At 34.2% G+C, this 69,590-nt stretch overlaps 9 protein-coding genes and 1 non-coding gene across 15 annotated transcripts; 6 read left to right on the forward strand and 4 right to left on the reverse strand.

The window, feature by feature from the left end:
• Positions 1-13,202: 13,202 nt before the first annotated feature.
• Positions 13,203-13,781, reverse strand: LOC108869659. The gene has a single exon (XM_018654373.1). The coding sequence runs from the start codon at positions 13,779-13,781 to the stop codon at positions 13,203-13,205; it is 579 nt and encodes a 192-aa protein (XP_018509889.1).
• Positions 13,782-13,807: 26 nt separating this feature from the next.
• Positions 13,808-18,834, forward strand: LOC103839911 (disease resistance-like protein DSC1). Its single transcript, XM_018654952.2, has 5 exons — positions 13,808-14,542; positions 15,041-16,175; positions 16,288-16,599; positions 16,913-17,968; positions 18,039-18,834. Exons 1-5 carry the CDS (start codon positions 14,046-14,048, stop codon positions 18,705-18,707), a joined length of 3,669 nt encoding a protein of 1,222 aa, XP_018510468.1. The 5' UTR covers positions 13,808-14,045; the 3' UTR covers positions 18,708-18,834.
• A 448-nt stretch (positions 18,835-19,282) lies between these two features.
• LOC103839912 (TVP38/TMEM64 family membrane protein slr0305) lies at positions 19,283-22,615 on the forward strand. Its single transcript, XM_009116399.3, has 4 exons — positions 19,283-20,194; positions 20,433-20,669; positions 21,239-21,456; positions 21,541-22,615. The coding sequence occupies exons 1-4, from the start codon at positions 19,919-19,921 to the stop codon at positions 21,725-21,727; spliced, it is 918 nt and encodes a 305-aa protein (XP_009114647.1). The 5' UTR covers positions 19,283-19,918; the 3' UTR covers positions 21,728-22,615.
• Positions 22,616-27,089: 4,474 nt separating this feature from the next.
• LOC103839913 (protein TPX2) lies at positions 27,090-35,512 on the forward strand. Of its 3 annotated transcripts, none has more exons than XM_033278934.1 (17): positions 27,090-32,428; positions 32,584-32,733; positions 32,823-32,906; positions 33,063-33,195; positions 33,275-33,383; positions 33,502-33,552; positions 33,639-33,736; positions 33,837-33,912; positions 33,994-34,056; positions 34,110-34,202; positions 34,274-34,332; positions 34,433-34,505; positions 34,609-34,674; positions 34,786-34,860; positions 34,931-34,996; positions 35,100-35,144; positions 35,234-35,512. In XM_033278934.1, exons 1-17 carry the CDS (start codon positions 32,209-32,211, stop codon positions 35,276-35,278), a joined length of 1,506 nt encoding a protein of 501 aa, XP_033134825.1. In that variant the 5' UTR covers positions 27,090-32,208; the 3' UTR covers positions 35,279-35,512. The 3 variants fall into 3 exon arrangements, with proteins under 3 accessions (XP_033134825.1, XP_033134824.1, XP_009114648.1); XM_033278933.1 differs by having other exon boundaries at positions 27,093-32,428; positions 34,931-35,002; XM_009116400.3 differs by having other exon boundaries at positions 27,098-32,428; positions 34,128-34,202; positions 34,931-35,002.
• A 134-nt stretch (positions 35,513-35,646) lies between these two features.
• Positions 35,647-35,720, reverse strand: TRNAV-AAC. Its single transcript has one exon. It is a non-coding gene; the product is annotated as a tRNA-Val (tRNA).
• A 15-nt stretch (positions 35,721-35,735) lies between these two features.
• Positions 35,736-37,528, forward strand: LOC103839915 (nudix hydrolase 14, chloroplastic). Its single transcript, XM_009116402.3, has 7 exons — positions 35,736-36,092; positions 36,151-36,256; positions 36,332-36,409; positions 36,486-36,581; positions 36,672-36,764; positions 36,936-37,034; positions 37,125-37,528. The coding sequence occupies exons 1-7, from the start codon at positions 35,884-35,886 to the stop codon at positions 37,353-37,355; spliced, it is 912 nt and encodes a 303-aa protein (XP_009114650.1). The 5' UTR covers positions 35,736-35,883; the 3' UTR covers positions 37,356-37,528.
• Positions 37,529-38,095: 567 nt separating this feature from the next.
• Positions 38,096-40,853, forward strand: LOC103839916. The gene has a single exon (XM_009116403.3). It carries the CDS (start codon positions 38,576-38,578, stop codon positions 39,515-39,517), a length of 942 nt encoding a protein of 313 aa, XP_009114651.1. The 5' UTR covers positions 38,096-38,575; the 3' UTR covers positions 39,518-40,853.
• Positions 40,854-41,424: 571 nt separating this feature from the next.
• LOC103839917 (protein FIZZY-RELATED 1) lies at positions 41,425-44,535 on the forward strand. The gene is made up of 8 exons (XM_009116404.3): positions 41,425-42,162; positions 42,746-42,868; positions 42,958-43,062; positions 43,169-43,411; positions 43,475-43,771; positions 43,864-43,926; positions 44,027-44,095; positions 44,178-44,535. The coding sequence occupies exons 1-8, from the start codon at positions 41,689-41,691 to the stop codon at positions 44,229-44,231; spliced, it is 1,428 nt and encodes a 475-aa protein (XP_009114652.1). The 5' UTR covers positions 41,425-41,688; the 3' UTR covers positions 44,232-44,535.
• Positions 44,536-47,462: 2,927 nt separating this feature from the next.
• On the reverse strand, positions 47,463-51,932 carry LOC103839918 (cysteine-rich receptor-like protein kinase 45). Its single transcript, XM_033278951.1, has 7 exons — positions 50,825-51,932; positions 50,711-50,734; positions 49,008-49,185; positions 48,660-48,897; positions 48,477-48,576; positions 48,052-48,090; positions 47,463-47,977 (listed from the first exon to the last, which is right to left on the reverse strand). The coding sequence occupies exons 3-7, from the start codon at positions 49,039-49,041 to the stop codon at positions 47,648-47,650; spliced, it is 741 nt and encodes a 246-aa protein (XP_033134842.1). The 5' UTR covers positions 49,042-49,185; positions 50,711-50,734; positions 50,825-51,932; the 3' UTR covers positions 47,463-47,647.
• Positions 51,933-52,186: 254 nt separating this feature from the next.
• LOC103839919 (agamous-like MADS-box protein AGL14) lies at positions 52,187-58,362 on the reverse strand. 4 transcript variants are annotated; one of them, XM_033278952.1, is made up of 9 exons: positions 56,648-58,355; positions 56,563-56,615; positions 56,124-56,327; positions 53,560-53,638; positions 53,273-53,334; positions 53,063-53,162; positions 52,777-52,818; positions 52,628-52,669; positions 52,187-52,494 (listed from the first exon to the last, which is right to left on the reverse strand). In XM_033278952.1, the coding sequence occupies exons 3-9, from the start codon at positions 56,306-56,308 to the stop codon at positions 52,342-52,344; spliced, it is 663 nt and encodes a 220-aa protein (XP_033134843.1). In that variant the 5' UTR covers positions 56,309-56,327; positions 56,563-56,615; positions 56,648-58,355; the 3' UTR covers positions 52,187-52,341. The 4 variants fall into 4 exon arrangements, with proteins under 4 accessions (XP_033134843.1, XP_009114656.1, XP_033134844.1 ...); XM_009116408.3 differs by having other exon boundaries at positions 56,508-58,362; XM_033278953.1 differs by having other exon boundaries at positions 56,504-58,362.
• Positions 58,363-69,590: the final 11,228 nt, after the last annotated feature.

Genomic DNA, 69,590 nt, shown 5'->3' on the forward strand with positions numbered 1-69,590 from the left:
TCTGCGAGTTCCACCAATCCCGAGGACACTCCACGACCAATTGCAAAGTCTTGGGAGCAAGACTGGCCGCGAAGCTACTCGCTGGAGAGCTTTCGGAAGTAACTAGCGTCAAGGATCTCATCCTCGATTCTGATCGGCCTCCAAAGACAGATAGAAATCCGCCCGCTGAAAAATCCCCTCAACGAAACCATCCTGGGGATAAACGCGGTAGGAGGCCGGATGACAAAGGGAACGATAACAATCGTCGCAGAGTCAATATGATCATCGGAGGATCACAATACTGCGGCGATACCGTGTCGGCCATCAAGGCTTACCAACGGAAGGCAGAATCAAGTGCACATTGGCCTACATGGTCTCCTCCTCGAGACGGCCAAAGTTGCTCGATCACCTTCACAGAGGAAGAAGCCGGCAGTATCGACCAACCTCACTGCGACCCGCTTGTCATAGATCTCGTCATACGAGATCTAGAAGTCGGAAGGGTACTCGTCGACACGGGAAGCACGGTCAACGTAATCTTCCGCGACACTCTCAAGCGGATGAGTATCGAACTCGGAGAAGTAATTCCAACGCCAAAACCACTCACGGGTTTTTCAGGCGAAGTGTCGATGACTCTCGGATCAATCCAATTGCCAGTCATGGCCAAGGAGATCACGAAAATCGTCGAATTTGCGGTAGTCGATCATCCCGCTATCTACAACGTGATCATGGGAACCCCCATGGCTCAACGCCATGCAGGCAGTTTCGTCAACCTACCACCTGAGTCTCAAGTTCCCAACGCCGAGCGGAGTCGCGGCCATCTGGGGATGCCAAAAACAGTCGCGACTGTGCTTCCTCGCGGAGCATAAGTTAAGGCAAATCACGGCTTCCGTAAACGGCAAACGCGCGAAGATAGATCGATCTTCAGCCAAAAGCGCCCCGGGAGAAGACGAAGTAAAATCGTCTATCGACGCAAACGCAGCGGACGTCGAAGCTCGACATAAATCCGAAGCCCACGCGACAACTCAACCGGAACATCCGGAAAATAGCGTCGACCCAGCCACGATCGACACGGTCAAGGCGGACATCGCGACATCTACCGCCGAGTAAGAACACTCGCGGCATGAAACAGAACTACGAGATGGCTTGATCCTCGAAAGGGGTACGTAGGCAGCTCGTCAAAAGACGAGTTCAGCTATCCCCCTCTCTAAAAGGTGGGGGGGGGAGTGGGTGCGTATACTCGTTATTGTAATCGAGTTTTTAGAAACTTCAAAAACTTTTACTACAATATACGTTGTCCATTTTATCGAAAACGTTTACGCTTCAGTAAAACACAAGAGAAACTTTCAGGACACGCCTGAAAACGTTAAGACTCTTATCTGCGGCCCCTTCCGGCCCAAAAATCGTAAAGATTATCGCCTTTCAAACACGCAAAAATACACGTATAATCCTCGAAATAACTGCGAGACGTCGCAAAAGTTAAAATACGAGGACAATGCTAACAAATTGTCCGAACGCGACCACCAAAAACCTTACACCCCGTTCGTCGATTGGCCCCGACGAACACGCCAGCCGTCTTAAACAAACGCAATCCGATCACTCTTTTGATCTTTAAAAACGTCCAGCACAAGGACAAAAGCGCGCTACAACAAAAATTCGAAATTTTGGTTTAGCACTTCCAGTTGATTCTGAGAAGATGCTCGATTCGTACCATACAAGTCATATAAGCCGAGAACATATCGCGGACTTTAAATCGGTGCGAGTCAGGAAGAAATCGCAATAGGAAAAACAATAGCCGGCTAGTCACCGCACAAACCTTAACCGAAAGTAAACCTAGGTCTTGCCCTAAACCCACCGCTCTGGTCTCAAACATCTCAAGGCATGATATCTAAAAGATACGAGATCCTAAACCATGTGTCTCCGTTCATATCTCAATGTTCTCAAAAATCGTAAAGATAAGTAAATTTTTACGAAAATCACGAACGAACCAACAGATTGAACGTCTAATCAGAACTAAATACGAGACGACAACTCGTATTTACTTCAACCCTACTCAGGAAAACTCGAAACAAAACATTTATCATATAAATAAACCGCGCAAAGCGGCAAGGGATTCAAAGCCACCAACGGCCAGTCCCGGTAAATACAAATACGGCCATCTAGGCCTAAACAAAATCCAAATTCAAAGGGCCACACTTGGCCGAAAACAGATAAAAGGATAACTAATCCGCCCCTCATAATCCAAAGTCAAAGTCTCCGGACAACGAAGCGCCGAACGCATCCGCGGGACGATCCACTTCCTCGCCACCATCGGGAAACCCGGTCGGAACCTCCTCGGTATCAGGGGAAACCGGGATGGAATCCCAGAACCCTTGAATCTTCTCGTCAATCGGAGGGATAAGCGCCTCAGCATGGGCACGTTCACTCATCCCACTCTTCATCAAGCTCATTTCCTCTTCAAACACATAGTCATCGGCTCGCGTCCTCCAAAGACTTCCGACCGAACCGCGGCACTCGCGAAAGTCACCCACCGAGGTAAAGGCATTCTTGAGGTTCCCATACTCAACCTGAAATTGAGATGCACGAGTCTTCATCACCTCGACGATTTCTCTTTTGCCTTTCCTCTCCGCTTTACGAACAGCCCGCGCATGATCACGAGTAAGTTGCGCCTCTCGCTCCAGCATCTCGCCTTGCACGCGAGCGAGATCCCGCTCCGCTTTCTCCGCTTTGAAGCGGTAGACCATGGCTTCTCTATGGCCCGCCTCAATGGCCGAGCCCAGCAAGCTCAGGCCCTGCAAAATCGATTGGCATGTTATAAACATATACACAGGACAATCACCAAAAAATTCTCAAAAAACTAACCCCATTGATGATGCGAGATCCTTCCGCAATGACTCTCGGCCTCGCCGATTCTTTTGTAGGAGGAGGAGCATCGAAACCCGATGGCAGCCCAGCAAAGAAATCATCGAAATCCGGAATAGGGGCCTCGCTCGAACCGCTCCCGTCGCCGTAAGCAAGGTTCGGATCCCATCCTGGAAGCATAGAGCCATCCATCGAAAACTCTATGTCGCCAAGATCGACATCTTTTCCCTTCCAAGAGCTCGACTCCGTCACAGCTGTTGGAGCTTCGACGGGATTCTGGTCGTCGGGTTCGGATTCGCTTCCCGTGTCCGCATCCAAAGTAGGACCGGGTTGCACGAATCTCAGTGCCTTCCGAACCCTCTTCGGCGTAAAAGAAGTCCAGAAGAAGGGACCATTCCTGAGAAGATCCCTCACCGAATTGATGTCCTCGGGGAACGGAGCGAAAGGGTTGATGAAGGGACGATCATTCGGCAACCTCCGGAACAGTGGAATGCAACTCTCTTCGACGGATACAGCGTCCATACGAACAAAGAAACAAAAACTTCTTCCACGAGTTGAAGTTCGAAATAAACTTCTTAACCACTGACATAAATTTCCGAGGGACCGACCTATGCTTATCCGTACCCCTGACAAGTTGAAGCCTCAAAAGCGCTTCATAATGATCAACGGAAAGGGAAAGGCCATGCTCGTAGCTTAGGATCAGGATCCCAATAAGATGCTGAATGGCGAGGGGTGTCAACTGACTTATCGCAACTTCGAAACGATCCAACACTCGGACGAGAATTTCGGGTATGGGGAACCATAGGCGACAACGCACTACGAACGCCTCATAGCAAGTAAAGTAACCCTCCGGGGGGCTGTTAGCACATTCCCCGCGGCAGGGAACCCGGAAGTCCACAGCATCCGGGATGTGGTAGAACGATCGCATCGTCGCGAGAAACTCGTCAGTAGTCCTGCTTGCATCCTCTTCCTCGACTCCACGATGGACCAGGACCGGGAATGGCTTCTCCTTGGGAGGGGTCAACGAGCCATAATGAGCAACCCACCATGCCTCGTTCTCGGCAGGATGCACCGAGTGAGGCACGAACTCCATCTTTGGAACGATGAGCTCTTCATAAGGACTCGCGGACGAAGACCCTTTTCTCGCAATCTTTTTCTTGCTCGACATCTTTACAATTCTCTTGAGAGAATAGAGAAAAAGGGTGGAGAGAAAGATAGAAAGTTTTTTAAGAAAGATCTTAGAGAAAAACAAGAAAGTGAAAAAATTATGGAACAAGTTACCTCCCTTCTTATAATGCATGAGGATTTACTATTCAAGCTCGGACTTTCGGATATTAATTCCATCCATCACGCCTAACTTGCCAAACATGCCTAACCGCACGCTAGGATCCTACGATGCATGATCCTAATGGGCTGGGGGGCTAACTGTTGGGGTCAAAAACGGTTACGACGGAATTACCACACGAAAATCCTCGGAGATCGTATTTCCGAAAGAGATAGTAAAAGAAGAGATGTAATTTTCGTAAAAAAAACCAATACGAAGTTTTTACGAAGAAGTATCCTTTGGGATTCAAACCGAACAAACCAAGCTCGGTCACCACGCATACACGCCGTCCGGTCGCTATGCAGCAACCAAACCCGAGCGAAGCTCGGTCGCTACGTAGCGACCGAGCGATCGTCCCGCTCGGTCACTACGTAGCGACCGAGCTCGAGCCAAAGCTCGGTCGCTACGTAGCGACCGAGCGATCGTCCCGTTCGGTCGCTATGTAGCGACCGAGCTCAGCCAAGCTCGGTCGCTACGTAGCGACCGAGCGATCGTCCCGCTCGGTCGCTACGTAGCGACCGAGCAATCGTCCCGCTCGGTTGCTACATAGCGACCGAGCTCGAGCCAAAGCTCGGTCGCTACGTAGCGACCGAGCGATCGTCCCGCTCGGTCGCTATTCCCGCTCGGTCGCTACGTAGCGATACGTAGCGACCGAGCTCGAGCCAAAGCTCGGTCGCTACGTAGCGACCGAGCGATCGTCCCGCTCGGTCGCTACGTAGCGACCGAGCACTCGTCTCGCTCGGTCGTTACATAGCGACCGGGCTCGAGCCAAAGTTCGGTCGCTGTGTAGCGATTGAACCTTTCCGAACATCGATACGACACCAGTCCTTGCATTCTCGTCAAACCTTCGAATGCTATCTTCCGAAGACCGTAGCAAGCTCAGTCCATGTTTCCCGCTATTCTAATTCATCGATAAAACTTCGCGTATTAGAAACCGCGGAAAACTCGTAGTAAACGTGTCGAGTCGGAAGACGGCCCCAAGGGACCTAAAACACGACTCGAGGCCCATCCTACGATTTTCCCTAACCAAAAGCCTGTGAACCACAGCATGGTTCACGCTTGGCCCACAAGGAAGGATAAATGTCAAGTTTCCGCGGATAAATACGGAAGTTTTGAAGATAATTGTGAAGATCGGGAAAAATGGAATATCTCCATTTTTATGCTATGACGGCTTAAGGGCAGAAGAGTAAAAGCGTAAACCGACCTTGGAGCTAGTATATAAGGAGTCCTAGGCGAGGAGCAAGGAAGAGGACTTTTTCAGAGCAAACTTAGCACTTAGAGCAATTTAGGCAATTTTCCGTTTTTGTTATTTCGAGCTACGACTCAATTAGGTTTAGCCGTCTTAGGGTTGCTAGAACTAGGAATCTCGCCGACAGCTCTCGAGCCCAGGCTTATACCTTGTTGTAACGCTCATACGCAGATTCGGAATAAAGATCTACTTTGCTCTCTCTTTTCGATTTCTTACTTTTATCGTTGTTATTCTCGTGTTCTGATTGCTTGACGTGTGGTAATTAACAGATATCCGGGTCCTCTGGGAAATTAGGGTTTTCCTAGTTTCCTTATTTAAACGGAAATCGACAGTGTGAATTTCGGTTCCCATAATATTGGATTTGTAAGTCATAATCCGTGATAAACTCCATCCACCTCCTTTGTCTCAAATTCAAATCTGACTGAGTAAAGAGAAACTTGAGACTCTTGTGATCAGTAAAGATTTGAATCGTCTCGCCATAAAGATAGGATCTCCATATTTTTAAAGCAAATACCACTGCGGCCATCTCTAGATCGTGGGTGGGGTAATTCTCCTCGTGCTTCCTTAACTGTCTTGAACCATAGGCGATGACCTTTTCATCATGCATCAGTACACAACCCAGTCCTACTCGAGAAGCATCAGTGTATACTGTGTAAGGTCTTCCTGGAGTAGGTAATGCAAGAATAGGTGATGTCGTCAAAGCTTCCTTTAATTGTGTAAAAGCCTTTTCCTCTTTCTTATCCCATTCAAATGATATCTCTTTCCCAGTCAGCCTCGTCAAGGGTTTGGCCATGATGGAAAAGTTCCTCACAAACTTTCGATAATACCCAGCCAATCCTAGAAAGCTTCGAACCTCGGTAGCGCTGGTAGGGCGTGGCCAGTCCTTAACTACTTTAACCTTTTCAGGATCTACTGCAACTCCCTTCTTTGACACTCGATGACCAAGGAATCCAATCTTCCTTTTCCAGAAACTACATTTACTAAACTTGGCGAACAACTTATGGCTTCTTAATCGCTCCAACACCTTTTGGAGGTGCTCTGCATGTTCCTTTTTACTCTTGGAATAAATAAGTATATCATCAATAAAGATGATTACAAATTTATCCAAGTAATCACGAAATATATCATTCATCAAGCGCATGATAGCAGCCGGCGCATTAGTAAGACCAAAAGGCATTACCACAAATTCATAGTGGTCATACCGGGTCCTAAAAGCCGTCTTCATGATATCGAACTCTGATATTGGGATTTGATGGTATCCCGATGCCAAATCTATCTTTGAGAACCAGCTTGCCCCCTGAAGCTGATCCAACAATTCATCGATCCTTGGCAAGGGATACTTGTCCTTTACTGTAACATTGTTAATCCCTCTATAATCGATGCATAACCGCATGGTACCGTCTTTCTTCTTTACAAATAAGACTGGTGCTCCCCATGGTGAAGAACTCGGTTTGATAAATCCTTTTTCTATCAAATCTTCCAACTGCTTCTTTAATTCAGCAAGCTCAGCTGGAGCCATTTGATAAGGTGCCTTAGCTATTGGAACTGCTCCCGGCTCTAATATAATGGTGAAAGGATCACTTCGTGGTGGGGGCAATCCTTCCAATGGCTGGAATACATCCTGGCATTCATTTACTATTGTTATCTCTTCCAACTTTGTCACTTCTTTCAATTCTCCTCCAAGGGTAGTTAGAGTTACATGATATACCTCGCCCTTGATCAAATCTTTCTCAACTCTTAAGGCAGATACAAGTGACACTCCAGCACTTGGACATATTCCATAGTATGTCGTTGATGGTTGTCCTCTTTCTTCAAGTGTAATTCTTCCTCGACCACAATCCAACTGCGCGTAGTATCTCGACAGCCAGTCCATTCCCAAAATCACTTTGTGTTGTCCTAAAGGAACAACTAGCAGGTCTGCCAGATAAACCGTTGATCCCACATAGATTGGAATCCCAAGTACACAACTATCGGCACGAATGTTATGGTTCCCAGGGGTTCTAACTGAAACACATACCTTTACTCTAGTAAAGGTTCCTTTAAAACTCGACACTACCTCGGGTATCACAAAGCTATGTGTGGCACCCGAGTCGAAGAAAACATGCACATAAACTCCACCAACACACAATGTTCCTAAACAATATTTATTTCACATTTTTTATATTTCATGCATCAAATTCACATAAACAAGCAATGAGTTAAAACCCTACTTACCTGTGATCGGTCCCTGATGGGGCTGTTGTGGTTCGGGTTTTCCTAACTCTAAAGCATTCACTTGCTTTCCAACTGCCTGGCGCTTCGAGGCTGGTTCAATCGCTAGTCTAGTAGGTGGTGCTGGAAGCGTAACTTGTCTCTTATGGGGACAACTGTTGGTATAATGCGCTTTCTCACCACACGAGAAGCAAGTAATATAATCAGGGGCTTTTCTTCCCTGACTATAAGGACAACTGCTAGAAAAATGTCCTGTACCACCACAAGTGTAACACACATCTGGGCCATTTGTAAACCATCTGTCATTCCTTCTTCCTCTGCCTCTCCCTCGATTAAATTGTCCTTTATTATTCATTCTTCGTACTCCTAGCCCTTCAGTTCTGCGAGTTGGCTCTGCATGCTTCATCATGGCTTGCTCCTTTTCCATACCTTCTTCAACATTTACCGCTATCTCCGCCAATTCATAAAGGATATGAAACTTCACTACTTGCAGTCGGCTAGCCAAATCCGCTCGCAATCCTCTTATAAACCTTCGAATTAGTGCACCTTCATTCCTTGCTCCATAAGGAGAATATTTCCTTAGCTTTGTAAACTCTGCCTCATACTCCCTGACTTTCCGGTTGCCTTGAGTTAACTCCAAGAATTGAATCTCCAGCCGGTCTTTTGCTTCAGGTGGGAAGTATTTCCGTTCAAATTTTGTTTTAAAATCTTCCCAGTCGATCTCTCTTCTCATATAGTATTCTTCCACGTTATTCCGCCAATCAGAAGCATCTTTGGTCAAGTAGTATATTGCCACATCCTTCTTGAAATTATCAGGGCAGTGGATGGCCTGAAAGTTTTTCTCCAAATTCCTCAGCCATGTTGAAACTTCGAAGGGATATGTTCCTCCAGGATATCTAACGGTTCCAAATTTCTTCATTAACGTGACCATCTTCAGGTAATCAGGAGGGGAGGATGGTCTTCGCTCTGATGATTCACCGGTTCTATGATCAAGTCTATCTAGCAAGCCTTGTACTATTACTATAAGAGGATCAGAACTCCCAGCTGTCCTCTGTTCTTGCCTACAACGTGGCTCGGGCATCCTTTCCCGGTGCATGAACTCAGATTCATTCCGCCTTGGATTATGTGCGGTTGCATAATTCCGCCTTGATCCATACATATCAGGTGCTTGATTCCTCTCCCTCAGATCCTCATATCGTTCTTCTTGCTCATAGCCCATATGTGAATCCGTCGGATTTCTTCCAGTCGACTCTTGTTCGTGTTCATAGCAATGGTTATTTCCTTGTGCTATCGCAGAATCATTTGTTACCTCAAGGTTTGAATAGACTCTGCGGTTTTCAGAATTACGTTGCCATATCTTGGTGGTGTCATCATTGGCTCCTCACTCCTTGTACGTCTTGGAAACATACTGCAGTACAACCTAGGGTAAGTACTAATCTCAACTTATCTAACAAAGGAGCATGTTGGTTTCCTATTCTATACCTTTTGCGACACCTTTGACTCGATAAAATATTGAAAACAGGTTCCCAAGTGAGCAAAGTGAACCATGCTCTGATACCACCTTCGTTGTAACACCCCCGATCCGGACTAAATAAAAGGTAATTAGTTTGCTATGCACCAATCAAACAAGAACATGCACGACGAACTAAAGAACTCTAACCAGATCGAAGATACTACTACCATGTGCCCGAACATTTGATATGAGGTTCCCAGATCAGATCCGAAATCCTAAGATCATATGTCCAAGAACGGGTTTCCTAGCGATTCCAAGTTAAGGCCTTGCAACCCGAGTTTGAAACCGTTAGTTAGTTCGTCCCGGACTAGGACTAGTATCATATGGAATCCAAGCATTTCACAAACCCATTTTTTTTTATTCATATATACTTTAAATTCAACCACATCAAAAATTTATACATGCTCGGCCGATGTTCAAAACCATATCTTACATATTACAAAACGTACATGTTTGCAAAAGGTAGCAAATCTACACCAACAGCTTTGTGCTCCTCCGATCCCAAATGGAACCTACTACTACGGGTTACCTGCAAAACAAAGAGTCTAATGAGCAACTATTTTGCTCAGTGAGTCGGGTTTCCTAACAATTATTTATCCCCCCATTATGCATCAAACATTAAGCAACAAGGATCAATTATATTAAAAAAATATGCAATGCAAAAATAAAGCAATCATGTAAACAAGCATCCACTCTTCACGAGAGGTTAGATCATTATCGATCATCGAGGACTGCCTCTCGCCATTGGTTCCTATCTCGATACGAAGTCCATAACACATCCCTTCTTGCGCCCATTGACTCTAAACACAAAGTCTAAAAAGCCGATGGCCCGGATAACACACTTGCCGCATCATCATGCAGCTACACGATCGAGGGTAGCTAACCTTATCACACGTGTCTTCGCGTCCTGCCCGGAACTAATTTTGGTAAGGCCCCGGACAAGGCACGGGCCTCGAGTGGACACCAATGACTCTCACGACAATCCACCCGAGTGTTGGACTCTCACGGATCAAGTCCGTGGATTTACGGGTTTCCCCCTTAAGATATGATCATACATGTTATATTATCTGAGCCGAGGCCCAAACAATATAATGCAATGACATAAGTATATGCAACACAACATCAATATATCACAATCATGTTATACCCCTCGAGCCGCAGCCCGACGATATAACTCAATATCTTTCACAAACATCAATCATTATCATATCATTATATATCTAAACGCGCAACCTAGCAATGCATCAACCAATACTCTTGCTTTGCAGGCGCTAGTCGCACACACAACAATCATAATCCATAACCGAGACTCACCTCAACACTTAGATGAAAGTTTTGGACTGGAAACGCTTCTATCTCGCGGCCAGCACAACTTAGAGCTTCTACCAATTTAATCCTAGAATAAAAGGATTCCAAATGTTCCATTAGTCGGAACCAGGATATAAACCTGAATCTAAATAAGGAATTTAAAACTAAATTTAGAAGAAAAGCTAAAGACTAGAAGGTTTACCTTAAGGTTTGGGTGCTCTCGGGTTCTCTCGGGTTTCCTATTGTCAAGTTTTTAGTGTGGAAACTAAACTAAGGGGTGTGGGGTATTTATAGGTGATGGGAATGACTAAGGCGAGCTTAAGGTCGTGGGTAGGGAAGCAGGAGCTGTCTTGGCTGCCCCATGCAACCAATTGGAGACAGGTTAGTGTGTAGCCACAATTCTGTCCAATAAAAATCAGATTTGTGGCCAGCCACCAAATCAGCCAATAGGAAAGAAACATGAGCTGCTTGGACCACGTCCAATCAATAAGAGACATATTACCAGCTTCTGGAAGGAGTAAATTTGGCTGCTGCATCCTCCAGCAGGTCACGGACACACCCGAAACACCGTAAACGGACCCAAACGAGCCATAGTTAATTATGAACGCCTAGTTATCTCATCTGGATTGATGAAGATGTTTCTCATTGGCCAAAACCTTGCTTTCCCCACACCTAAATTGTTCTAAAATAATTCTAAGGTCATTCCTATCTTAAGGCCCTATAATAAATTTTCGATTAATTTTCTCGTCCGACTAGGATGTTCTAGGCCGAACCGCAAGCATTTTCAATCCACTAAACTTCCTGAAGAATTTATTTCTTCAGATGGAAAACTATTCTAAGACTTTCTAAATTTTTTTTATGTACCTTGGGATCCACAAACATCCACGGGAAAAGATCAATCCGACTTCCACTTACTTGAGTAATTTTCTCGGCTGTTACAAGATTTTTTCCTTGTCTTCGTTTTACTCTTTAAAGAGGGTTATTACATCGCACCTATAAGAAGAGAAGATATCGAGATAGAGGTACACTAGTGAAATCCTAGAGAGAGCTAACCCAAACATCAACCTCGACCTTAAAGCTCTAAGTAGTTTATTTTGTAGTCGATCTCAGTTGTATCTCAATTTCATTCCCTTTATTGTATTCAACCATACTTAATCAATAAAAATAAATTTTCGTCAACCGGAATCTCTGATTATATCGTTGTGTTTAGAGGATATCGTTTCCCACATCCTTTTTCTTTCCTAGTTTTTACATTCAAACACTACCAAATAATTAATGTGGGTTTTAATTGAGTATTTAGTTTACTTGTTACATATCCTGTATTACAGTATTTGACTTCTACTTGATTTGTAAAATTGAGTATTTAGTTTAATTAAGTCGAGCATCAACTACTATATTTAAATTGTTTACAAAAATAAAATAAGTATCAAATATTAAAAGAAAATAATTATTTGACATTGTTAACTTATTTCCTTAATTTATACTCATTTTTACTAACGAAAAAAATAAATTTCTCTAAATTACTGAAATATCTTGTTTATATTTCTATTTGTATAGAGTGAATTAAACATAAAACAATATTTATATAAACATTTTGGAGTTTTTATTTTTAGGAAAAGCAATAAAATATTATCATGAACAGTAAAATTATTTAATTTGGAATTCCAACAAATTATCAACTTACAAATAATTATTAAATCAGGTGCAAGAAGTTTATAGATAAAAATTAATAAGACAAGTCAAGTAACTTGTAAGCTCTAAATTTTTAGCAAGTAAATGGAACTGTAAGTATTTATTTTTAGTAAATCAAATATCAGTTTAAAATTTTACTATTCATACAAGTTAAATCTAAAAATTTACTACTTAAGTAAAGTCGATTACTAAACATAGTAGAAATTCTATAAATTAATATCGATAAATTAATTAAAAATAAATTAATTAATTCAATTAGTTTCGATCAATTTAAAATACAACATAAGTCGATAAAAATAAGATAATTTTTTTTTGAATTTTTTTGGTAAATATATAATAATCCTATTAAAGTTATAAATTGATAATTATGTATATATTTATATATACAAACAATACATTGTATTTTCCTATATTTACAATAGAATATTTATATATAATTTTTTGGAGACACAAAATAAGTTTGCTGATTTTTTAACTAGAATTGCTTGATATTTCTATAAAGATATTTGTTTTGGTGAAATTACCAAAAATATCACATTCATAGTACCACTTTTCATGTTTACACTCATCACTTTTAATGAAAAGTAAAAGACATTTATAATCATAGGGATAACTAAGACTTAGGGTTTAGAGTTGAAGGACGGGATAAAATTTTTGGAATGCGAAATTTAGGATTCTAATAAATATATAAATAAATATATTAAAATTTAAAAAATAGTTTCAAAAATAATTTTTGATTTTTAAAAAGAAATTTTGGAAAAAAGTAAAAAAAAATCAAAAAAATTATAATTTAAAAAGTATAATTCAAAAATATAAAAAATATTTATTTTATTTATTTAAATAATTATTTATTATATATTAGAGAACAAGTGTATAAAAAAATTTTATCAGTTAATAAAAAAAGTATTTTTGAAAATATTTTTTTGGTTACATTTTTTTTAACAACTTCATTGAGAATGATACGAAAAGTAGAAACGAAAATAGGAAAGGCAGGTGCCATACAAGACAAACAACAAAAAAAACGCTCAACCTTAAAAATATCTACGAGCAATTTGAAGTGGCTTCTCTTAAGATTCTCTGATGCAGCCAAGCAGGTCCCCTAGCGCCAAATATGAGTTGAAACGACCGTCACGAAGAACACTCCGAGCAATCTCTCTTGCTATCTGATTAGAGTCAAAAGACTCTGTTTCAAAAGCCACAGAACAAAACAGAGAACATAGAACCTCTATCTCTTGAAGAAAAATGTGGAAACGAGGCCATTCATTTGATCTCCTAACTGCTTCAATAATTTCTCTAAAATCTGATCCAATCACCACATCCGTGTATCCCAAATCCTTCCTGCTACGAAGCGCCCAAGCCAGACAACGAAGTTCAGCCGTAAACCTATTCGGATAAAAGGTAATGGCATCTCTAGCATGATGAAGGACTTTGCTTTGAGGATCTCTGATAATCAATGCTATTCCACTGTGTATCCTGGCGTTTCTCCAGTTCGAGTGAATGTTACACTTAACATATCCTGGTAGTGGCGGTTCCCATCTCTTTTTTTCTCCATTCAAACCATGCTCCATAACAGTCCCTTGACGGTCAGAGTTAATCTCATTCCAAAGACGAGCTTCCTCACAAGCCTGTTGAATTTGATAGCTCATTAATAGTTTGAATAATAAAATAATCTTTTTGTTTTACCAAAAAAAAAATCATACAGTATTATTTTTCTTATTTATTAGGAGTTCGTTGAGATCCACATACAACATTCAATAATTGGGTTTACTGTGGGGTCAGAGACTTTTCTCTAACTCAGGAAGCAGCTCGAGATCATATTTTTACCACAACATTTGAAGATTCATTTTTCTTCTCATCAACCATTAATTAATCACACAAACCAAAACTCCTTTTTGTTCTTCGTTGACTTCATGTTACAGATGGAGATGGAGAAACCAGACAAATTGCATCGAATCGTCTCTCCAATGGAGTCTCTTCCTTCTTCCTCTGCAGAGCTCGACGTGTTTCTCAGCTTCAGAGGCTTTGACACACGCAACAACTTCACCGGCCATCTCCAAAAAGCCCTCCGCCTTAGAGGAATAGACTCCTTCATCGACGACAAACTCCGCCGAGGAGACGACCTCACTGCTCTTTTCGACAGAATCGAGCATTCAAAGATTGCCATCATAGTCTTCTCCAAGAACTACTCGAACTCCGCGTGGTGCCTCCGAGAGCTTGTTAAGATCCTAGAGTGCAGGGACAGAAACCAGCAGCTGGTGATACCAATCTTGTACAAAGTGGACAAGTCCGAATTAAAGAATGTTCCAAAGAAGAGTTTTACTGAAGTTAAGGAGGAAGAGACTTCAACGTGGGAAGCTGCACTGACCACAGCATTCAACATCTCCGGCTATGTAGTCAATGAGTTCAGGTATGCTCTCTATAAAGGATCTGCACTGATTAGGGTCGGAACTGGGCTGTGCCTAGTGAAACATTGGTTTTGATCTCCAATTTTTTTGAAAAGGATAGACATAGATCTGTATGATTTTATTTTATATTATCAAAGTCACTAGTAAATAACTAAATACTCCACTGGTTCTATTTTAATTGTTTTGTGCACGTAGATTAATAAAATATTTAATTTTGTATATTTTATAAATAAAAACATCATCACATATATACTCAACATATTCCAACCAATTGAAAAATAAATTAGACAATATAATGAATCATATAGTATATAAAGTTAATATATTTTACATTGAAAATTCTAAAACAATATTTATTTTGAAACTAAAATTTTACTCTACCTTAACAGCTGAAATGAAATTGAGGGAATATATACTACCCTCAAAATCCTATACCGGCCTGACATTGATCTCTATTTTTTATATACTTCGGTTACTTTGTTCATCTTCTTGTTTGATAGTACGTCTGAAGCCAAACTTGTGGACGAGATTGCTGTTGACACATTCAAGAAACTGAATGATTTGGCCCCCATTGGCAACGAAGGTCTGGTGGGAGTAGACTCGCGTCTAGGGACTCTAGAAAAGCTTTTATGTTGCGATGAGTTGGACTCTGTTCATGTCATTGGCGTTATTGGAATGGGCGGAATTGGTAAAACTACTCTTGCTGATTGCTTGTATGGACGAATGCGAGGCCAATTCGACGGTAGCTGCTTTCTTACAAACATCCGTGAAAACTCGAGTAGAAGCGGGTTAGAGTCTTTGCTGCAGAAACTCTTCTCTACATTACTTAATGATAGAGAGCTAGAGATTGGAGCTCCTGGAAATGCACATGAAAGATTTGAGCGTCGCCTTAAGAGCAAGAGGCTGCTTATTGTGCTTGATGATGTGAACGATGAGAAGCAGATAAGGTATCTTATGGGGCACTCCAAATGGTATCAGGGAGGAAGTAGAATCATCATAACTACTAGAGATAGTAAGCTAGTCGAGGCGGTCAAGGGTCGAAAATATGTGCTCCCTAAGTTGAATGATAGAGAAGCCTTGAAGCTCTTTTGCTTGAATGCATTTAACGACTCTTGCCCTTTAAAAGAGTTTCAAGGTTTGACAAATATGGTTCTGGATTATGCTAAGGGACACCCTTTGGCGCTTAAGGTGTTAGGGTCTGATCTTTGTGAGCGGGATAATCAGTACTGGGAAGATAAATTGGATAGGCTGACAAGCAAGTCACATGGAGATATCTACGAAGTTCTGGAAACAAGCTATGAGGAGCTTAGCATTGAGCAGAAGAATGTTTTTCTGGATATTGCATGTTTCTTCAGATCAGAGAAAGTTGATTACGTGAAAAGTCTTCTCAACAGTCATAGTTTGGATGTTTCTAATGTGATAGAGGATCTACTTGACAAATGTTTGATTACTCTTTCTGATAATCGCATCGAGATGCATGACATGTTGCAGACTATGGGCAAGGAGATTAGCTTAAAAGCAGAAACCATAGCAATAAGAGGCTCTAGGTGGCTATCACCACATGGGACCCAGTTTCAGTCGCATATTAGACTATGGGATAGTGACTATATTTGTTACCTGCTCACCAAAGGCTTGGTAATGGCATATCTGAATTAACTATAAATTGATTTTACAGTTCACTATTTTGTATTATACTTTAGCCTCTTGCTTTAAATTAACTATGGTTTATCTACCTCCTGGTTGCTAGGGAACTGACATGATAAGAGGAATTTTCCTGGACACATCAAAACAAGGAACAATGCGTCTAAGCGCCAAAGCATTCAAAGGGATGTGCAATCTCAAATACCTGAAAATTTATGATTCGCGTTGCTCACGTGGATGTGAAGTGGATTGTAAACTACTCCTACGTAAGGGGCTTGATTTCCTTCCTGATGAGCTAACATATCTACACTGGTATGGATGCCCTCTACAGAGTCTCCTTCTAAACTTTGACCCCAAGAACCTTGTAGACCTTAAGCTGCCATATAGTGAGTTAGAAGACATTTGGGACGGAGACAAGGTATATTTTTATGCGTATATTTTATCACTCATAAGCTAAACTCTTGAATGCTAGGAATGTCAAAATGAGATTGAGCTCATGAGCTGACTCAGCTGGCTTGATTTTTCATGAACATGGGCTATATTTTTCTAGGTTATGTAAAACATCTTATATAAATTCATATTTGGTTCGTGTTTACATAGTAAAACTCATATGATAAATGAGCCAACTCAATGAAAGATCTGAGCTCATCATGAGCTAAGTTGAGTTGTGCGAGTTAACTCATTTTAACACCCTATTGAATACTGAGTTATAACAAGAACTGTTGTTACAGGATGCTGGAATGCTCAAATGGGTGGATCTCAGTCACTCGTTGAGATTAAGCCGATGTTCAGGTTTGGCTAATGCTCAAAATCTTGAGAGGTTGAATCTAGAAGGATGTACAAGTTTGAAGAAGTTGCCATCATCCATGAAATGTTTGGAGAAGCTTATTTACCTAAATCTCAGGGAGTGCACAAGTCTCAAGAATTTTCCAAAAGGACTCAAAACTCAATCCTTGGAAACTCTTATTCTCAGTGGCTGCTCCAGTTTCAGGAAATTCCCAATGATCTCAGAAAATGTTGAAGTTCTACTTTTAGATGGCACAGCAATAAAGTGTCTTCCTGAATCCATTGAAAGCTTGAGAAAACTTGCTTTGCTGAATTTAAAGAACTGCAAAAAGTTAAAGCATCTTTCTTCTGATCTTTATGAGCTAAAATGTCTCCAAGAGCTAACACTCTCAGGATGCTCACAGCTAGAAGTTTTTCCGGAAATCAAGGAAGCCATGGAATCTTTGGAGATTTTACTTCTGGATGATACAGCCATCACTGAGATGCCAAACATGATGCATCTAAGAAATATCAAGACATTTTCTTTGTGTGGAACAAACAGTCAAGTTTCTGTTAGTATGTTCTTCTTGCCACCTCCATTGGGCTGCTCTCAGTTAACGGATCTTTACCTCTCACGATGCGGTCTGGACAAACTACCAGATGATATAAGTGGCCTATCCTTGTTGCAGTCTTTATGCTTAAGCGGAAACAACATCGAGAATCTGCCTGAGAGCTTCAACCAGCTTCACAATCTGAAATGGTTTGATCTAAAGTATTGCAAAATGCTCAAGTCTCTACCAACCCTTCCACAGAATCTGCAATATCTGGACGCTCATGAGTGTGAGTCACTTGAAACTCTGGCAAATCCATTGACTCCTTTGACAGTAGGAGAGAGGATACATTCTATGTTCATCTTTACCAACTGTCAGAAGCTGAACCAAGATGCTCAAGAGTGTCTTGTAGGTCATGCTCGGGTCAAGAGTCAGTTGATGGCTAATGCTTCTGTGAAACGTTATTACCGGGTAATCCTCTCCTCTCCTCCTTCCACGTTATTGTAATAAGCAAAATGCTTATTGTTTTTTTCTTTCGCAGGGATTTATACCAGAACCTCTGGTTGGAATCTGTTACCCGGCGAATGAAATACCAAGCTGGTTCTGCCACCAAAGACTAGGACATTCACTAGAAATCCCATTGCCTCCTCATTGGTGTGACACTAACTTTGTTGGACTTGCCTTATCTGTAGTTGTCTCATTCAAAGACTATGAAGACCGTGCTAAGCGTTTCTCAGTTAAGTGCTCCGGCAAATTCGATAACCAAGACGGTTCCTTCACAGGATTTGATTTTACTCTGGCCGGCTGGAACGAACCCTGTGGATCGCTTAGCCATGAACCAAGAAAGCTTACTTCTGACCATGTTTTCATGGGATACAACAGTTGTTTCCACCTCAAGAAACTCCATGGAGAGAGTAGCAGCTGCTGTTACACAAAGGCTTCTTTCGAATTCTATGCAACGGATGATGAAAGGAACAAGAAGCTCGAGACTTGTGAGGTGGTCAAATGTGGGATGAGTTTAGTGTATGTTCCTGATGATGATACTTGTATGTTGTTGAAGAAGACGAATCTGGTTCAGTTGTGTACGAATACCGAACCAAGCTGTTCCTACGGTCTTGATGATGTCAGACTCAAGAGAGGACGATGCCAGGTTGGTGGTGGTGACGAAGAAGCAGATTGTAAGAGAACGAAAGAGAAGATTTTGGTGTGATAAAAAAATTATAATTCAGATATTTAACAATTATTTGTTTATTTAGTGTAAGCAAGTAACCAAATCTATGTCTTGTATTTGTAATTTTGTTATATATCAATTTCAAATCAACAAGTTTCTTTATTAACTGCAAGCAGAAAATAGAAAACCCGAATAGTTTTGATTCAAGTTTATTTTTAGTTGATGTAAATACAACACAATACAAGAGTAGAAAGGTACTTTAATCTGCTTTCAATTAGAATATTTTTATAAAGAGGTTCCAATGGGAGTATTGAATAATGAAAAGTTTAAAAAAAAAAACAAAATCTTTTATAGAGAAAATGACTTAAATAACACAAAAGATATAAATATAAGGAGATTTTTTTTCAAATAACAATTTTTATTCTAAAAATAATTTATGACAAAATATAAAATATAAAGAGAAACTTTTATTCTAATTGTATTTTCTAAATTCTAAATCATAGACATTAATCACTAAATTCAAACCTAATAAAAATTAATTAATGATATTTTGGAAATTTGTCTTCTTCTATGCTAATTTTAGAACAAATAGATATTTTAGTGATATGCGAGGCCATTTTTCTTTCTTTTTTTATAAATTGAATTTAAACATTAATATTTATTTGAAATATTCTTGACATGTTATGTGGACTAGGAAATTCTAAAACTGGTGGTCCACACGGAAAAGGGATGTCGGCCAGAGTGGACTATGCGCTGGTGGCAAGGATATATGGATGGATGGTCTATAAAAAAGATGTGAATGAAGCTCGCGCCGAACTAACAACAAGAAAAACGTCTCCCATTTTCGCCACAATTTTTTAATTGCCACAATCTGTTGAGTCCTTTAAAAAAATATTACGTTGTATTAGTTCACAAAACAATCACACATATACTTTTAAAATCTCCATCACCAAAATAACGTGTTAATTGTCATCACAATTTTAAACCAGCACTCTTTTTGTCATTTCTTGATAACATCAACCTCAAAAACTATTTTGATCTGCTGGATATTTTATTTTTTTGATTCAAGCAGTCGGTCAGATATTTTATTCATATATATTTTGTTTGAAAATAGAATAAAATAACTAAAAAGAAAGTAACAACTAAATAAGCGACGGAATAGATCAATAAATATAAATTAAAAAGATGGAACAAGCGTCAAGCAAAGGATACACAATACAACAAGCAACGTAAAAGGGAGGAAGAAGAAGATGACTTATCGCGAGGAAGACGATGCAGTTCCTGAACTGCATCTGAGAGTTGAAGAAGATGGAGTTGAGAAATTAGGTCACTATATTAAACTTATTGAAGAATCAGAGAGAGAAGCAGAGCAGGGAGAGGAACAAGATTCATCACCTTCTTCATCTTCTTCTTGTGGAGGGAAAAGATCTCTTTGGTTCTGGATCAAGCTTGCTCTTCTCCTCGCCTTTCTATCTGGTTTGGCTCTCGCTGCTTACAAATGGCTCGTTCCTTTAATCATGGACAAGGTTCGATTCTTCCTTCATCTTAAAACATAACTCACTGCATGTTGCTCTTTTGTTGTTTAATTATTTTGTATAGCTGCTACTTGATCAATCTCTTGGAGAGTGAAAGTCAAGCAGAACTGAGATTTGTAGATAATGTTCTATGATTGCCTGTTTTGTCTTAAATGATTCAATCAGTAACAATCTTTAGCTCTGTTACTAATCATGGCAATATCATTTTTTTCAACCATGTTGTTGGCAGGAGCTTATCCCTATCATAAAATGGGAGATGAGGACATTCACACACCCTGTGATAGGTCTTCTTGTATTCACAACCGTGGCACTACTCCCTGTAATACTTTTTCTGTCACTGCCGTCAATGTGGGTGGCTGGGATTACATTTGGTTTTGGATATGGCCTTCTCCTCACTTACCCAGCTATAGCTATCGGTGTATCTCTTCCTTACTTCATCAGCTATCTCTTCTGCGACAAAATCCAAGTATGTGTCTCATTATGTCCTCAATAACAAGTGTAGAATCAAGATTCAACAAAAACAAAAGGCACAAATTAATTTTGAGAACACACATCTCTTTTATTAGAATCTTTTTTTAACAATCTCTTACACACTTGTTTGATCCGAATGAATTACAGGACGATATCACACATGATTCGACCAAAATTGATTCCTAATTTACACATGTGGCATGACTCAATAAATGTTGTTATGTCTCTCAATTCTCTCAGCTATGAAATTTCAAAACCCTTTGTGTTTTCTCTGAGATTTACAAGTCAAAAGCGCTCAATCTTAGTTAAAAGCAGAATATATATCACAACATCTTTGCATATGATCCAAAATATTATTTCCTAAATTCTAGCAACACTAAATCTCCACATTTGTGATTTTAAGATCTTTTTGTTAGCTTGTCACGCATGTTTTGAAAACTTTTTCATTCTTCCAAAGTGTGTGTTATGGCATACATTAACCAAAATTCTATCACCGCACCAACCTATCGAGCTCCTATTTCTTGAGCTCATTTTATTACTGAAACTAAAATTTATGTTTTGCAGGGTTGGTTAGAAAGATATCCGGACCAAGCTGCCATGCTGAGAGCTGCTGGTGGAGGCACTTGGTTTCACCAGTTTCGAGCAGTTACATTAATCCGGATTTCACCATTCCCTTACGTTATTTATAACTATTGCGCTGTTGCGACTGGCGTGCAGTACGGTCCTTACATGGCTGGTTCTCTCTTGGGAATGGTGCCAGAGAACTTTGTAGCTATTTATACGTGAGTTTGTGACAATGTCTGCGCAGTTTTGCTGATGATTGATGATTTAGTGTTCTGATATTTTGTTTTGGTGTGTGTTTTAAGAGGGACACTCATAAGGAAATTGGCAGATGCATCCACCGAGGAAGAGAAGGGGATGTCGGTTCTTCAGATTGTTCTCAACATTCTTGGGTTTGTAGCTACTGTGTTGACAACGGTTCTGATCACGAAGTATGCGAAAAGACAGCTTGAAGCTATGAGGAAGGAAGAGGAAGCTTTATTGTTGCAGTAGTGACGACAACAACCTTGGAAGCTTTTGTGTCTGCCTCTTCTTCCCAACGTACAGGTTCGGTCCAAGTTGTGAAAGAACTTCGGTTTTTTGGTCTTGGTTCTTTTACTTCTTTGTCTGATAGAGATATATATATATATAAATATAGTGACTAATTAACACAGAATATTTGAAGTTCTAACACGATCTAATGTTATATATGTTTTGTGTTATTTTTTCTTCTCTTTTTTGATGTTTTGAAAAGTATAGATTGGAGAAAATTGATTATTCTTAAAAAATTGGTACTTCGAGCATTTCCCATGTATTACTCCATTTTCTACGATCCAAAATGGAATTAAGTTTTACTCCAATATGTTATTCCATTTTCCACTCCAAAATACAATATTCCTAATATATTATATTTTATATTTATTTAAAAATTAGTAATATCACCTTTCATTTATACTATTTGCAAAACAGTGCACTTTCATATTGTAACAATTATATTAAATACAATATTAACCACAGTTAATTTTTTTATTATATAAATAAAATTACTCCACAAAGGTTTAAAAAGAAAACATTTATTAAAACAAATTATGCATTGAAAGAACTAAAGGAGGAAAACAAAATGTTATTCTTGGATTTGAATTCCGTACGAGATCCAAATATCGGAGCATATATTCAAGCTCAACAAGCACAAATTTTGTAAAATCGAAGTCTTCAACAACAAGTTCATCAAGCTCCTCCTCCATCTACATCGTTTGGATAATATTTTAATAACTTTAATGGATCTGGAGGTGATTTACTGGATTATTAAGCAATTATCTTTGTTGTAAGATTTATTTTATGTTATTTTTTTTGTATGGTGCATATTTTTTATTTTTTATATGTATGATCTGTTATGTTTTATGTTATATATATTTTGTTGCATAAAATAGTTCATTAGATGGCTATATATATAATTAAGAAATATTAACAGTACATTTTATAATATATATAGTAAAATAATATTAATATACTTATTTATAACAATTTTATCGAAAACGAAAATATTTAAATGTGGAGGACCATTTATAAATAAAAAAATTTTAACTCCATTTTGGAGTAATGAGTTGGTTTACTCTATATTTGGAGTAATCATGTTTATTATTCCATTTCAGAGTGGATTTTGAAGTGAGATTGTAGATGATTTTACTATAAAATGGAATTTGGAATGGGTTTTGGAGCGGAGTTGGAGATACTCTTATTTAAGAATGATTATCTTTTTTTTGAACAGAGTAGTGTTACACTTGCTTCAGATAACCCTTTCAATCACACTTGATGCTTCTAACCACGTCTTGAAATCCACACAGCTCTGTTAATTGTGTCCTGGATATCGCCCATTTATAATTTTGAAAGAGATTCTCATTTCTCATTTTTTTCATATTCTCCATCCAATGGAACAAACTATATTCTCTTGAAAAGTTTTACTAAGAATCATATCTTCTTTGAAAAGAATAATCTTACAAATGCATCAGATAACCCTTTTCAATCACACTTAATGCTTCTGACCACATTTTGAAATCCACATAGCTCTGTTAATTGTGTCTTCGATATTCACCATTTCTAATTTTTATATAAGCTTTACATTAGGAGGTTATATTCTCATGGAGAGAGTTTGTTGAGAGAGACCTAGTTGGATTTGAGAATGAAAACATTATTTGATTAATCCTCTTCACTTTATGATATTTTTGTTTTTGTTTTCTTTAAAAAGAAAGCTTATCGAGAAGTTGCTTGGCTTCATAGGTGAGGGATTTGGATAAATTACGAGCTAGGTTCAACATCTAATAGCCATTCACCTAATACCATCTCCAATGGTTTACTCTATTTTTTACTCTAAAATAGAGTAACTCTATAACAGAGTTTGAGTTTGCTCTAATGGTACTCTATTTTAGAATATAAAATAGAGTGATGAACAAAAAAAATTACTCTATATTTGGAGTAAACCTATTTTTTACTTTATTATAGAGTGAGAAATAAAGTACTATTGGAGCATTTTTTACTCTAAACTCTATTTTAGAGTGGAAAATAGAGTGGGGTTGGAGATGCTATAACACTATTTTAGTGTAAAAGTTACACTATTTTAGTGTAGTTTTAGCACTAAATATTTTTGGCTTTCCAACCACAACACCAAATCTTACACTAAAAAGAATATTCTCCATTATTAAATTATTAAAAAGATTCTTTGTTTTTAATATTTAAGTAGAATATTTATTATTTTATGACTAACATATATTAACTTATATTAAAATCATAATTAAAAAATATTTCTAATTCACTTTGTAAAACATATTTCTAATTAAAATATGAATAATATTATATGACAAAATTATATTAAAATATTATTATAAAAATAAACTCTTACATTAAACAATTAAAAACACAAACAAACCAACATGAAGAACATGGAGAAGGCTCTCAATACCACAACCATGGATCTCAATATCAAGCATCTCAAGTTCAAGGAGAACAAGTTACCAGTGAAGATCAAATATCACCAAATGATTTAGAAGTTTCTACTCCATATTCTAATTATTTTAATGGGATGAATAATAATTTCCCTAATTATTAGATATTATCTAGGCTTATGTTTTAAAAGTTATTTTGTTGTATGCAATTTTTCTTTTTTAGTTTTAATTTTGCAATTTAAATTTCTTGTGTTTGAATTAAACTTTGTTATGTATTTTTAATCTAGTTTTTAATTTGTTTTCATATAAATTAATATTTTATATTAAATCCATGTTAAAGATAACAAAAGAAATTTCGTATATTTATTTTAATTAAAATATCAGTTCTAATTATAAAATAATACTGTAACAGAAATATAATCAACTATAATTAAACAATATTTTTTTGCTCAAACAAAATTGAAATGAACAGTTTTGCAAAAAAAAAAAAAAGAAGGTTTTGCCGTTGCTACAGTGTTACACCAAATATAGTGTGACACTGTAGCAAAGAAGGGAATCACATAAAAATGGCGTTGCTTTTGCCGTTTGATTGGAGAGAGAAATCAGTAAATACAACACTATTTTGGTGTTATATAGTCCCGTTGGACTTGGCCTAATGATTCTACTGAAACTCTGAATAATCATACAAACTTCGTGGTACTTAACCCACTCCGGTAAGTTCACTATAAGCAATTAACATATGTTTATCGTATATCTTTAAAATAAGATATCTCTAGAAATTGGTAAATAAAAATTGTGAATCTTTACATTTTGTTAGTATCGTTGTTATATGACCATTGCATTGTATGTCGTTGACATCAACTAAAATTCTTATACCATGTGATTGATTATATGTTTGCAAAAATAGAATATGTTTTCTCTCGAAAATATAATAGAGGAGAAGCGCACTTTATTCATTTTCTCTCGAAACTAAATGTCAAACAAGTCTGAGATTTTGTAAATGCTTTCGACATATTAAATGGTGGAATTGAAGACGAAACCTTAACTATGAGTTTTCAAGTAGCTGCCCCATACTGCGCATGTGAGCTCAATTCAATGAATTATGTCAACTACCAAACAACGTAACAAGACCATTCAGTATTTATTACTCCCTCTGTTTTAATATATAGGTAGTTTTAGCCAAAAAAAATTGTTTCACAATATGAAGTGTTTACATAATCTAAAGCATTTTTTCATTAATTGGATAGAGTGTAATTAATCCAATAATGTATTTTTTTATTTATTGGTTAAATTTATATATTAAATACTACCTTTTCAAAAGTAATAACTTTCTTGATATTAATACTTTTAATTAGATCTAATTACAGATTGAAATAGAGGGAGTAATAATTTTCTGCTGTTTTTTTTTCTCATATCTGAAAAATTGAAACTGAAAATTGTATCAGATGCATCAATAAGTCCATTTCGTACGGATTATTGTATCGGTGCATTTGAACCTCCCCCAACACAGTAAACCGAGCAACAAATCTTGCTCAACAACCCTCATCCCCAAATAAATGTTGTCTTTGTACCCTTCAAAAGTATCTTTGGTACGAAACCCCATAAAACCTTTTAGAGTTTATATAATTTATCTAGAAGTGCATTTTAAGCATCGGTGTTACAAAAAAAGCATATAAATGTTTCCTATAACTCTTTTTTGTTGTACTAAATCTTTTTTTATGTGTTCTGATTTACATCGGTTTAATCGCTTTGTTCTATTTAAGCTAACTAAGCCAAATTAATAAATTTTAACTTGATGCTAAATATGAATTTAACCGGAATTAGATCACATGGTAGATTTTAGTTTTTCTCAATTTCTCGTATGATAATAACTTTTTTTTCTTATCGGTTATACGCTCTATAATATGAAAGAATATCATTTTAATGTTTTTTGTTACACCAAAGTTCTCATTTAAGAATTTTAATGCATTATATATAAACACATCGATTTTATAAATAATTTTATTTAACTCAAATATTATTGATTGAAAAAGTGTAATTTATAGAAACATAAATGCTTTTCAATTATTTTTAATCTGTTTGAAAATATCAGAAGGATACTATTTGCGAGGGGGAGATATACCAATTTTAGGCAAAAATATTTATTCCGATGGCAATGAATATACATGCCAAATCTAATTGATACGCAGTTTTATTCTTAACATAATGTTTTAAATTCAAGTGCATTATTATAAATTAATAATATGCTTCTGAGTTTCTTATTTTTTTAGTCATGAAAATGCTTCAGACTTGTTGGTGGTTGGTACCACTTTCAACAGCGAGTCTATGTGTCTTTCATGCGAATAAAATCCATTACTCATTAATGTCTATCAATGTCATTTTGTCATTTGCTGAAACACATGCTCTCACAGAGGAAGGAATAATAACACATTCAAATTCAGTTGCAAGAATTGAAATGATTTAAAATAGTGTAAAGGGTTATTATACATATCCATTTGTAAGTAATCTCTATAATATTATTTAACAAGTCAGTTTCATACATGTCGCGTTCACGTTAGTTTTAATGATAGTTTATTACCGAGATACCCTTAATAAAATTAAAAATATTTTATTTAAATACTATTATTAAAAAAATTTATTTAGTTTCCTTTTAAAAATTTTCCAAACAACATATATAATAAAAAGAAAACATTTATAAAATTTAAAAACGGAAATATATGTATTTATAATATGTTTTCATTAAAAAGGGAAGTTTACAAAATAATAATATTCCATTTAAGACATATTTTTAAATAACATAAAATATAATTTGAATTATTAAAATACTTTCTTTACATATATATATATATATATATATATATATATTTGATGAAAAAATATATTTTATATAATGTGATCTCATAAAAAAAAACTTCACACAGATAATCTTGACACTAGAAAAATAAATATTATTTCTTTTAAAACATAATTTTAAACAATACAATAATATTATTATTTTAAAACATACTTTCAAACAGTCATATATTTAACTACAATAAGAATATATAAATTTAGAATAATAATTTATTTATTTTTTAAATATAAATTAAAGGTTGAGTCAAAACATATTAATAAATGAAAATAAAATATTAACCAACTGTTACAATTTAGTTCTTTTGTAAAATTTATGCATATGCATGAAACTTCAGAATATTATCTTTATATTATTTTTTGTAATTTGGAAATCACACACTTTAGATTATTTTTTATTTCATTCTAAGCACAATATATCTTAAGGGATACATAATCTTATTAAAATGTATTTACATATCTAAGACAACAACCAACTTAAATGCAAATAAGAAAATTAATCAAAATTTTAATATACTTAGAATAACAAATATTATAGTTAAATTCATAGAAATAGATGTAATCCAATATATCCAAATGATAACTAAATCGACTTTAAAATAACAAAAACAACTAAATATAACATACCTAAAATCATATGTCTAATTAAATTAATACTCCCTCTGTTTCATAAAGTTATATATTTTAGAAAAAAAATTGTTTCAAAAAGATCTATTGCATTTTCAATGCATGTTTTATTAACTAATTGCAAACTCCAAAAATCTTAATTGCATTTATTATATTTTTATTGGCTTAAAATTATGGGAAAAAAGATAATCACAAAAAAATTATGCAAATTTAATGTCTTTTATTAAAATGTGTGAAAAATCTAAAATATATAACATTTTGAAACGAAGGGAATATAGTATTATTAATATAAATTATGTATACAAATTATATATTTATTTAAAACTAAAACTAAATATCAATCAATTGTTATAGTGTATTTACTTTATAAATATTTATACACGTGCTTGAGCACTGGAAAATCATCTAGTATAGCAATATATTACATAACATATTGAGTTGTTCACATGCATTTTGAATCTTCTTGAAGTTGAAGTATAGCTCAATTTTTTTTTAGATTTTATTTTAAAGAAGTATAGCTCGAATTTAGAAAGTTTCATACATACAGTATTTGTGTTTAGGTCGAACGACCTCTGCAGAGAAAACCATACATGTGTTATCAAAAAAAAAACAAACATTAAATTAATATTTATACAATTTAATGAATAAAATATTTAGAACTTAGAAGTGTTTAATTCATAATTAACAAAAATATGGAAAAGTTTACAACATTTGCATAGTTTACAAATAAATTTTACAATATAATCACATACACTAAATATAAATGGTAGTTTTATTTTTTGTAGTTTTGATTAGAACCGACAAATAATTTATTTAGTACCACCAAATTATAACAAATATTATGAAAGGAGATTAATTTTACCTTTCAACAAGAACAAAATATTGAATTAATAATTTAAATAAAATCACTCATTATTTTTGATGATAAAATATGTCTTTTGTATCAGTGTCTAGTTGCTTCAAGTCTTTATAATGTATGATGTTTTTTTTTTTTTTGACAAACTGTAATGCATGTTGTTGCTAATTAAAATGATGAATATGAAATTTATTGTTGATTATGGAAATAGTGTATGTACCTATATACTATTTTAAACAAAACAGAGTGTGACCAATAGAAACAAAAAAAAAACTACTTTAAAGTTGATAATATGGCTTAAAATCTACACAAATTTGAAATCATCTAGCATAAATCCTCTGAACGTACGTTGGCGAGTCATGGTATGTCAACAAGATTATTACACTTTTAGTGATATTTGCTAATGGCAATATAACTAACCATGATCCTACATTATAAATCTACTTTTGATTTTTTTTTCTAACTCGAATGTACCCTACAATCACATTAGAAGATAAAAATTTTAATGTAAAAACTCCCCAACTAAGTTTGTTTCGGATAGAAACCCATAAATTAAAGATTCAACATAAAATCCCATAACCTCATTAGTTGTAATGAATTATAGTCTGCCTCCATTACTTGGGCCGGAAAGTCTTAAAGCAACATGATTTGTTATTAAAACATCACGATGTTTAAGTAAAATGTCATGTTGTTTACCATTTTACTCTAAAGTGTCTTAACAATCCCCAAATTGCTGTGAGATTAGAACGATGAAACCCCTAATTAGCGAAAGAGAAGAGTTTTGAGTTTCATTTGGTGATTGTGAGAGTTCAAGAGAGGCTGAGTTATAGTCTGGTGACAAAGTTGAAACCGAGAAGCTGGATTGAGTTTGGTGGGAGAGTTGAAACTGAGAACCTGATTTTGAGAGAGACTGAGTTCGAGTTGTTAGGAAGATGATTAGGTAAGTTTTATTTGTTTATATCTCAATTTATCTGGGGTTTTGTGATTTTTATTGATTTGATTATGTGTTTTAATTGTCGCAAAACTGGACACAAACAAACGCAAATGTACGCTACCTTCTGTGTCCAAGCCACCAAATATTCGAGAAGGAAAATCCTCAAAAAATAGAAGACAACCTCTCAACCCGGTGAATCAACAACTGAAGTAGGAGAAACAGTCACTGAACTCGCTTCACCTTAGCACACTAGAGTTGGCTCATCGAAAAACTTTCTTTCTAATTTTTTTTTTTGTAACTCGACTTTAAAATCCATGTTTTGGTGTTTCGGAATAACTAGGCTTAAACTCATTTGAACCATGTTTTTACCATGTTTTGTTGTAACTCATGGTATGGTCGTTAGAACCATTAAAATGAAGTGAACAATGTTCCTTGTTTCTATGTGTCTTCAAGGGTCATGTTATTTGTTTCCTACAACGACAAGTGCAAGAAATATTATATCTTTAAGGGTCATGTTATGCATCAACTCTTCAAACACAACAATAGTCATAAAAAAAGTTAAAAAAACACTTGAAACACTATCAAATGTCATATAAAAAGGCTTAAGACATCATTTAAACCACAATGATGATAGTCTTAGAACAAGCTACAGCCACAAATGACAGTCCTAAATACTATTTCACATTCGAAAACTAAACAAAAATCAATTGAAACCAACACCTTACGAATTTTATTATTAAAACAAAAAATTAATTAGGAAGAGGAACCATTTCACATTCGAATGAATTACCTAATTTCTGTTTCGGATTTTTCCTGAGTCAGATATAAAGAAGAAAGTCGGGTTGTTTTTGTGTTGTCATTATAACTAATCGGGGGATTTCAAATATTAAACGGTCCAAGTAATGGAGGGGCCAATTCATTACGATTAGTGAGGTTGGTTTTTTTTATGTTGAATCTTTAATTTAGGGATTTATACCCAAAAAACTTGATTGGGGCGGGGGGGGGGGGGGTTCTTAAAAATCCTAGAAAATACAACAAACGAAATGACATGCACCTCTATTTCATTTCTATATTTTCCTCCAAAATAAAGAAACTCTATTATAGATGTGAATTTGCTCCAATGTATGCCTCTTAATAGAGTTTTATCTATTTATAGGGGAAAATATAGAGAATTGTTATTTTCAATCTGATCATTTACATAAATTAGAATATACTTTTTATTATTTTTTTATTGCAAAACAAGCAATCACATTCAAAGATACAAAGAACAAAAATATACGACATACACAAAGAGAGAAAGTTCTAATTTGTTTCTAACAAGACACAGTAATTTAGCTAATCATCATTTTCTTAAATTAAAATATATTTTTTTTGTTTTTACTTCTTTTTGCAAAAAAAAAAAAAACAATCACATTCGAAGATACAAATAGGGGTGAGCAAAATATCTGTAAATTTTAATTCAATTTGTTTTCCGTTTTGATTTGAACTAAAAAATCTGGATATCCGTAACTATACGCTGAAAACAAATATTAAGATCTAATATCCATAGGAAACGAAGAAAATCACAAATAATAATATTTATAGGATTTGATATTCGATTCAATTCGTTATATGAATATAAATACATATATTAAAGAATTATATATGTACATTATATAATTATTATCTATTTATGTAAGTTTTACAATACTTTATTTATGAAATTGGCAATTTTAGTTATTAGAATTATAGAAAGTAAATAAATGTTTATTTTCATAAAATATTACTGCTTATATTATTTTGGATTATTTATTTTATCTGTACGGATTGAATCGAATGATATCTGGTTAAAAATATAAATTTTGTGGATATTCAGACATCAAATACTACAAATCGAATCATATTGGATAACTGATTATTCGGATGAAACGGATCAGATAACAAATACTTTTAAAACTCTCGATATTTGATTTGTGTCTACCCTGAATACAATGAACAACAATGTATGACATCCATAAAGAGAGAAAGTTCTAATTTGTTTCTAACAAACATAGCAATTTAAATAATAATCATTTGCCTAAATTTTTGTTAAACAAACAATCACATTGGAAGGTACAAAGAACAAGAAAATATATGACATGCACAAAGAGAGAAAGTTTCAAATTGTTTCTAATGAAAAAAGAAACAAATAATCAAAGACTAGATTATTACCATATTTATAACAACAATAATTGGAAAATAGAGATTTTATTTTATTTACACAAAGGATGGAGACAAGTCAAACGGGACAAAGGTGACGGAATCGAAGTTTTATCCACAAATCGAAATTCCCCGCCGAAAATTTCAGACACAACAAAGAAACTCGTAGCCCGAAGCCTGACGTCATGTCTTCCGAAACTACGAAAAGACCCCTAGATACTCTGTGTTGATAGAGGGGTACTCTAGTCTTTGTACACGACTCCCTCTCAACAGTCCAATCAAATTCAAAACCTCTGTTACATAATAATCAGAAGACACGACGTAAGGGAAGCTGCACGCTTATGCAACGATGTCGTTTTGTGCGAAACTTAAAATAAAAATTTATGCCGTTTTGTCTCTTTATAATTAAAACAGTGAAAAGAAAAAAAAATGTGACGTTTATTTCCTTTCTCTGCAATTCTTCTCTTCACATCTCTCAAAAATCTTTGGCTTCAACTCATCAAAAACCGATTGTGACATCTCTGAGTTTCCGAACATAAACTAGGGTTTTGTCTGAACGGGGTTCGTTTCGTGAGTTCACGTGAAGTAGAGTCTAGCACAAACAGTGACTATGATGGAGGTTATAGAGAGAGATATGGGGACGGAGACAGAGAGGGATACGGATGAAGATATGGAGACAGATGAGCCAATGGTGTTCGAAGTAACTGAAATCGATCTGGAGTATGAGTTTGATGCTGCTCGCTGGTGCGATTTCACTCGAGAGGAGTCTCCGTCGGAGTCTCGTGTTGCCGAACTCTGGTTCGAGACCGCTGAGTCTTACCCACCTTCTCGTGAGTACCGTTGAACTCCAAAGTTTACGACTTTAATTGAAATCTAAACATCAATGTGATTGTTAATTGTGTTTAGTAGCAATCAATGACGTATTAAGATCAAAGTTTAATTTTTTTTTTTTTTTGAATTGATTGTGTGTGTGTGTGTTTTTTAGCTTTTTCAATAAAACTGTTAATGATGAGAGAGGAGGTTTCTGATGAAAAGACGGAGCCTTTGTCAAAATCAGAAGATGTCCGGGACCGGGAGAGCGACATAGATATCTCCCAGGACCAGCATTGTCTAGCCACAGATGTGAATGAAACAGGTGAATTTTAATATTATGCTTGCATTACCTTTTTTACACTGGTTTTGTTGAAGTCCTTACAAGTTAATGCTTTGATGTGACATTTTCAGCAAATGAAATGAAGTCTGGAGTTTTTAACTTCATTCAAAGGGGTGGTGAATTAAAGAATGTTCCAAATGAGTCTTTGCTTAAAGGTGGTCATTTTTACCATCATATCATCATGTCTATTGTTACAATCTTATTTGGTATTTTACTTCATTGACAATACATAGTTATAGCTGCTACTTTTTTATTGTTTAGTCCTTTTTGCCTTTCTGTCCAAAATCTCACGTCCTCTACCTTTTAACCAGGACCAACGATTAGCAATCACGTACACAATGATAAAGTAAAATGCAGAACAAAGTCAAGTTCTAGGCAGATACCAAGAGGTTCAACATTGATGAAGCCCACTGCTAGCCAATTGGCAAAACTAGATAATTCCAGGTGATTATTATTATTATGAGAATCATATATCTCTCTTGCTATTTTTCTCCTGTCAAATTTATTTTTGTTGATCTTCTAGAGTCCGTATGCAAGTGGATAAAACTAAGGAGAAAGGCTTGTTTTCTTCATCTGGATCTGAAGCACAGGCTTCTAAAAGACAGAAGCTCGATGGAGGTCTACTTCGCAAGGTAGAGTGTTTAGTAGTTCTAAATTTTTGTTGTGCGGAGTTGAAGTGTTTCACTAGACGCAGTAAAAAAATTCTTTTTACTCCGCTTTGACCTAAAATAAGCTCTTTTCACTTTTCAGGTTGCTGAAAAGACACAGGAGATGAATTTTGTCCACAAGGCAGTCAAGAAGGTTGGCTATCTGTTTCCTGAAAACATATGAATAATTTAAACTTGTTGTTGTCAATCGTTTAATCGGGTTGCTATGTTGTTTTACAGGACAGAACTCTTGAGAGGAACTTACAACATGGCAGGACAAAGACTACTGTCCCACAGGAGCCTGATTTTGCAACATCACATAGAGCAAATAGAATACGGTAAGTGCCTATAATAGATATTGGCTTGGCTGACAGTAAATAAATATAGTTATAGGAAAGTTCTCACCTTACAGGTTCTTGCACCAATGATTAATTTCAGGCAAAAGGACGATGCTAAGTTGGACCAGGACGCAACATCAGTATATAGATTCAAAGCACGCCCCTTCAACCGAAAAGTTAGTAGTACTATATGCTTGTAGAAGCTGATTACCAAAAAAAAAAAAACATGGAAATCATTTTAGTTATTTTGTCCGTAGATCTTTGAGGCTCCATCGTTGCCTATTCGGAAGAAGAGCACTCCTAAACTACCAGAGTTTCAAGTAAGCATTAGAAACTAAAATAGATTTTACAGGCTTATCAGTTAATACATTAGATTTTTATATCTTATCAGGAATTTCACTTAAAGACCTCAGAAAGAGCTATGCAACATTCATCAGCAGTATCAACGGGGAATAATTATCATAAGGTTATACATCAACTGAAACTTTACTAATTTTTATCAAGTTATTCACCTTACTAAATCTTTCTTTTTGACAGGGGTCGTATAAGCCTGATACGAAAGCTTTTCTTGATGGTGTTAACAGGGAACCAAGAAGGTACTACCTATACAGTATTAAAGGGTTTCTTGCTTTCTTACTCTTTTAACTCTTGTATGAAACAATTATTAATTATTCTGTGTCCTTGAAATTCTAACAGACCCAGAGCTGCTGATATAGCTAAAGATGATGACAGAAAACACATTTTCAAAGCTCGTCCTCTTGACAATAAGGTATACTGTTTTTTATTTCCTAACGTTGTATCTGCTTTTGCTTCAAAAAAATTTCATACTAATAGGTACACACACTCATATGGGATTTGTTTCTTATTAACAGATAGTTTCAAGTAGACGAGACATTGGCATTTTCAGAAAAAGCAAGCGAGAAACCACAGTTTCCTTGGTAAGAGTCAGTCCATAGATTAATCTTTACACTTGGTGTATATATATATATATATATTTCAGTATGGAGTTTCATTTGTTTCTTTCAATTGGCTCAAACTGTGTGTTTTAGACACAAACTCGGGAGTTTAGTTTTCGCTCACAAAAGAAGGTTCAACAAGATTTGCCAACAGACCTTTTCAGTAAGGTAAAACTCACAGCTTTCATGATCAATTTGCTCCAAAAAACATTGCTTTAACAATGGTTTAAACTTACAGCTCTCTATAAAACCGGAGCTCCAGCCAAATAATGGATCTCGGTTAAGATCCCCTCAGCCTGAACAAGTAAAGGTTGCCTGCAACTTGTGAATCTTCATTTCATTTTACTTTCTGTCCCAACCTTATAAAATCATATTGAGTTTTTACTATCTTTGTTTCTTGGCGTAAGGGCTCCAAGGAAAATAGACTGAGCTCCTTTCAAGCAGGGAATGAAGTAAGCTAATTGATTCAAGCCTCTACTACTACCATAGCCACAATAATAATATCTTTGATCATTTTGACTAATACTTTAGTACGTCGCAGAGAACAAGGACGGTACAAGGTGGTATATGGACCACTAGGAGGTAAAGCTAGAAGCAGCTGGTGCAACTAAACTAACAAAACAAAACATGGTTTCCTTAGGGGTTACAAGTATTACCCAAAACGAAGGCTAACATATTATGAAGAAGTCAAATCAGGGGATGTGGTGTGTGACATTATATGGTCGGCTTCATTTTGTTTTTTTGGGCAAATGAAATGTATATTGGTGGGATATTCTCCGTTCTTGACATGAATGAAATACAAAAATAGAGGTTCTAAACATCTCCTACTGCGTCTGTCAAAAAAAAAAAAAAAACATCTCCCTACTGCGTAACCAAAATATTAAAAAAATGTAGACGTATGGCCCAGTGATCTACGTGATGGAGGTAATAAATTAAGGCTTACAAAAAAGGATGTGGCTTCGTCCAGGTTCGAACTGGAGACCTTCAGTGTGTTAGACTGACGTGATAACCAACTACACCACGAAACCTTGTTGTACATAAGTTTTGTTTAAAATATATAAATTGAGTTTGTTTGTTTTGTTATAAATTTATGGCCTAACAAAAAAGCCCATAAAGGCCTTACACGTACAATTTCGACATGTGGAAGTCTTATTTACTTTCCATCATCTTCCCTTTCGTGTCGTGTCATCGATGTCTGGCTTTACCCTCCCCGCACGGTTGTTTCTCGCGTATCCCTCACGCGCTCTCCATCGTCTTCACCACTCAAAGCTTATGCTATACTGCAAAATGTCATCATCATCTTCTTCCTCCTCTCTCACACACTCCATCACGCTTCCGAGCCAACCCACGGAGCCTGTCAATGTCGCCGCAGCCGCGGGAGTCTCTGCCTCTGATTTCAGGCGAGTTGAGTGTTTGATCTTTCTCTCTAGACTCTCTGGTGAAAATGTTTTGTTGTAGGAACGCGATAGATTCGTCCTTGTTCAAGAATTGGCTAAGGAACTTAGAATCAGAGACTGGAATTTTAGCTGATGGGACAATGACATTGAAGGAAGTTATCATTCAGGTATAGTTTTAATCAGATAAAAGGCCTCACACAATTAAATGTTGTAATGTAAACAGCGCTTGTCTCTTTGATTAGGGTGTTGATATGTTTGGAGAAAGAATTGGCTTTCTCAAATTCAAAGCAGATATTTTGGACAAGGAGTCTGGTCACAAGGTATCTTATCATCTTCTTGTATCTGTATTCAACCATTGTTCTACTCTTGTTTATTTCTAAGCTCAGACGCCGTTAGGTTCCAGGTATTGTGTTTGCAAGAGGACCAGCCGTAGCTGTGCTCATTCTCTTGGAGTCTGATGATGGTGAGACTTACGCGGTTCTCACTGAGCAGGTATTCATTTTTTTTTTGTGTGTGAATTGATTTATGTCGAAGTTAGTTAGTAAGATGATGTGTGTGTGTGGTATGGTTTGTTTTGTGAAGGTTAGGGTTCCTACTGGGAAGGTTGTTCTGGAATTACCTGCTGGGATGTTGGATGATGATGAAGGTGATTTTGTTGGTACTGCAGTTCGTGAGGTATGCCGATAATTCAATATCTTGAGAAGTTTAGAGTTGGAAAACTGCAAACGCAAATGATATGGCCTGCTAAACGCTTGCTTACGAACTTTGGTTGTTTTACCCGAGGTTGACAGTCTATTGGACTATGTGTTGGTTGTTTTTACATGACTGACACTTTTGCTTCGTTAGGTGGAAGAGGAGATTGGTATAAAACTAAAAAAGGAGGACATGGTTGATCTCACTGCTTTCCTTGACCCATCTACAGGCCACCGGATCTTCCCTTCTCCCGTAATTAAAGCCATCTTTTCCTCCATGTCTTACAATGTGTGTGTAATATGGTTGGTTGTCGCTTTCTCACTTGGCGTTTCTCTGGTTCAGGGTGGCTGTGATGAAGAGATGAGCGTGTTTCTCTACAGACTTCAAGTGGAACAAGAGACAATCAAACAGCTACAAGGCAAAGAGACAGGGCTCCGCGAACATGGCGAGTTTATCAAAGTCCGACTAGTGCCGTACAGAGAGCTCTGGCGCAAAACAGCTGATGCTAAGGTTCTTATGAGCATTGGTCTCTACGAAATGGCGCAGAGAGTGGGTCTCGTCCCCATGCACTGAAACTAAACTCTGTAATTTGCTCTGTTTCTTCATTTTTAAACAAATCAAATATAAGCTGTTTGTCATTTTGCTCTGTTTATTCATTTTTCCTCTTGCTGACGTGGAACACTTCACCGCTCTCACTAGAAAAGGATAAATAGAATCAGGAAAAATAGGACAACAAATTATATATATTTGTTATGTAGTCTTGTGTGTATCATAATTTGCATAGAAAATATATTTCTAACTAGTCCTAGTGGAATTGTATTATCATATATGATCTTGTAGGTGATAATAGTCAGGGCCGGTCCAAGACTTAATTGTTGTATTTCTTTTATTCATTGAAGTATGATTTCTATTGTGATAAGATGAAAGATAAATAATATGGTGGAATATGTAAATATGAGTTGGGGATTGTTAGTTCTTAAGACAATACACAGAAGGAAAAGTCATACAAACATTATAGCATGCCAATCTCTGTCTTTTTAACAAGAGAAAAGAGCAATGATTATCATCATCTTCTCATGCCCCCCATCATCATCATTTACCCATTTTCTCTCACCATTAGACTTAGCTTCCATTGCTCCACATGATTTCATTAAGATCTAAACTAATACTTGACCCATGTAAATTTCCATTTGTCAATTTCTTGATTTATATATATTACTAGAAGGGGTGCTTTTCATCTTATGATTTGTTGTGTAGTAAAATGTGTCGTATCATTTGTCCGGATTTTAATCATGGTTGGATTTAAAAGCTTCTTCATGTTTACTTATATTTGGTATTGGTGGAAAGATGACATTTTTAGCAAAAGTTTCTAGTAAACCTTTCTCTCTTGGATAGTTTCTGATGCCAACAAAGACAGACTTTTATTTAAGACTGTGGGGGCAAAAAAATATTGCAAATGAATCAAATGATCAAAGAATATAATCAAATCTTTCAGCTAATAAACTAATATAGGCAATGATGTAACAAGACTACAAAGAGTAAAGTAATGTCACGAGGCTAGCAAAAAGTAGGATAATATTGTAGATGCATTATAAACATCGGCCATGCTTATTCATTATTATGTCTTAAACAATACATAGTATATACTATATACTGATCATGTCTGTTCCCATAACACATGCCAAGAAAGTAACACACAATCAATCTCTTGCTCTCTCTCTTCCTGGCCATTTCTCTCTTCCAACCCTTAAATAAACTTAAAATCTTCTCAGAATCTTGTGGATCCTGCTCACATGGGCTCCATACCATTTATCTTCATCATCCTTCTCTTCCATTTACAGAAATCAAAACCTCAGACGATCCAATCAGCACATCTCCTTGATCTAATGATCAGAGATTACACCATCAGAAACTTCAACATACATGTCAAGACAGGCACGGTCCAGAAAATTCATCTTCCAGCAAATTTCTCATCCATTGATATCGATACGGCTAAGTTTAGATGCGGGAGTTTGAAGAGACACGGTGCAAGAATAGGAGAGTTTCACTTTGGTCCGGGCTTGAGTGTGCAGCCATGTGTTGAGAGAGTGATTCTGGTGAGACAGAACTTGGGTCTTAACTGGTCTTCTTCTATTTACTCAACCGGTTATAACTTAACCGGTTACAATTACCAGCTCGTGACTCCGGTTCTCGGTTTATTGGCTTACAATTCTAACCCGGACGGTGTGGCTGTGAACCCTTATGAAGTAAACTTAATGGGCACAGAGAAAGACCATATTCTGATAGATTTCTTGAGCATCAAGTCAAGTGGTAGCCCTAGGAGTGTAAATTCCTCTCTATTGTGTGCGTGCTTCACAAGTAACGGTAACATAACGTTCAAAGAGCAAGTTTCAGCCTATGTTTGCTTGGGAACAGCACAGGGGCATTATGCGCTCGTGGCTAAACATCATGATGGTAGTGGTGGTGGTGGGGTGATAACGCCGTCGTCTTCACCTGGTGTAAATAACGGGGGAGGTGGGAAGTTGAGCCGGTGGAAAGTGGCGGTAGGGAGTGTGATTGGGTCAGTGATTGGAGCGTTGCTGCTAGGGTTATTGGTGGTGGCGATGTTAGTGAAAGGTAAGAAGAAAGCGATGAGAGAAGAGATAGAGCAGAGAGCTTATGAAGAAGAAGCACTTCAGGTTTCAATGGTGGGTCACGTTAGGGCTAATCCCAATAATAGGTACAGTAGCAAGTAACAACATAACTTAATAGTTAGATCCTCCTTAATCATCATTTGTTTTCCATTTTTAGTGTTATTTGAGCTTCTTATAAATGTTGTAGTGTGATTTGTAAGATCTATTTCTTTCTTTTTTTGAATGACATGTTAAATTTAGATGTAAGATCTGTCTCACTATCTAGGAGATATAATATATGCATGGAATTAACTGTTCAGAAAATGAGTAACTTTTTTTTTTTTTTTTTGAACATTTTCTTCAGAAAATGAGTAATTGATCAAGGTATTGTTACTTCAACCTGTTTTGGGTCAGTTAATTAATTTAAGAGCATATTAATAGAATATGTAATCTTTATTTATACGTTTTAAGTATAAACACTTATGAATTGGATGAAAACTCGAGGAATTTATAGCGAAAAGATTCTTTTGACTAGAGTTTTCTTTTAAATTTGTATTGACAGTGGTTAGATGAATTTTATAGTTACAAGTTTTTTTGGACCACCACAATGTTTTACAGCGACTTCAGTTCTAAACCCCGCCCTGTAATATTAGTTTCGTCTAAAACATTATAAATCATGTGATTTCTTAATTTTGTTTTGGTTATTTTTTCCCAGTCGAACTAGTAACAACACTTTGTATTATTTTTTATACAAGGCTTAAAACCCACGTATTTAGCAGGTAGACAATAGCTCCTCCTAGAGATGTCAACTGGTTTACCCATCTCGTCCTGTTCCGTACCGCGTCGGACTAGTCATCGAGCGAGTCACAGCAGATATGTTCCGCACGGACTGTGGTCTTCAAAATGCCGGCTCAAATCCGTACAGCAAAACATATAGGTCTTTGCGGGCCATCCCGCGGGATGTCTCTTTATCAAACTACCTACTACAACTTCTTTCATGAAAGTTCAAGTGGAAGAGTTGTGGAAGAGTTGTGTAAGAGAGTTGAAGAGAGTTCATTAAGCTTCATTAAAACCTTATCAAAATCAACACCATAAAGCTTTGTTTGTGCTTGCGTTCTTGAGTTAAAAGCTTTTTTTTTTGATATCAGCATAAGATTTTATTAAGTTTGAATCTGATTGACTTGTTGTCTTTATAATAACTTGGCTCAAGTATTGTATGTCTTCATCAAACCATCTCTCTTTGTAATTCTTTGGATTTCCAAAAAAAAATTGTGAATCACTTTGTCAAATTTTACAAATGATAAAATATTCAACTAACTTTTCTCCTAAACAACATCATTGTAACCAAATTTAATTTAAGAAAAACACAATTTCATAGTACTGAAAACAAAACCAATCAACTTAAACAAGAAATCCCACATTGTAATAATGCAATTCATAGTTGTGTATAATAAAAAGAAAAAGCCAAATCAAAACACCACTAGAGCTCGAATCATCATCAATGGAGCTTGAGTCGCCGGATCTCGAATCATTATCGCCGGAACTCTATATGTTTTCTGGGAGAAAAGTCACAAGAATCACTTTTTTTTCTCACTCTTTCTCTCTTTCGTTTTTTCAGGTAAAATAAGAAAAAAAAATGTGAGTCCATGTAATCCTGCATGACCAGTTTCGGCCCATCCTGCAAAAGACCTAGTCCCGCAAAGACTTGTCCCGCGAGGCATGCAAATTTACAGACCTAGAAAACCTCATCCTAATACCGTTCCGCGACAATTCTTAACGAGACAGGCCCGCGGTCCAAATCCACAATTGCCATCTCTAGCTCTGCAGACCTGTATGGAACCATTCAAATTCAAATTTTAGTAATAAGATACTTGACCTACTAGTTATTGTATATATGTTTTGTCTTTGCTATCATAAATAAATTTTAGGAAAACTACTTTCATTTGATCTCTGCAGAATTTATTAATTACAAATTATTTTGCAAAGACTAGGAATTCAAGTATTGGACACCACGAAAACAAAAGTACTTAATTGGGCTGCACAGAAACATTTATTGGGCCGTATACCTACCACGGTAGACAGACTTACATGCCCAATAAAACGGTTCAGAAATACATAACAGTACACCGTACCACAGCTGATCACGCCTCCGTTTTCGCACCAAATTTCCCATTCTGTTGCCCTCAAGAATTTCCCGGGAAACAAAAAAAAAAAAAAGAGAATCCAAAGAGAAGCGCAAATCCAAATCTGAAAACCTGGCGGAGGAAAGAAGCAGCAAGAGAATCAAATCAACCATGGAGGTTGACGGAGAAGATCCTCCCAAGAAGCCATCTTCTTCCTCTCAGCTCAACCTCCCACCGTCAATGAATCGACCGACGGTCTCACTCGAGACCCAACGAATCAACCGTTTAATCGACTCCAACCACTACCACTCCCCCTCCAAACCCATCTACTCCGACCGCTTTATCCCCAGCAGATCCGGTTCCAACTTCGCCCTCTTCGGCCTCGAACCCTCGCCTGGCAAAGAAGACGGGCCCGGTTCTTACGCCGGCATGCTCCGGGCCGCGATGTTCGAACCGGATACGCCGGAGAAGGGAGACGTCGTTACTGGGTTCTCTCCGTCCAGGAAGATGTTTCGGTATAAGACGGAGACGCAGAGGCCGGTTAACTCGTTCTCGCCGCTTGGTGGGGCGGGTGATGATGAGGCTCCTGGTGTTAGCCGTAGTCCCGTTAAGCCGACGAGGAACATTCTTAAGTCGGCTTACAAGGTTTGGGTTTGTGTGTTTTCTTGGATTGGGTTTGTGTTTTGTTGGTTTTTGAGCCTCCTGATCCTGAAATGTTGTCTCTTTGAGTGTGTTTATGTGTGAAAGGTGAGGCCTTTGTTGAAGTCTCTGCTAGTGTTCTGTGTTTTCTAGGATGGTTTCGTGTATTGTTGGTGTTTGAGACATTTAATTATTGATTATGTTGGTCAAATTTCATCCTTTTGAATGTATTTATCTGTGGATGTTTGTCAAGTCTTTGCTAGTGTTGTAGGGGATTGTTTTTGAAGAGTGTTGTAATGGCCACTCTTTGTTCAATGATTACAAATGTAGATTATTCCTGATATTGCATTTTGTCCTGTAGATGATTTGTTGTTAGATATATTGTGTGATTTTGTGCTTTCTTGGATGGTTCCATGTATATTTTGTGTTTTAGACTGTGTTCCTGAAAATTCACCTCTCTGAGTGTATTAATATTGTGAAAGTTGTGAGATGTTTGTGAAGTCTCTGTTAGTGAAGAATGTGTGTAATAATGTCTACTCTTTATCCAATGATTACAAATGTTGATCTGTCCTGTGAATGTTGTTGTTAGGTATTGGATGCGCCGGCTCTGCAAGATGATTTTTACTTGAATCTAGTAGATTGGTCGGCACAAAATGTTCTGGCAGTGGGATTAGCCAACTGCGTTTATTTGTGGAATGCTTGTACTAGCAAGGTGAGTTTCTTCTTCTTCCCGACTCTATTTCTTGTCTTAGAAGAGTGTTCAAGAGTTTTAGACTTGGAATGCATTGCTGCTATTTGCAGGTAACTAAGTTATGCGATATCGGAGTCGATGAGAGCGTCTGCTCAGTCAGCTGGGCACTACGTGGAACACATTTGGCTATTGGAACTAGTAGCGGAACTGTAGAGGTTAGTTAGAAACAAGAGATACATTTTTTCTCTTGGAGTCTTCTATGATAATAATTGTCTTGTGTAGAACCTTACTCGTGCTGTTTTCTTTTTTGCTTTCCACTAGATTTGGGATGCGTTGCGCTGCAAGAGGATAAGAACGATGGAAGGTCATCGACTACGAGTTGGAGCATTAGCATGGAGCTCATCGGTTTTGTCTTCTGGTAGCAGAGACAAGAGCATACTTCAGAGAGACATACGGTGTCAAGAAGATCATGTCAGTAAACTAACTGGTCACAAATCCGAAGTCTGTGGACTCAAATGGTCTTATGACAACCGCGAGCTAGCATCAGGCGGAAACGACAATAAGGTATAACATATAATCTTCATTTTGGTTCTGAGAATACTTAGTGATTATAGTTTGATGTTGCAGCTTCTTGTGTGGAACCAACATTCAACACAGCCGGTTTTGAGATACTGTGAGCACACAGCAGCGGTGAAAGCCATTGCGTGGTCACCGCATCTCCACGGACTTCTTGCCTCCGGTGGTGGCACTGCTGATAGATGTATCCGTTTCTGGAACACCACGACAAACACTTCTTTAAATTGCGTGGACACCACTAGTCAGGTGTGTAATTTGGCTTGGTCTAAGAACGTGAATGAGCTTGTGAGCACGCACGGATACTCCCAAAACCAAATCATCGTTTGGAAGTACCCAACCATGTCTAAAGTAAAGAGTTACTGTCTTCTTTTATTTTCAGTTTCTTGCTGAGTTTTGCGGAGTTTTAAAGAACTGAAATTTGTAATTTTTCTCTTACACAGTTGGCAACTCTCACGGGACACACGTTCCGTGTTCTGTATCTTGCTGTTTCACCAGATGGACAGGTTAGTCTTTGCCATTTACATAATACGTATATATTCTCATAATCACAATCTAAAAACTTATACTTGCTTACGTTAACATACTTCTCTTGTGTGATCTTAGACGATCGTGACAGGAGCAGGAGATGAAACTTTAAGGTTCTGGAATATCTTCCCTTCCCCGAAGTCTCAGGTAAAGAAAGAGCCTCAAGATGCTTTATTCTCTGTTTCTTAACCCTTAAATCAATCACACCATTCTCTGTTTGAATTCTCAGAGCAGGGAGAGCAAAATAGGGGCGTTGTCTTTTGGTAGAACAACAATCCGGTGAAGAAGAAGGCAAACACATCCGTGTGTTAGTTAGTTGGTCGTCCTAACCAAACCTCCCATAGATTTCTGTAGTATTTTTATCATGCGGATGCAGTATTATATTTGTGGAGAGTGGAATCTGATTTAAATTGAAGTTTTTTTAGTGTGTTCTGGGGCTCTTTTAGATTTGTTTAGATTTGCATTTTATCTGTGTATATATATGAATGATCATTTTCTTATTACACCAAAGAGTGTAGAATGGAGTTTTTCTTCTTGCCCTGGGTTTGTGTAACTTGTAAGCTTTAAGATGATTTTTTATGGTTTTCCATCATTTTGCACCACGCCAAGGTATTGACCAGGTTTCCAGTAACAGAAGCAGAACGAGTTGGATTTTATTACTAACAAAATCACCTCAGACATAGAGACATCTGGTATTATGGTTTGTTGCTCAAAATATTCAAACTGAAGTTGTAGCAGTTCGAGAAATTCGCTCTGCTTCCAAATCTTGGCAACGTCCTCCTCTCTCTTGTGGCTAAAATGCAATATTGGAGTATTATGGGACAAGAATAAAAACGTTCCTAGTGGTTCTTGTGTCCTTAAGAATGGTGTTGGAACCGTCTTGCTCCATAGTCGGAGATCTTCAGGTAATGCGTGTGGCTTTTGCAGTAGAAGACTCTTTCCTTTGTAGGTGCTGTCATTAGTCCTCCTGCTTTGCCCTCCTTCAAATACTATTCCAAACTCATCCTTAATTTTTTTGTCTAAGCTTCCTCATTAGAGACTTGAGCATGCTCTTAGATCCTCTAACTTAGGAGTTCATCTCATTGCTATAAGTGACTAGGGAGGATTGATGGCGATCATATATCGCTTCAAGCTTCCCATCTTGGCTTAAAGATCTCTTTGTCCGTGAAGGTGGCTAAGCCACTCTGTATTTTTTTGGAGTGGTTTCATGCATCTTTAACTCTTTTTATATCTTTGAACCCTTGTGGATGTTCATGTTAATATATATTCTTCAGATGAAAAAGGAAGCTAATGTTCACGGGAGTTTAATGACCGTGGGGCCTTTAACTCTCCACCATTATGAGAATTTTGTTTCTGGTTAGATAAATGAGTGAGCTAGTTAACAAAACTTAAGAATAATATAAGATTTTCACTTGAAAAAAGTATGTAACATAAGGTAAGTGTAGATACAATGTTAGAAATTGTTTGGAGTTTTTTGTGGGTTCACCCTAAGTTCACCAACCTATAGTTGCCACCTCATATTTAGTTTTTTTTTAAAACAAAAAAATAAAATAACAAGAATTTGTATTCTCTTTTTGAAATAAAAAATAAAAAAATAGCAGTAGCTGTAAAAAGAGATTTTTTTCTAGTATAGTTAAAGTCGTCACCAAAATCCTAAACACTAAATTATAAATCATTTGGTAAATTCTAAAATTTTGGATAAATCTTGAACTCTAAATCCTAAACGCTGTCATCAAAACTCTAAACCTAGATCCTAAATCCTAAGGTTTAGGATTTACCCAACGGTTTAAGGGTTTATCCACCGATTTATGGTTTAGTGTTTAACATTTAGTGTTTTGCTTACGATGTTAACAATGTTAAAAAAAGTTCTGGCAGCTAGTACTATTTTATATATTTTTACCTTTCTATTTTGAAAATATAACTTGACAAATTTTTATTATTTTGTTTCTTTTTTTAAAAAATGAATATAAACTGGCAAACTATTATTGGTTAGAGGGTTTGAATCCAAGAAAACTCAAGTTTTGTGAGTGTAATTCTTTCTTTAAAATTTGGATGTGTAATAAATTTAAAATATGCTAGAGCTTGAACTCTGCATCCATACGGGTGTCTGTTTTAATAAAATAGGCAGATAAATTCTTCACAATACAAAAATGTAATGGTTGCACAAACATGCATTTATACGGTGTTTGTTTGATTTGTAATATATAATATTTGTGATTGATCAATGATTTTTAATTGTGTGTAATTCGTTGACTTCTCATATTGCGGTTGAATACAAAACAAATCAAATAATATGTTATACAACATATTTGTCAATTAATATTTTTAACTATATTAACCATTTTTGATGTATTTATTTATAAGTTAAAGCGCTAATTATTATGTTTATGTATGCTAATATATATATTTACAAAATTAAATGTATTTATGCTTAATAATATAGACATGTCTCTAAATTTTTAATATGCCAGATAAATTTCACTTCTATGTTTATTTTTTGAGAAAATATTAAATTAAAATCTAGTTGTAATTTAAATAATCTAACCAAATAGATTATTTATGTTAATTAATTAAGTTTGGTAAGTTAGATAGAGAAGAATCTAACAAAATAAATTATTTATGGTTGATTAATTAATAATTATTAATTTATTGGCACAAATTGTAATTATTGTGATGAAATAAAGGTTGTTTCTAAAAAGTACTTCAATTTTAATAATATAGACTAGAGATTGACCCGTACACCCGCGAAGATATTTATTCTTACATTTTTATACATTGATATTTTTTTCATAATTAGTGTTATATATTTTAGATGAGTCGTAATATAACTAATTGTATTCAAAAGATCTGAACCAAATAGGATAATATAGTTATTTTTGGTACAAATATCTGAACTCGTTTCAGATGCATTTGTTATTTAGATATTTTTAGGTTCCTATACATCAGAACCGAACTCATCCAAACCCAGAAGGACCCAACTCAAAACCCATACATAAATTATAATATTCAAGTGGATCTAATTTCAGAAAAAAACGATATCCGAAAAGAACAATCCGTACCTAAATGGATAGGCAATGTTCATGCCAAACTGATTTTATAAACTAATAAAAATGACTTTTTCTATGTGTTTGACTAAATTAAGTGAAATAGAAAGAATTTTTTATTTAGTAAAATAATTATATGGAGTAAAAAATTAATTGTCAATAAATATAATAAATTTTTATTATTATGGTAATATAATTAATGATGTGATATATTGGTAATGTAATATAATTAATGAAATCGAACCGAGTGAAATATGGAAAGACAATTAATGAAATTCATATAAGAACTCTATACTTTCTTTATACTGCTATAGTTCTCATTTATACTACTATTTATGTTTTCAAATAGTACTAAAAAAACTATTTCAGTTTTAATAATATATATATATATTTAGTCAACTGGTCTGGTATTATGATGCATTAAGATGTTTTACGAATGAACAAACTGATAAAATATTATCCAAATGTAGTACCCATGCAAAAACTGAATTTATAAACATATAGAATGTAGATATTGAATCAAATATCTAGATATGGATTCTATTTGTTTTATAAGAGTAAGCCATATATCAATTTCATTATAAACTCTCAACAAAGAAATAAAAAGAGAATTCATCAAGTAGAGCTAAATTCATTCCACGACACTTAAGTCTCCTTAACGTGGAGACACGGGTGACATAGGAGAGCCATATCCGGGAGATGGCGACAATAACCAATTTGTTTCTCTCTCTTCAAGAGACATATTATCAATTGTTTCTCCCTCTACAAGAGACTGATCACCAATTCTTGGTTCAGGTAAAGGAGTAGAGAAATAGCTAAACCAATGAAGAACTTCATCTAAACTCGGCCTTGTATTGAGATCGACACAGAGCAGAGCAATGTGAATGTATCTCAATATTTCGCTTACTGAATCTTCTCTTTCTTCTTTTATCATGACTTCATCGATCATATTGATGGCTTCTCCTCTGGTCCAGCATCTCAGAGCCTATAAGACCAAAACAAATACGTTTAAGGGAGCATTTAACAACCATATACACGTTTGCTTTGTTATAAACTCACATATTGGATTAGAGTTTCTTCGTTCGAACTATGAATGCTGTTAGATTCGGGTTTATTATGGGCTTCCAACTTAAAACCAATTGGCAATTAGTAGATTGGTCCTAACCCTTTATATAGTAGTAGATTAATTCTTATATATCCGATGTGGGATGTTTCTCATCAATACCCTCCCTCACGCTCAGACATCTAGGTCTGAAGCGTGGACAATGTGGGAATAACATCCACAGAGGGTCCAACATCGGTACAGTAGTAGTAGTAAATTAGGTCAAAGGATCTTATCGCTCTGATACCATGTTAGATTCGGGTTTATTATGGGCTTCCAACTCAAAACCAATTGGCAATTAGTGGATTGGTCCTAACCCTTTATATAGTAGTAGATTAATTCTTATATATCCGGTGTGGGATGTTTCTCATCAATAAATGCTTCTTCTGGCTATGATCGTCAAGATGGTAACCCCAAAGGTATAGACATCAGTTATGGTAGAAAAACGCAAGGTTTGGTGGAAATGTAGATCTATATATCCACTGTGAACATTTCCAAAATATATCCACTGTCAACTATTTTGAGAGATTTGTTCCTTAAAATATGTTAATCAACAAACACTTACGCAGCATCGAAAAGTCTAGTTGATTTTGCTTCGTTTTGGCCATCTTGAATCAGCCTCGCCACTTCAAACCCTGTGATTTTTGGTTGAAAATCTTCATCCAAAAGAATGTTACTAGGTTTAATGTCGAGGTGAACAATCTGCAATCCAGATTCTTCATGAAGGTAGTGTAACCCTCGAGCTACGCCTACGACAATGTTTCTACGCACATCCCAACTTAGCTGAGAAGCTCTAAATGGGTCTGAAACAATTTAAAAAAAAAAAAGAGTAATGATTCGCTGGTGGTTGAAAGTTTGAAACTATCCAAGATTGGGCGTATAAGATGGAAAAGATAGTTCAGTTGTGACTAACCGAATATAAAATGATCAAGGCTTGAATTAGGCATGAACTCATAAACAAGAAAATGTTGGTCTTTTTTAGAGCAGAAACCAAGAAGATGGATCAGATTCTTGTGCCTGAGCTTTCGCAAAAGATTGATTTCATTAAGAAACTCTCTGTCATTTCTAGTGCAAGGTATCTTGACTGCTATTTCTTGGGAAAAGTGCCAATTTCGACCCCAACTATTTCAGTCGTGCCAAATACGACCCGAACAATTGATCAGTGCCAAATACGATCTCAACTCAATTATAATTCAAAAAAACTACCCAAACTTCTTAAAACGTGCCTAAATCTACATTGACTCTAACAGAAGTTAGTCAACCGTTAACAAAATAAAACGACGTCGTTTTGATATACGAGGAAAAGTGCCAATTTCGACCCCAACACTCTAAGTCGTGCCAAATAAGACCCGAACAAATGGTCAGTGCAAAAAACGACCTCAACTCAATTATAATTTAAGAAAAAATATCCAATTTTTCTAAAACGTGTCTAAATCTACATTAACTCTAACAGAAGTTAATTAACCTTTAACAAAGATAAGACGACGTTGTTTTGATATATGTACTTTTTAAAAAAAATATGTTCATTTCGGGACTCAAATCCGTGTTGGGATATCCTTTCAAAAGGGCACACTAACAACTAGACTAAAATAAAATTTTGAAATATTATCACAAATTGAAATTTTCCATTATATAAAATACTATTCTTCTTCATCTTATCCAATTTAAAACTTTGGTGATTGCTTTATATATTTTAGTTATTGTTTAATTTGTCTAATATTTTGTACAACATATCTTAGTGAAAGAAAGGTAAAAGGCCTCTTAATATTTTTGAACAAAATATCAAAATATATAATATCAACTTTGGAAACTAAAAAAATTCCCACTTAATTTTAAAAATTAAAAATAATTTATATAAGAAAATTGTATAAATAAATTCAAAGTTTTAAGCATATTTAAGATCGTATAATAATAAATATTTTATTATTTATATTTTAGTAAGATATAATTTTATTAAAGATATGATAAATAAGAAAAACATGTTAATGTATTTATATAAATCCGAAAAAATTGTCACCAAAATTTTAAATTGGATAAGATGAAGAATAATAGTAGTTTATATAATTTCAAATTTGTAATAGTATTTAAAAAAATTACTTTTATCTAGTTGTTAGTGTGCCCATTTAAAAAGGTATCACAACATGGTTTGAGTTCAGGAATGAACATATTTTTTTTAAAAAAAAAGATATATATATATTTATATATATGTATATATAAACAATGTCTTCTTATCTTGTTAACGGTTGAATAACTTCTGTTAGAGTCAATGTAGATTTATGCACCTTTTAAGAAGTTCAGGTAGTTTTTCTTAAATTATACTTAAGTTGAGGCCGGTTTTGGCACTGCCCATTTGTTCGGGTCCTATTTAGCACGACTGAGAGTGTTGGGGTCGAAATTGACACTTTTCCTCGTATATCAAAACGACGTCGTTTTATCTTGTTAACGATTGACTAACTTTTGTTAGAGTCAATGTAAATTTAAGCACGTTTTAAGAAGTTCGGGTAGTTTTTTCAAATTATAATTGAGTTGAGGTCGTATTTGACACTGATCAATTGTTCGGGTCGTATTTGGCACGATTGAAATAGTTGGGGTCGAAATTAGCACTTTTCCCGCTATTTCTTGTCCGCTTTGAAGCTTACCCTGAAAATTTTAAAATTAAATTTTCCCATGTTTTTTATTTATTATTATATAACTCATGTGGAAGGATCTATTAAAGATTAGGGACACAACCTTGTAAAGAGAGCCACAACGGCTACGACCAATCAGGTCCGAGAACTCATTAGTTGCACCTCTAATGGTGTCAAAGTCGTATTCGAAAACTGCAGAATTTAGCAGAGTTTTTTTTTTTTTTTTTGAAAAATGAATTTAGCAGAGTTAAAGTAAGAATAAATATCTATGGGGTTTTTGAGTCAGATTTGAGGAGGATAAATTGAGAAGAAACTGAAGACTTACTGCTTATGGAATCTGTATACTTTTTCTTTCTTCTTCTGAAAAGGGTATCAAGAAAAGAAGTAACAGCCATGGAGAAGAAGAAGGCGAAGAGGACGACAGTGTTTGTCTGGAGCTTCTCAGCAAACAAGCTATGGAAAACTTATTGGAGGGGATTTTTTTTTTCTTAACGGTTGACTTTGACTGTTGACTTCTGTTGTTCATTTTAGCTTATCTTCTTTATTTGATTTGTCGTACCAACTAGAATTTTAAGACATTGTTGGTTTAGTTAGTCATTATATGGCATTTTGTTTCTCTTAAACAGATATATATACCTTGTTCTATAGTGTTGGGATCTATTTTAGTCTTTTTAGAAAAATTAGTTTGCAGAACTATATCATCCAGAATTCTTTTTTTCTTTCTATACTTGTGCTATTAGTTTTTTTTTTGGGTAAGAGTTTCAGCAAAATATTAGAAAAGAGGACGAAAGTTACATAAAAATAAAGGATGTTTCGGAGGTCTTTCCATATGGGGAATGAGGGAGCTGGGAAGTCAATCAGTGAATCAACTGTAATGTATATTTTCGTGGCCAATGGGACAAGAACAAAGATTATCTTTCTTTGTTTGCCCATACATTTTCCTGGTTTATAAAGTTACCAAATTAAAAGCAATTTAATTTAATTTCGATTTATATGATTGAGGATCATCTTTTATTTTATTAGTGAAATATATAACATGTTTTAGAGGAATTTTTTGTGTGTGTCAACTAATGTAGAGGAGTTTAAAAGGATTCAAACCGATATTTTAAATCTAACACTCCATATTAATCTTATGCCATCATATGCTCAATCTCCATAACGTGAAGAAGTGGGCAACATAACAGAGCTATATCCGGAAGATAGAGACGGCGATCAGGACATATTTGTTTCTGCCTCTGCAAGAGATCGATCACCAATTGTTGGTTCAGGTAAAGGAGTAGAGAGACTAAACCAATGAAACTTTTATTCAGCGGTTTGAATTTGTCTACTTTGACCGTCGACCATGTCCAATTAGTTGACATTTGTCTTCTACGATATCGCAGTGGCGTGGCTTACCAATCAGAACCATTATATACCATATATAACATTACTTTTATATAAAAATAGAAGAACTATAAAGGAAGACATTCAGAAGTTGTTTGGATTTTCAAAGATGTTATTGGATACAAAAGAAGAAAAAAAAACTATTACATTAACCTCATTTTTCTTCTAGAAAGGAGAAGACATCATGTTTAAAGTAGTGTGATCATATATTTTTTGAGGTGAATGTATAAACATGTATTAATTTGGAGGAAACTTTTTGGAGTGTCGGATCGGAGGAGGTCCAATCAACAAATCAGTCACCACTTCCATTTCACTCTCCTCTGTGTCCAAGTCTTCTGATGTTGTTGTTGATGATGTTCTTGGTATTATTCCTCCTCTTCCCATCTCATACTTTTTTTTAATTCAATTTCAAATTAATACTCTCGTATAAAAAGAGTAGATAATTTCATAATGATAGAGCAATAGAGAACAAATCAATCCGTTGTAAAATATAGAGAAGCCATGTGTTAGAATCAATTTATACCTTCTCCGTCAGCATTTTGTTTTCTGCAGTAAGGTTCCTCTCCTAAAATATTGAAAAGGAACCAGAAAATGGTTAAATTAGAAGACACAACTAGTACCTGATTTTTTTTATCAAAATGAAAAAAAAAGCTAGAGGTTTATGAGTTTTACCTTTTCTTTCAACTTGTCCAGTTCTTCACGCAGTAATTGGTACTGCAATTAAGAAATAAAATAGCTGGATAAATTCCTTAAACAGTTTATAAGAATATGGTCATCTTCTAAATATGGTCCTATGGTTATTACCTTGAATATATGTAATCAATCGACCCAACCACAACGTCATACTCTTAAATGTCGACAAAGTAACAATAACTCTCTTTTTTTGTGTGTCTAAAGTAACAATAACTCTTATTCATCTTCATCTGTCAAAGTAAATGATCAGAGATATATAAGTTACCTTTTTGGCTCTTATTTTGGTTAAGCTTCGCTCCAACTGGTTTTCCAATTGTTGTAACTCCTCAATAGAAGATGCGTCAAGTCCTTCTCCCAGAAATTTTCTGTAATTGTTTTTTTTTAACAAACATGACAATGTTAAATATTTTGCAAATAGACAGTTACAATGTCTAATTTTTCATTGAAGAAAACTAAATATTTAGGATTCAAAAACCGTTTTGAAATCTCAAGTTGTTCGATCTTTCTCGCTAAGCCATAGGTTTCGCCTTTTGCTTGCTGTAAACAGGTTTGGTCATGTCAATATAACACACATAAAATCTATAAGAAAAAAGAGAAGATTTTATTAAATAAAACAATCTTTGAGCCAAAATTGTAAGAATATAATGATACAAATTTACGACTCACGTTAATAGGTAAAGAATATAATTAAAAAAAGAATATAAGTTTTAGATTTTTCTTTTTTGCCAAGCAAGTACATACACGATAACGGCGGTAAACTACCTGTGAATTATCCTCTCTCTTATGGTTAGAGCCAAGATCATGTACTCGTTTTTGATATCGTTCTACTGTTTTTGTTATACTGAAATTTCAAAAAGTCAAAATTCAATTCAATCTTACAAACAAAAGAAATCAAATCAAAGCGAATTAATGAGAACCAAAAAGATGAGGTATAGGTTTTTCAGCAAACGCAAATAAAATGTACAATTATATCTGTCATTTATATATATATTTTTTAAGAAACATCACCACTTACACTTATATATAGACTAATATCTGAGCTAATAAAATTTGTTATCAGTCACCTGCTAAAATTCTAGAATAATGAAAAAAAATCCTCAATAGTTATATAAATGATAAAATAAGAAAATATAATTACCGATATTTAGTCATGTGAATATGGCCTAATTATGTAATAAAAAAAATGTTAACTATATATGTACGTGGTTAAGCACCTAGTTAATTGTGATTACCCATCTCGGCTTTATTATATAGAAACACTTATCAATTGTTTTTTGTCTAACAAAGTACGAACACATCATTAAGATAACACACATAATTAGCACACAGTATCATTTCCTATAATTTATAAGTACGCAAAAATAAAAAAAAATAGAAGAAGCATGGAAAGAATCAACGTATTCTGATCTAGTCACATGCCGATGACTCCTTCAGTATCTGTCATCACTGAGATAAAGGCCTTTGTACTATGTGGGTTAAAAGTGTAGCAAATGCCTCTTTCTTGCCAGCATATACGTTATATGATACATGCATCTACTATATGCACACACAATCAAAACTAGTGTACCATACAAATAGTTATATTAGAGCATCTCTAACATTACTATATTTTTACTCTTAAATAAAATTTAGAATAAAAATTTTCCAAATTCTATTTTATTTTTTTATTTTATAATAAGGTAAAAATAAATTTATTCTATAAATAGAGTAATTCATTTATTTATTTTTCATCACTCAATTTTTTTAATTTAAAATAGAGTATCATTGAGTATAACTCAACTTTATTATAAAATTAATTTATTTTAAAGAAAAAGATAGAATAATTCATTGGAAATGGTGTTATAAATCTAACTGATGACGGTGGACGTTAGAGCTATGTGTCTACCTGTAACTATAGTCCGAGAAAATAAATCGGCCGTATGATGATTATTTCTATGAAAAGAATGTTGTTTTGGAATTTCAAATCTCAAATTGTCAAGCCTAAAAAAAAAACAGTATTTATCAGCTATTTTTCTTAATATATAAAAGTTTCCTTAAAACATTAGCCGTTTTTTATCAGTTACGTACCATTTGATACTTTGTATTTACATAATGTAATCAAGCATCAATCGATATATACATCCATGATCATTCTTAGCTGTTTATCAAATTATGTACACAGATGAGTTTAGAAAGAAATTGTTTCAAAATGTATATACAGTCACTCACGTAATATGTGCACATACGTGATAATTCGTAGTGCAATACTCTTTGTGTTTCATGAAGAGTGTCATTTTGATATTTTTACATAAATTTAAAAAATAACTAAAATGCATTTATGTATTTATTAATTGCATCTATTTAACCAATAATTATTAATGCATTTTGTAATTAATATTAAGTCTAAATAAGTATAAATTACATTAAAATTCTAAGATAACACTCTTTGTATAACAATAAAACTTGTCAAAATGACACTCTTTGTGAAATAAAGAGAGAATTTAGCTTCACACAGTATAAACACCATTGATTGATTAATGATTCACACAATACAACCCAAAAAACATACATATATAGTAGTCTAATACCATATTCAGTCTGACCATATTCTTACTTAAAAAAATATATTTGCAAGCACATACTAATTCAAATTTACATAGACAGTACATGTGCTTAAATATGTATATGTTGCACAAAAAAAAGATATATATATGTATGTGTGTGTGTCTGTGTGGGCGCATGCGTTTGTAAATTTTACCTGCATATTGTGTAAATACACACACGCAAGCACAATAGCACATATACATGGGGAGACACACCTCTAAATAAGGAAATATTGTTTTTTCCAAATCTGGTTGATAGAAACCAAGCGAAAATAGAATCTAGCTAGGCATCTAGTTCATATGAGACTTTTTTGCCTTATTCAGTAAGAACACTATGTGCTCAAACTTACTGTTACGTATGCAGATTTAACTACTTGAATATGAATTTTTTTGGCTCTTCTTTGTCAAAAGTGATTACTTTAAGTGGCATTTGCAAGGAAACCGATTACCCATGTGCGAACCACGTTTTTACCAATGTCTTGGCTTTCATTTTTTCTGATATATCTGAATTTTGTTCTCTCTAAAATTAAGAATTTTCATTTTAGCACACATAAACAAAGCTATACCCAGTCGACTGATCTACTAACTAGAAACAAAAAAAGAAGTGGAGAATCATAAAAGAAAAACAACTATTTTTTAAAAAAACAAGTAATTATGGATTCGAATAAAACGCCTAGTTAAGGATTCATGAGAAATCTACATATCATGATGCATAGATCGATATACAGCGAATGCGTAACATACCTGGAGGAGCTAGAAAACTCATAGAGTTTTCCTCTAGGAGAGAAGATAACTAGGGCAACTTCGGCATCACAAAGGACTGATAATTCAAAGGCTTTCTTCAAAAGTCCATTTCTTCTCTTGGAGAAAGTCACTTGCCTGCTCGTCGCGTTCTCTATCCTCTTCATCTCCGTCTTTCCCCTCACCATTCTTCTATGTTAATTAACCCTAATTTACAATCAACACAATGACTTGATTTTGATCTCTCTTCCCATGAGAATCAAATGACTAAAATCTCAACCTAAGTACTTGATTACAGTAAAAAAAATGAAATTACCCATGAAACGAAACTATATGAAATACATTTTATTGAAATTTAAATTGAGATCAAGAACAATTCTGACCAACAATGTGAATAGAAGAGATCAATAACAAATTTAGACCAGATTTGAGGAACGTTTACCCTTTTTGCTATTGTGTATTTCTTTGATTGATTTGTATCTCTAGAGAGAGAGATGAGGGAGAGAAACGGGATTGAGTATTTGGGAGATGAGGGAGAGAAACGGGGATTGAGTATTTGGGAAGAGACGGCAAGAGAGAAGTGGAATATTATAGGAAACCCTAAATTTATAAAATTAGGAGACTAACAAAAACAAAATTAATAAAGAAAGTAAGATTTTTTTTGATGCTTGAACTGATAATATTATTATCTTTGAGGGGAAATCATCTATCTTTTGCCATTTATTCTCAATGCCTATGATACCATCTATAACCCTAGACCAAAGTGCTTAATTAATTAAAGTATACATTGGTATACTTACATTATATAGAGAGCATCACACGATATCCGTTCTTCTTTTGGTAAAATGTGATATTGTAAGGGCAAAAAACATTGGTGGAGAATAAATTCCAATGCCCTGGTTAGTTTAATCATTCTATGACGATAACTTATGATTTTTCTTTGTCCTAAGAATCGCAAATTGTTTTTTGGCATATAATAAATAATTTAAAAGATGAAAAATGAAATGAAATTAGACATTAGTTAAGATCAACATCGTTTATAGTTTGTTCTTAAGAATAAAAGTATGAAAGTTAACTCTGTACAAGCTCGAAGGGCTAATAATTGTAATTAATTCGAGTGATTAAAGTATCTTTCTAACTGTCTACGTTATCACTTACCTCATCACTGCAATCAGAAGACAACCTGAATTTAAAGTTAAGCGGTTAAGATCATGACACGTATATATTATACCGACAACCTATAGATCCGGTGTCTGTGAAAGTGAGTTAGACAAATGCACTTGTAGACAGGCAGCAACCCTGTCGGTTGCCAGCTCCTCACGGACAAAAATCTTCACAGTCGCCGTTTCATCTCCGTTACTTAAAAACCATTTGGAAGTTTTTTTTGTTTGGTAAAATTGTTTTAGGACATTGGTGTCTATATAAACTAAAGGGTATAATATATTCTAATAAACACAGCAATAGTAGAAATTTATAAGTAGATATGAAATTTGAATGTCACTTTTAATATCACTTTCTATAAAATATACTATAATTACATAATTTTATTTATGTTTATGTTTGGATATGTGACTGTATATGTCTTAGTCTAACTCTGTTCCAAACTTCCAATCATAATTAGTTTCATCTTGACATGTGTAGTTATGAATTTATTTTTGATAAATATGTGTAGTATTGAATGGTAACACAATTTTAGTTGTCTTTTTGATTGGTAACATAAAAGAATAGTGGATTAGTGAAATACGTTAGGATTTGGATTTCAAATCTGTAAGGAAACGAGTAAGATAAGAAAGTAAATAATATATACGATTTATAATGGGGTTTTGTTAATGTGAGAGTTGTTTTTATCTTCCATTCTTAATATTGTCAAAATGCTGAAGTTTAGAATTATCTTTGTTTCTTTTTGATTTACAAAATACAAAACAATGCTCATAAATAGGTAAGTGCAAACCCTAGGACTTTTATAGATCATGGTCATGCTGAGTTGTCCGGTTCATATAGTGTGTTCCTATGTTACATGGAATCGGAGACGGATACACGAAAGAGGAATCGTATGAAAACCTAGATGAGAGATTTTTCTAAAACATTAGAAAGCAGGTACGTATTAGAAGCGTATATCCAAACACACACACACATGTATATATATAACATAAATTTATTTATAAAACTTATGACTAAATATAATAGGTTAAGATTATAACCTAATTATTTATTTTATATGATTCAAATAAAAAATATAAAAAATTATATGATTCAAATAAAAAATTACTTATTCGATTTTTTAAATAATTTTATTCCATTTAGTTAAGTTCATATTTTAATTATAAAAATATTAAGATTATAAAAATATTATAAAATAATTATTTTAATGGTTCACAAATATCTGTCACAATATATTTGAATATTTATGCAAAATGTCTTATAAAAAATATTATACACAAATATAATTTATAGTATTAGTTTTGATATTTTTTACTCTCTATATTTTAATATTATTAGTTTTGGATTTTATATAAATAAAAACATAATTTTATATTTTTACTTATTCATGACATTGAATTTTTAAAATTAAAGTGTTATTAGTAATAAGCATAAGCTTCCAACGTATTTTTAAATAGGTCCACAAGCTTTCGATTCCGATTCTGTTTCTGAAACGGGAAGTGATCGGCTGATGAAACTAAAGTGGTACCTATGTGTGTTTAGTAGTAAAATTTAAGATTTCCGACTCCATTCCACTATTCAAAAACATAGTTTGAAGTAAAAAACATTAATCCCACTCCAAAAAATAGAATAGTACTTTAAATTTTTTACTTATTATTATATTTTCACTTAGAAATAAATTAGAGTTCAAGTGAATGTCAACTTCCATTTTGAAGAAATAAAATAAAATAATACATTAGAGATGTTCTTAGATTCCACAAATCAACATGATATAGATAATATGAAGAAACTATCCCAAAATGCTTCTAAATAGAAGAATTCTAGTTTTACCACAAATTTGATACGACTTTTCAAATTTACTTTAAATGATAACTATTTTATAATTACTTTAAGTTTGTGATGAAAATGATAACCATTTTATAAATATTTTAAACTAGGTGGACGCCGCACGCTTTTGTGCGGGCATTAATATGATTTGTAGTTTTGATATTTACAATTTTATGATTCAACATTTGTGGTCTTATAAACATTATTTACTTTTCATTATACATTGATCTTTAAAGTTATATCATATATATATATATGTATGCAATAAATAATTCATGCATATTGATATGTAGTATTCAGATGTTTGTATCAGATTCACTATCCACTTAGTTTGATATTTACATTTGTATGATTCATCATGAAGATCTGTTTCATTATTCGTATATTATGTATTTTGTTATACATCTTGTATGACACCCAGTATATCACGTAGAATAGGATATTACTATTCATGAAGAATTATATTATGTTTATATCATGTATGTGTATTAATATAAAGTTAATTAATCTGATATATCAAAGTTCGAGTGGTTTGATTTGTTAATTAGTCTCACAAGTGATACCGCCATGGGTCAATCTTATCACGCAAATAACTATGTCATCATGATATATATTATTAAAGTAAGAAATGATTAGATTTCAATTTACATATGTTAAATTGTAAAATCATGTACTCAACAAAACTTTCGATATGTTATATTATAAGTTAGTCTATGATAAGAAGGTTTAAAAAGGACAACCACTTCCAAAAACTGAAGTACTTAACATATATACAAACAATATGTAATCAATCATAACATCACTATTGAATAAATGTTGGATTTCGAATTTAGCACATTGTCCTCTGTCTGTGATCATGAATTTTCATGAACATTCACAAAAATTTAAATCTTTTAAGGACTATGTTAAATAGGTGCCAGTAATATTTAAATGCTTTACAATTTCATCTTGCTCGATGTAGTTTACTCGCCAGAAACACAAAGCTAAGAAGGTTTTATGGTATTTACTCACCCACCAACTTTTCATATCCAATTGTCGAGCAAGCTTTCATGAAGCTTCGCATTCCAACTCACAACCACTGTGTAGTATTATTGGTAACATACATAAAGATGAATGTTAATTTTAAATAGAAGTTTATTTGACATTTATGAGTTACTTATAGTAAGAATAATAATTACCTTTCATCCATCAGCTTAAAAATAATTTTAGTTAGATGTACACCAAAAATCTCCTCCTAAGGATCATCCTCAGACTGAGTTAAAGTTCCAAATGCAATAAACCATCCAAAAAAGTCTACAAAAGTCGACAATTATTAGGATATACAATTATTGTTACTAATACATAACATATTAATTCCTTATAAAAACCACCAGAATAACAAGATGGGAATACATACTGACTGGATAAGCGTTGTCAAAATTCATTTGGTGAACTTGTTAGAATGGAACACGTACAAACATTAGGTTTTCAATAAGTGAAACCCCATAAAATACCAAAGTACGTTTGACAAATTTGATGTGGAATTTATGTGGAGTATTCCCTATCAAACCAACGCATGGTGTCACTTCAAATCGTATGAATACTCTCCATCGGTCTTCATCAAAATAGCTGAAATAATGCTTATCAATCAAATTATTAGGGATTGTAACTTCGATTCTGCAACCCTAATAATACATGATCATTAAATGAAATTTCTTACACAAACAACCCATCGAAAAAGAAACACTAAACATAAATTATAACTTAATTTAGGCCAGCCACAATAAGATGACGCTCTTTCACTTTATAAGGAGTTATAGTTTCCTATACTCATAGTATTTTTGCCCACACTTCGACATTGTTAGATGATTCACTCAGATCTTAAATTAAGGTATTGTTGTGTGCCATTATGTTTGTTTCTAGAGTTTGTAATAATCCGTGTGGTTTCTTTATGAGTGAGAAAGAACAAGATTTTTAAAGATTTGATAGAAGCGTTTGATATGAAAAATTTGAACGGTTTTAACTTCTTAAGTGGGATGCTATAATGATGGCATAACTTTTAAAAGTGACTGAGTACCAATGTTCACATCAAAATTACGAAGATAATGAATTAAAAGTGAATTTAAGTTATGATAATTTTTGTAAAGGAATGTTTAGATAGATTGAACATATTTTAACTGTAAAATTAATCAATATATATATATGTATATATATATATTAATTGTAAATTAATTATTAAATTTTAATAATAAATAGTATGAATTATATTTTAGAAAATGATAAAGATAACGAATTAAAATTAAATTTAACTTATTATAATAAATATTTTTTAAGAGAATATTTAGATAGATTGAACATCAAATCTTACAACCCAACATCAAATCAAACCATCATCAAAAACAATAATCTTCATTTGTTTCTTAAAAAAATGAAGTTTGAAAGGTATTTATTTCAAAAGATAAGATGACAAAAAAGTAAACAAGATCTATTAACTGTAAAATTACTGTAAATTTAGAAATATAAATATTATGAACTATATATTTCCTTCATCACTTTTAAATTAATTATTACAATACGATCATAATAATAAGAAGACATCTAAAGATCAACAATATTTTATAAATAGTTTTGAGGGGTTTAAACTGGACCCTCACTTCTACTTAGTCAGGTTTTAAAAATTATTACAGACCAAAGATTAAAAGCTTCACTAATCCATGGTGGGCTAGTGATGAATCTAGAGCACCCTCTTCCATCTTTAATTCTTTGTGTACCTAATAGTTATACAAAATAGTAAGAATATCAAACAATGGAAAAAAAAATTCATTAATAACAATATATATTAATACACAATCTTTTACAAACCTTTTAAGTTGTAGTTAAACCGCCAAAACATCAGAACAACAAATGTTTTATGGCCATTGATCCATCTCTGCAAATTTTTGAGTGTAAATTCAAGTGCAAGCATTCCAGAGACTTGACATTAAAGCTCTACACCACTAATAATTTCAAAACAATCAAATTAGTTAAATACACATAAACCACATATTTAAATGGCAGTAAACAATTAAATTAGACAATTTTATCAATAAGATCATACCTTGCATCCTTCATCTTGAAAGTGACAAAAGGTAAATTATATTTTTGCATCTAAAATATTACACAATTCATAGTTCATTGCCTAGTCAATTTTTGGCCTTTGAAATTCATCTGCAAGAGCAATATTTCAAACAAATAGTATCATCATACGGGTATTATAGAAACACAAGCGAGTAAAAAATATGAATAGAAACGTTTGAAAACAAATAAATAATATAGACTAAGAATAGTATACCAACAGACATTAAGGATTGATTTGATTTATTAAAAAATATAGATTTAATATATAGGGCAATTATTAGTGGTAAAATTTTCCATTAGATAAAATTAAAATAGGTTCAACATACTTTAACAAAGCTTATATGACAAAATTTGGGTAACTCCAAGATATTTAGGATTTCAATATTTATTGCAAGAATTTAATTTCTTATGGGTAAGAGAATATCAATCATTTAGAAAATCAAATTTTATTGGCGGTTACAGAAACAATATCAATTTATTTAGAAAACTACTTTTATGGGCTAAATTTTTTAAATTCATATAGAAAGTCAATATTTCCTTTTACAGTGTCATTTATTAAAAAAACTTATCTTGAAAAATACATAAAACAATAAAATTAGACTATATGATTATAATCTTTGTTAGAAAATAAAGCAAGTTTTATAGTATGATTAGCAATTTAATAAGAAACTACTTTTACTGGTTGATTATAAATTCTGTATGTGTGGGATATTATTGTGTTATAGGTTGTAAATGTGAAAATGGTATCAAAGATTAAGTAGCTAACTCAATCAAAAGAAAAAGTCATAGTGTACCTTACATTGAACTAACTCTCCAACGGAATACACGGTTGTATTGCATTGTCATACTTTGAGTTGAGAAACATTTTACGCAAATATTATAAAGATCAATGGAGATTACAAATGGATGGTCTTGTACGAATGATTTATTAGTAAAGGTCATCCAAATACCCACCATCTTTGACAAGTAACTTTGTATGATAAGTAAAAATAAGAACTAGAAGAATATTACTGGAACAATAGATGAAAATAATAAGTTGTCACATATGAATTCCTAGATATTTGCTATTTGCAGAGATACAAGAATCGTATACTTTCGCAATATTCGAGTAAGTTTTCAGAAAGGATGCGGTATAATTCTCCATTATTTTTGAAAACATATGGACCATGAACTTTCTTGCTCGCATCTTGAATCATTTCCTTCTTACTCATTTGGCAAATATTTGCTTGATGATCAGTTAGCTTAATATTTGCTTGCTTTTCATAGTATTTTATATTCTTCTACATTAGATCAGAAAGACATTAATATACAAATTTTGTTATACAAATTTCAAAATAATAAAATAGGTAATGATAAATATAAAATATGACAATTGATAGAATGATGATAGATCAATATTAAGGGAAATACATTAGAAGGTCAGAGTACTAACTTCATTATCCATTGCTTTTCACTCGTTTTGTCTTTAACGTAATCAAGCTTAATTTGCGTTAGCAAAGAATCATAGTGCAGAAATGATAGAAACTACAACAATCGAAGGGTTTAGATCAATATTAAATGGAAATATAGTAAATGACAAGAGTACTCACTTCATTATCAATTGACTTTTCAATTGTTTGGTATTCAAAGTATTCAAGATTCATTTGTATGAGATATGACATTCAGTACATATATATATCAAACATATAAGATCTTAAACATATACATATAAAACAGTCATAGAATAATGATAGATCAATATTAAGGGAAATAGAGTAGACGACTAGATAACTCACTTTATTATTCATTAAGTCTTCATTAGATATGAATGATTAGTAAAAGAATGAAGAGCATTAAAATACAAAGAGTAAGAAAGGAATCTCGATTAATTATCACAAATGCATAACTAAGATAACAATCCAAAAAGTTTGTTTGATTCTTAAATTTAAATAACTAAGATGTTTATAAATTAATTAAAACAATGTATGTATTAATTATTTTGATAATATATAATTATTTCAAGCCTCTATAAATTCACGCATAACGTTTTCAAACATTTTTGTAAACTATAATTTGTCTACACGATTATGTATATTATGACAATTATACATTTCTACTGATTTATAAGATTGGATGTGAATACCCAATACAAACTGCGAGGAAAACCTATTTCACAAAATACCATTTTATTATTTTACACAAATTAATAATCAATAAATGCGTACATATTTACAAATTTAAATTTCCTACTATTTCTGCCATCGTATAATAAGATGCCCGTTCGTACGAGCGTGTTAGAACCACACTCTCGGTAAACCAATAAGCGAATGCTAAATTATGATGACCTCCGTACGAATTCACATGGCCAGTGGGCAGTGGCCACAGTTTTCTATCCATTTTTGTTTTCTTTCCGCTCATTCCCACTTCTTATTTGGTGCATCTCCTTAACCCACTGCCTCATATTTTTTTACCTTTTTCTTTAATCCCATTTTATTATTTTATACTGTAATTATTGTTCTGCTAGCATCAAGCAGGTGCTTAGCCACTATTGGATGCTTTATTTATTTAACTAATCAGCATTTATTCTGATTCATTCATCTTTTTATATCTAAGTACAGGTGTTGCACGTTGGAAGGACCACAAGCTTTTACCCGCAATGTTTATTAAATTGTAATTGTTTGGTTTTTAGTTAACAAGTTATTTACTTCTTAATAATAAAGCATCTATTTACTTTCAGAGGAGCACCTATTTTTTTTTTTGAACTTTGACTTAAAATTTCATTATTAAAAAATATTTTCAGCATATCTTTTATTCTTACTCTAAAATATAGTATCATTTATGTTCTTATATTTACAAAAACGCTAATTCCTCTTCTATTTTAGAACCTTTTTTTATTTTTAAAATGGCCATTTAAAATAATTTTATAATTATTCATTAAATTTTTTTCCAAAAAAAATTGTGCATAAAACAAATGTTTTAATTATAACTTATTTTTTAAAATCTCCGTATACTTTGATATAGTTTTGGCATTCTGATCCAAAATAAGGGGTATTTAAATAATTTCAGAATTTATTGAATCTTGAGAACAATGAAATAAAAGACTTAGTTTGCAATTTTTTAAATAAAATATATTAATATCAAACTATAACTAGCATTTTCTTTTTCAGAGAAAAAATAAAAAAAATGTACATTAGAGAAAAATTCATCTCTACTTAGGGCTGAATTAGCGGGTCAACCCGCCCGCATGACCCACAAACCCGCGGGTCGACTATTTTTTTTAACTCACAATTCTGACCCGCATAACCCGTGAAAGAAAATTCATACACCCGCGCCCGCTCCGCTGAGATTTGCTGGTAACCCGCGGGGCCTGCGGATAATATTAAATTTAGTAAATAATTATTTTTATTATATATTAATTAATTTTATAATAAAAATAATACATTTATAATTTATATTATATAATTCTAAGTATTTTATATATTTTTACATTTTTTTAATTTTTTATTTTTTTAAAAAAAAATATTGTTTTTTTCTATTTTGCGGGTTGGCGGATATTTGCGACTCCAATTCGATGGACCCGCACCCACTCTGCCGAAAATCGACTCAACCTGCATCCGCATGTTGAAATTTGTAAATCGGTCGATTCGCACCTGTGCTGCAGCTTGTCAAACGAGGAGGATCCGCAGATAATGTCCCAAATTCCCGGCTCTACCTCTATGGTAGAAAAAAACATATAGAAGAATATTTTTGAGATAGTCTTACATGCCGATGGAGACTATAATAATGAGTTTTCTTACTTAGAAGTTAGAAACCAAATGATTAAATCTTTACTGGCTTTGTGTTCTAGTGGGAATATATGCCAAATTTTAATTCTAAACTTAGACAACTCGTTGTTGTTTTTTATTGGATGTTTTTGTTCCATATCTGAAAGTTTATATTGACGAAGCAAATTTTTTTTTTTTTGAGAAAGGGCTATATATTGACAAAGTTGATAGTTTAGTAACAATGCTTGATTTTTAACCTCGTGTAGAGAGAGGTTAGAATAATGTGGCGGTGGACCACAATGCGAATGTATATTAATGAGTTTTTTTAACTTATAATTATCTTATTTTACAATTAAAGAAAGCATTGGTGCAAAACATAAAATTATATACCAAGTGGGGGCTATCTGGTGATATTGAAAATGAGATTCAATATCATTAGTTCAGCTCCATAGGAGAGAGTTGATTTAAGGCAACCAGGTCAAGACACATAACCTTGTATTATCCCAGGGAGGCCAATGGTCTAAGTTACAAACGTCTTCAAACGCATACAAAGGCTTTGGAGGCTATTCAAAAAACTTGAAAGGGATAACAGTATTCATACCAACGGGCTCGGCTCAGGTCATCAGATAAAGCTTTTTCATTTAGGGCTCAAACTAGAGTTAACTAAATTGGAGCACGTTTGATTCTTAAATTGTAACTATAATGTTTCATAAAATCCATTTGTTTTCCTCTTTTTCTTTTTTCTTTCTTCCTATGTTTTTTCCTTTACATTGAGTTATCATAATTCAAATTTGGATTTCTTCCTCTCTTTTTTTTTTGTAGAAATGTAAATGTGTAATAAAAATTTGATTACAGGAGAATTTGAAATCTAGTTTGCTAAAGTTTAAACTTATCTTGTAAATACTACACTTTATACCTACAATTCAAAAGACAAGCGACAACAATAAACTCCTTAGCCAAACACTTCCTAAACCACATGACAAACCTGAAGGGCAAGGAGAAGACCTAATCGGAGGAGATTCGCCGTAGGCTAACCCATGGTGTCTGGGGTGTTGGAACTATTTTTTGAACATTATGAATAATGTATTCTAGGGGTGGGCACTTTATCCGATATCCGAAGTGGCACCCGAACCCGATCCGAAAAACCCGAACCGAAATCCGAACCGAAGTAGCAAAATACCCGAACGGGTATTGAATTAGGAGAGATTGGATACCCGAACCCGAATGGATAATATCCGAACCCGAATGGATATCCAAAGATAACCGAACATATGTATAATTAACCTTATATTTCTAGTTTACATCTCTTATTTTATATAAAATATTTATATTAATACTACACATACTTTTAGTTCATATGATATACATGCAATTACGAAAAAAATGATTTGGTACTCACTTAAAAAGCATGTCAAGTTTTTTTATTTCAAAAATTAACAAAAAGTTACATCCAAAATTTTAAAACAATAACTAAATTAATGCATTTTTAGTTTGAAAATGTTATGTCCAAATCTATTAACCATTTAATCTATTAAAAAAAAAAGTTAAGTAAAATTTATATTCTTAAATACAAGAAATTTAAGAAATGAAAAATTTAATTTTTTTTTCAAAATCTAAATATCCGAACCCGATCCAAAATAACCGAAACCGAACTAAAAATACCCGAACCCGATCCGAAGTATAGAAATACCCGAACGGGTCCTACACCTCTATACCGAAATACCCGAAAATCCGAAATACCCGATCCGAACCCGAACGGGTACCCGAACGCCCACCCCTAATGTATTCATATGTCAAAAAAGAAGTTTTATTTGAATGAGAAATGGAGGTCTAATGTGTGTGATTTGAGAAACTTATATAAAGTAGCAAATACACACATTGGATATTTGAACTTGGATTTGGGTTTTTTTGATTTGTTAGTTGGACTTCATGTTCATTGACTTAATCTTATAAACCAAATATATGTTGATCTTTTATATTGATAAAATATAAAAAAGAAATCCATTTTAAAGTATATTATTTAGTTTGAATTGGTCAAACAAAAAAATAATTTTATTCTTAATTTCTTGGTCAAAATGTGGAATAAATTCACATACTAATTGACAAGAATTAAAGACTCCATTAGTGCACCATGGAGGTTTCATGTTGTGTTGAAAAATGAAACTTATGTTTCTCATTATTTTTCTATAAAAGGGCTTGGTAGCATTATATAAAAAACACATTCATACAATCAAGAAACATTTCTCCCATTCAGAATAGTTATGCTAGTATTTTTTTTATTTTGAGTCTGAGAGTACATCACAGAAATAAGTTCGATAGATTCTGTTTTTCGGTGATGGTAAACAGAAACAATGCTGCAGTTGTATCTTGGGAATCTGAACGCCATAAAACCGTCACACTACGGGGCGTTTAAAGATTTAAGGAAAGAGATTAACTATCTCGACTCTGCAATTCTTCTTTATTTTTATATTTTGGTACTGAAATTTTAGTTTATGTTCTTATTATTCTTTACAAATATCAGTTGTCATATGGTAGTAAAATAAGGTTTCTACACTCTTAAATCTTTAAATATTGTTTATGCTTTTGCACTAACAATACTGATATTTGTTAAAAGTTTTTTTTATTTTTAAGAACAGGTTAAAGATGCCGGAATCGGATCTTGTTTATCATAAAAACAGGAATTCGAGAATTCATGGTGATGAAAAAGCAATTGTTATGATCTTTTCAGATCGATCATGCGCATGGATCTTTTATAATAATCTTAGCTATTGTTTTTCTGTGAATCTTCTTTATCATCAAGCGTTGATCATTAGTTACAGATTTTCTGAAAAAAAAAACAATTTGATTTGATTTGTCTTTTGACGTGTTGAAACTGTCGTGTTGCACTTTCGCTTGATTTTTAAAATTATTTTGAAACAAAAGTGCGACTTGTATGATCTAATTTTGCTTTACTTCTGGTTTAGCCATGCTTATACGACTGGTTTTTATCAAAATTCAAGCGTTTGATCTTGCATATATTAGCAAGTGTGGAGCGTTTGTTCTTGTGGCTTTATTTTAAAAAAAACTTTTAATGCATTTACTTTGTGTATTTGTTTTGCATTTAGTTGTGATCAAATTCGTCGGTTTACATGATCAAATAATTTATTTGTTCAAAATCTGTTAATGCTTTGACTTGGCTAAAGATAATCATTTGTTTTAATTATCAAGAATGCTAACGTTTTTTGATTTCTGTTTCAGATTTTTTGAAACAATTTAATTTGATTATTAAGTGTTTGATCAAGAGAAAAAAAATGATTCAAGTTTCAAAAATATGGTGAAACCATAGTCAGAAAGAACATTTTGATTCTTAAGGGATCATGTTGTATAAATGGAAATGGATTCGTGAGTCGACGCCCCAAATTAAGTTTGGAAGAAGTCTGCCACATAGGAATCATTTTCACTACAAGAAAATTGCTATATTAAGACCAAAATTTTAGTCACAATAGATGATATTCGGTAACAATATAAACATTGTGACGTAATTGTGATGATTTGAAAACGGTTACAATAGACACGTCACAAATGAATTTTAGTAACAAAAATGTCACAGTGTTTGTGACATATTCATTGGTAACCATTAAGTCACAAGTAGCAACGATATACA

Source organism: Brassica rapa, chromosome A09 (genome assembly GCF_000309985.2).
Source record: "Brassica rapa cultivar Chiifu-401-42 chromosome A09, CAAS_Brap_v3.01, whole genome shotgun sequence".
Taxonomy (NCBI): Eukaryota; Viridiplantae; Streptophyta; class Magnoliopsida; order Brassicales; family Brassicaceae; genus Brassica; species Brassica rapa.

What these genes read in the sequence shown, in the direction of transcription:
- LOC108869659 (XM_018654373.1), bottom strand. Translation starts at nt 13,781, where the DNA reads ATGAGCTATCAAATTCAACAGGCTTGTGAGGAAGCTCGTCTTTGGAAT.
- LOC103839916 (XM_009116403.3), top strand. Translation starts at nt 38,576, where the DNA reads ATGGGCTCCATACCATTTATCTTCATCATCCTTCTCTTCCATTTACAG.
- LOC103839917 (XM_009116404.3), top strand. Translation starts at nt 41,689, where the DNA reads ATGGAGGTTGACGGAGAAGATCCTCCCAAGAAGCCATCTTCTTCCTCT. An exon ending in TTCTTAAGTCGGCTTACAAG is followed by an intron (nt 42,163 to 42,745) that starts GTTTGGGTTTGT and finishes TGTTGTTGTTAG; the next exon opens with GTATTGGATGCGCCGGCTCT. An exon ending in AGTACCCAACCATGTCTAAA is followed by an intron (nt 43,772 to 43,863) that starts GTAAAGAGTTAC and finishes TCTCTTACACAG; the next exon opens with TTGGCAACTCTCACGGGACA.
- LOC103839913 (XM_033278933.1), top strand. Translation starts at nt 32,209, where the DNA reads ATGATGGAGGTTATAGAGAGAGATATGGGGACGGAGACAGAGAGGGAT. An exon ending in CACGCCCCTTCAACCGAAAA is followed by an intron (nt 33,913 to 33,993) that starts GTTAGTAGTACT and finishes TTTTGTCCGTAG; the next exon opens with ATCTTTGAGGCTCCATCGTT. An exon ending in CAACAGACCTTTTCAGTAAG is followed by an intron (nt 34,861 to 34,930) that starts GTAAAACTCACA and finishes TTAAACTTACAG; the next exon opens with CTCTCTATAAAACCGGAGCT.
- LOC103839918 (XM_033278951.1), bottom strand. Translation starts at nt 49,041, where the DNA reads ATGCCTAATTCAAGCCTTGATCATTTTATATTCG. An exon ending in ACTAGACTTTTCGATGCTGC is followed by an intron (nt 48,577 to 48,659) that starts GTAAGTGTTTGT and finishes AAATGTTCACAG; the next exon opens with TGGATATATAGATCTACATT. An exon ending in AAGAAACTCTAATCCAATAT is followed by an intron (nt 47,978 to 48,051) that starts GTGAGTTTATAA and finishes TTGGTCTTATAG; the next exon opens with GCTCTGAGATGCTGGACCAG.
- LOC103839912 (XM_009116399.3), top strand. Translation starts at nt 19,919, where the DNA reads ATGACTTATCGCGAGGAAGACGATGCAGTTCCTGAACTGCATCTGAGA. An exon ending in TTCCTTTAATCATGGACAAG is followed by an intron (nt 20,195 to 20,432) that starts GTTCGATTCTTC and finishes TGTTGTTGGCAG; the next exon opens with GAGCTTATCCCTATCATAAA. An exon ending in TCTTCTGCGACAAAATCCAA is followed by an intron (nt 20,670 to 21,238) that starts GTATGTGTCTCA and finishes TATGTTTTGCAG; the next exon opens with GGTTGGTTAGAAAGATATCC.
- LOC103839911 (XM_018654952.2), top strand. Translation starts at nt 14,046, where the DNA reads ATGTTACAGATGGAGATGGAGAAACCAGACAAATTGCATCGAATCGTC. An exon ending in ACATTTGGGACGGAGACAAG is followed by an intron (nt 16,600 to 16,912) that starts GTATATTTTTAT and finishes CTGTTGTTACAG; the next exon opens with GATGCTGGAATGCTCAAATG. An exon ending in CTGTGAAACGTTATTACCGG is followed by an intron (nt 17,969 to 18,038) that starts GTAATCCTCTCC and finishes TTTCTTTCGCAG; the next exon opens with GGATTTATACCAGAACCTCT.
- LOC103839919 (XM_009116408.3), bottom strand. Translation starts at nt 56,308, where the DNA reads ATGGTGAGGGGAAAGACGGAGATGAAGAGGATAGAGAACGCGACGAGC. An exon ending in AGAGAGAGGATAATTCACAG is followed by an intron (nt 53,335 to 53,559) that starts GTAGTTTACCGC and finishes ACCTGTTTACAG; the next exon opens with CAAGCAAAAGGCGAAACCTA. An exon ending in TGGACAAGTTGAAAGAAAAG is followed by an intron (nt 52,670 to 52,776) that starts GTAAAACTCATA and finishes TCAATATTTTAG; the next exon opens with GAGAGGAACCTTACTGCAGA.
- LOC103839915 (XM_009116402.3), top strand. Translation starts at nt 35,884, where the DNA reads ATGTCTGGCTTTACCCTCCCCGCACGGTTGTTTCTCGCGTATCCCTCA. An exon ending in TGAAGGAAGTTATCATTCAG is followed by an intron (nt 36,257 to 36,331) that starts GTATAGTTTTAA and finishes CTCTTTGATTAG; the next exon opens with GGTGTTGATATGTTTGGAGA. An exon ending in ACAAGGAGTCTGGTCACAAG is followed by an intron (nt 36,410 to 36,485) that starts GTATCTTATCAT and finishes AGACGCCGTTAG; the next exon opens with GTTCCAGGTATTGTGTTTGC.